General features: G+C 30.7%; 1 protein-coding gene across 1 annotated transcript; it reads left to right on the forward strand.

Moving 5' to 3' along the window:
- The first annotated feature begins 19,507 nt into the window (after positions 1–19,507).
- On the forward strand, positions 19,508–21,332 carry LOC112277206 (heavy metal-associated isoprenylated plant protein 23). Its single transcript, XM_024509282.3, has 4 exons — positions 19,508–19,896; positions 20,090–20,194; positions 20,372–20,462; positions 20,700–21,332. The coding sequence occupies exons 1-4, from the start codon at positions 19,879–19,881 to the stop codon at positions 20,900–20,902; spliced, it is 417 nt and encodes a 138-aa protein (XP_024365050.1). The 5' UTR covers positions 19,508–19,878; the 3' UTR covers positions 20,903–21,332.
- Positions 21,333–55,133: the final 33,801 nt, after the last annotated feature.

Consider the following 55,133-nt stretch of genomic DNA (forward strand, 5'->3'; position numbering starts at 1 on the left):
AGAATGTATTAGTGACATGATGTAACACAAGTAATAGATGAATAAGTATGAAAATTATTATATTATAGAAGATCTTAATTCAAAATATTATAAAAATTATCTTAGAAGTATAGATAATAGTCAAAAGAATAATAAAATTAAAATTTATTAATATTATTTTTTTATGAAATAGGCTTCTATTTACTTTGTAGAACCATAAATAAGAAAAAATAAAGTAAATTAAAAAATTAAATGATTTAAGAATGTATAAGAAGAAATTAAGAGTAGATTTTAGCAAAATTTACCTCAAGAAGCCAAGAATTGAGACCCTGAGAGGACCAGTTGTCAACTTAGGTCGAAATCTGATCGTAAGGCACAAAATTGCACACCTACGGCAACTCTAGGGCTCTTTTAGAGATTGAAGAGTGGAATTTGATAGCAAACTTGATAGGATTTTTATGAGCATTGATTTTGTGTGATTTGAATCTGTAATGACTTTGTAAAAGCTTTACAAAGTCATAATTGTTTTGGATGACTTGGATTTTTGTAAAATAAAAGAGGGTTGATATTTTGGATAGTTTCAAGAATTTTGTAGCAAATCTAGAGGTGAAATTTTGTGAGTCAGTGGTTATGGTTACAAGTTGAGTATTTGGAATAAAAAAGAGCAAAACAAAAATAAAGATTGAAAAGAAGACTCTTGAAGGCTCTTGACATTGAATTCCAACTTGTTGAATTAAATCATAAATTCACTCTTGAATTATGCTTATGATTTAAAAATCACTTAGATTCAATTAAGTCAAATATGGATGAAATTAAATTAATTTTGATGAACCTTGATAGATGATTTTTGATTGAAGTGAATGAATTTTCATTTACAAATGAGAATTTGCCTTGAATGACAACTTATACTAAAATAAAAAAAAATTAAAAAAATTAAAATTATATTAAAATACTATAAAAATCATATAAATTTTTTTCTTTTAATTGTATTTTTTTTTTTGGATTCTTAAAGTTATAATATTCTATTTATTATTAGTTGAATATGAATCTAATTAATTAGATAATTTAAGATTTTTATTGAAAAATTATGAAGGAATTTTATGTAATCAACTTGTATAGTAATTAATAGTTGTGAATTAAAATAAATCACCTATTTAAAGGATTTATTTAACTCATAATTGAAAAGTTATTAGACTAATTGGACATAAATTAAATTCTAGGTAGAAGATTGTTAAGAGATTTATATAATTGAATCATTAAAAAACAAAATAGGCTTCCAATTAAAGAAAGTTTATTTTATTTCACAGATAGTTATGAGCTAAAAATCCTTCTTGTCCATTTTAAGAAGAAAAATAACTATGTAATAAATTGAAAAGGTAGTATGGATCAATTGTATGATTACTTTTATAATTGGTTAATTAATCAAGTGGTTATAGTTCCAAATTTTTAGATAATACCTTTCAAGTAATGATTACTATTTGATTTAATTTAGAATAAGTGATAAAAAAAATAAAATAAAAAAAATGAATTAGATAGAAATAAAAAAAATAAAAGTAACTAGATGAAAAAAATAGATTAAACAAGGCAGCTAGATAGAAATACCATTGTTGTATTATGTGAAGCCTTGCTTGAGAGTACACTGAGCATCTAGTTATAAAAAGTAGAAGAAAAATTGTAATAATAAGATTTTAACTTTAATAGAATCCTAAATAATTCCAATTAAATTTAACAATGCTAATCAAGCTTTAATCAAATCCAAAGAAACTTTAAAGAAATTAAAAAAGAAGCATGAAGAAATTCTAAAGAAATTCAAATAAAGTATTAAAATAAAATCTTAAATATATCTTAAATAAATTTTAATCAAATCTTAATTTAATCTTAATTAAAATCTTGGTAGTCTTTAATTAAATTCTAAATTAAATCCTAAGTCAAATTATAATTAATTCAAAAAATCCTAAATCCTAATCAATTTCTAAGTCCTAAACCAAATCCTAGTCAAATTAATTTAATCTTAGGACAGTTTAGAATCTCAATATCTATCAATTATATTATTGATCTAACTTAAGATTTTACAAACTTCTTGTAGAATATGTAAATAAATTTTGTGGTAAGTTACTAGTTGGTTATTGATAACCTTGAGAATTAGACTTATGGTTAGGCAGTTTAGTTGGTAACAATAGATTGTTAGTGCAACAAATGATTAAGAATTCAAAGGTTCATAACCTTTGGAATCTGCTGGCCGACAGTCCATCTTTTGGTAGGATAAAGAGGTTGAGAAAAGCGAGATCGGGGCCGGACTGTGATAGTCCTAAGCCAGAGTAAGCTTGGTGCTACTTCTTTTTGTTTCTTTGTTGTTGAAGAGTAATGGATAGTTTCTGAACATTGAGAAGTGAGTCTGTGAAATAAATCAAAAATTGATTTATGAGGGCCAGACTATGAGAGTAGTAAGTCGGGGTAAGCTTCGTGCTACCTCTTTATTTTCTTTACTTTTATTATTTTCTTATGAAAAATTGTGATTGAGAGAAGTATTGTTGAAACTGTGATTAGAATATTATGGAATGTGACTTTGGACAAACCGTTTTGGAAAAAATCTGTGACCTTGAGAATTGAGATTATTGAATCGTGATATGTTAAGTGAAGATATTGAATTCTGTTTGATGAATTGAGAAATTGAATATAATAAGTAAGCTAGAGATCAGTAATTAAATATATATAAACCGCAAAGAGAGTAAGTGGGAAATGAACTAATAAGAATATGGAAGTATTGTTGAATTGATAGTCATAGAGTAGATTATGTGTTGAATTAAGATGGAAGTAGTAAGCCTTGGTGTTTTGTAGTTTGATAATTGAATTCAGATAGCTAGAGTACAGTCAATTGTGACACTAACAGACCCAATTTATATAACCAATCTTTCACCGAGTTCAAACCCACCTCTATTAGTTCAATTGCTTTAATATACTGAAGCTTGAACACAACAAGAACAACATTTTAGTGCCACTGCCAGAGAAATAATAACAATATGAAATGTTAGAAATTGATTGTATGAGAGATGGAATTATATGTTGAATGAGAACGTGAGAAGAACCAGTTTTAGGATTACAAATATGTGAGTTATAATTCGAGGCAGTATTGATTTCATAATGAAGAATGAAAGATTATGAGTGATAATCATGAAGGAGAGGATTACCAAAGAATTAATCAACAAGCAAAAGAAAGACAAGAGTGATTACACGTAAGAAATCTTTTATGAAAACGACAAAAAGAAATTATAGGTCCAAGTAAAACCAAAGGAAGAAAAATTCAAATTCAAATAGCAATGAGATCAGTGATAACACCAATGGCCGTGGGAGTGCCAAAAGTATCAATTGCAATATAAATAGGAGTAATAGGAGAGTGCACTACAAGTGTGGTACCATTACCTACTTTTAGTGGTTGGTTGGGTTGTGATCTTGATCACCATATATCTCAATTTTTGATAGCCTACGTGGTTAATAATGGTAGAACTGAAGACATTTGGTTGAGATGGTTGCCATCAACTTTAAAAGATACAGCTTTTGAATGGTATAATCGGCAATCAGTGGATAGATTTTTCAATTAGGAGGTCTTGAGGAATGCCTTCGTAACCCATTTGAGACCAATTGGATTTGAAGATCGACTTAGAAAAAGTTTGATGAATAGCAGGATGTTTGCAGAAGAATCAATAGAGTCCTATTATGGCCGAGTCGTGGATATACTTCATAAATGGCCAAATAATCAAATATCAAATGCGTTTATATTGTCAATATTAATTAATGGTTTGCATCCACCAGAATTAAAAATGTTTGTAAAAGAGGCTTCACTAGCTACGGTAGAGGCATCATTTGCATGAGCAAAGGTGTGGAAAGAATGTCATTATGACCAATTGTTAACAATAGGAGCCATAATGATTTCAAGTTCAAGAAGCCAACAAATACAACCGGAAAATGTGTCGATGGATAATTATCCACAAATGGCTGCCTCCAATGTAAAGAATGTTATATTGGAAAAATCAATTAATGCTACCCCACTCCAAGCAATAGCACCAATAATAATGACACCTTATTTTACATCGCCAACCTATCAAAAATTGGAGTTGTTCACAAATGCGACTACTAAAGATCCAAATGAAGCCTTGTTATTAAATCTAACAAAGAAGATGGAAGAATTGGCCGTGAATTTGGCTAAAGATAAGTAGAAACGACATAAGTCTTCTAATACGAGACCTAATGTATGGTGTAATAATTGTAAGAGACAAGATCATTTTGATATGGAATGTCCATCACCCAGACAAACAGGTGTTCAATGTATATTTTGTAGAAAAAAGTACCCTACCCAAAACTGTTGGTATTTATAAAGGCAAAAATAGTTCAATAACCAGACGTTAATACAGCCGACTTAGTGGGACATCAATCAAGTTCAAATGGGAAATATGTATGGATGAAATGGAAATCGATCTAATCAATAAAATTGAACATTCAATAACTTTCAAAGTTCCAATTTTAATCAAGGGTCTACATTAAATCCCTAGACCTACGGAAATGAGCAGCCAAGGTATCAACAATATGCTCCACTAGTGTCATCAAACCAAGTACCCTTCGTACGAACGAGACAATCAGGATCATTTTCTAACCCTACATGGAATAAGCCTAGTAGGTATATACCGATGGAGACACCCAATATGCTTGATGGAGGTACAAGAAAACCACTTTATTGTTTCCGTTGTAAATAGATTGATCATTATGCGAGTAAATGTCCCAATCCCAGAACTAGTGATGATTATGCGCTAGTATGTGGGAATTGCAAGTAGTGAAGATATACTTATCAGCAATATAATACTCCATTCAATTTCTATAATCGAGATCAACAAATCCAAAGCCAAAGAAAAATTAAGTAGATAAATCAAGGTCCTCAAGATTCTCCAATAAATCAGGTAGAATGTATCCAAGTTGTTCTTACGAAGAGTCAGTAAAAGAAGAAAGGACCAATTCAACATTTGGGTGGTCTTGAAGCGAAGGATCAATTTGATCCAATTACGGGGCCATCAATCCAAGTGCTGACATAGTCTCCTTACTCAATATAAGACCAGAATTGGTTGTGCATTCTAACGAGGTACCGATTATGAAGGCTTCAATTCCATTTCAAGCTATTTTGTTCTTTACATAGTTTTGAGAAACAAATGATTAAGAATTCAAAGGGTCATAACCTTTGAAATCTGCTGGCCGATGATGTTATATTATGTGCTATTTAGCTTGATAATGCACCGGACATCTAGCTATGGAAGATAAAACAATGTTTTGCAAGTATCCTAGTAGTCTAGTGGATTTCAACCATCTAAATATAAACTATTTCAAATTTCAATGTAAAAGCTTAATCCCAATACAAAGTACTTAGAAATACTATTTTTATTAACTATTAGATATTATAAGCACAATTTTTTTTGTTAATTATTAGTTTTATTTTTATTTTTTTATTTTTTATTTTAATTTTTAAACCCTAATCTTAGACAACGAGCTTTGATAAACTGCAATTCTCAAACTGTAATTCTCAAACTGTAATTCTCAATCCGATTGTTGTAAAACTTCTACCACTAGTATCTTTGTAGTCTTCTAAATGCTTAAGAAGTTTCAATCCAATCCAACTTACAGATTGCAAGAAAATACCGTAAATCCACACTGATGTCCCTTGACTGCTGCTTAAAAAATTGATGATGAACTTTGACTTGCAATTTCTCCTTTTCTAACTGTTAATTCTCATTCAAACTTTGTATGCAGCTCCACTTTTAAGACCTCGACTTATCAAGTTAAAATTCACCTTATTCCAGCTAGTAGATCTCCAAATATTATAAAAATCCTAAACAATCCCAATATGCCAACTTCTGATACCTCTTTATATTAATGATCAAATATCCACTATCTGTACTATTAGATTAATACAAATTTTTGCATGTACTTAGCATACTCAACCATCTGGACACTTTTAAAATTTCAACCATAGATATATCTCCAATTTTGTAAAACAATCAAGAGTACCAGCCTTAACTTTATTCCAAAAATAACCCAAATCACCAATACAAACAGTGACTTTAAATATGATTGCAAAGTCCTCCCAAATCCTCTGAAAAACTAAGTCTTATACCTTTGGAAGGAGCTTGAAGCTAGCTCTCCGATTCCAAAATCTCGATCTTCCAATACCCTCCTTCTTTTCCTTTTTTTTTTTTTTTTTTTTTTTTTTTTATCTCTGTGAGGTCCTCTATTCTTCCGCCCTGGATTCGGAATTGGAACAACAGACCGCACTTCCATGGAATTTCCGCCTCTAAGAGGATCCTTCCATGGAAAGGACGTTTCTCTAAAATGGCATAGAGAACGAAATAGCTTGAAATAGAACTGAAGCCTCCATAATTAGACCTCATTGGGTTGCCCAATCGAGTCGGGTCTCATACTGGGTAAGAGGCATGTAACAGGACCTAGATTGGATATCCTCGTGATTGGGTCAAATTGGCCCTTCGCATCAAGCTCACCCAAATGTTGAATTCGTCCTTTTTCCTTTTGTCGACTCCTGATAAGAACGGCTTAGACACATTCTACCTGATTTATCAGAGAATCTTGAGGACCTCGATTTATCTCCTCAATTTTTTTCTTGGCTTTGTATCTATTGATCCTAATTATTAAAATTGAACGTAGCATTACATTGCTGATAAGTATGCCCTGACTGCTTGCAATTCTGACACACTCATGCGTAATCATCATTGGCTTTGGAATTGAAACATTCACTAACATAATGACCAATCTATCTACAATGGAAACAAAGAAGTGGTCTTCTTGCACCCCCCATTAGGCATATTGGGTGTCTCCACTAATATATACCTACTAGGCTTGTTCTATATAGGGTTAGAAAATGATCCTGGTTGTCTCATTGGTACAGAGGGTACTTGGTTTGATGATGCCGGTGGAGCATATTGCTGATGTCACATATGGTGATATAGCTTGCAATGGGGTGACATTGAATGGCCCCTGAATATTGGCACTAGAATTGGCCACTATTTCTAACATCAAAGATGACTAAATATTAATAAAAACTTTTTTATTTATATTTTCACCATATAGTCATGTTACAACACGACAACAGTCCATCTTTTGGTAGGATAAAAAGGCTGAGAAAAGGGAGATCGGTGTGATAAAGACTATGATAGTCCTAAGTTGGGATAAGCTTGGTGCTACCTCTTTTTGTTTCTTTGTTGTTGAAGAGTAATGGATAGTTTTTGAATACTGACAAGTGAGTCTATGGAATAAATTAGAAATTGATTTATGAGGGCCAGACTGTGAGAGTCATAAGCCGGGGTAAGCTTGGTGCTACCTCTTTATTTTCTTTACTTTTATTATTTGCTTATGAAGAATTTTGATTGAAAGAAGCATTATTGAAACTTAAGAATTGAGATTATCGAATCGTGATGTGTTAAGTGAAGATATAGAATTCTGTGTGATGAATTGAGAAACTGAATTTAATAAGTAAATTAGAGATCAATAATTGAATATCAAAAATAATAAAAATTAATTTATTGGTTTATTAATAAAAATATTAGTCTTAAGAGGGATTTGCTAGGAGTCAATTTAATTTATTACTATAGAAGTAATGGTTGAAGGATAGAATAGCTCTCTATTTTCTTCTTTTACCATCAATTATTGCTTGAAGAGCAAAATAACTCTCTATCTACTTCCTTCACTATTTATTATAGCTTCAAGAGTAGAATAGTTCTTCATCTTTTTTCTTTATCATTTCTTATGGCTTCAAGAGTGAAATAACTTCCTATCATTTTTTCACCTTACTTTAACTACAACAAATTCTACCTTTCTTAATAACTTCATCTTAAATTAATTAACATTCTTAAGAATATAATTTTTATAATTAGATTCTATTAATACTAATTTGATAATCTAAAGCTTTGATTCATAATTTAGACTAAATACCTCTATTTTTTGATAATTAATAAATAAATAATATTATAACTAATCAAAACACCAAAAATTAAGTAAATAAAATTTTGATGCATAATCTTAAATTTAAAATGGTATTTGAATTAAAAAAAACCATGTGGGTGAGATTACTCATCAAAGAGTGAAGAGAGAGATCATAAAGCAAATAGTTTTGGTGAAGCAAATTGAAGTGACTATCAAAAGAATTTATTTCAAGCAACTTTAAGGTAAAGCAACTCAAAGATCTTTTAATGCCAATAGAATTGTATAATAGTTGTTCAATTGGCAGATTACATTGTAGCAAATTATAGAATTTGGTTCTTTTTTGAGCATTGGTATTAATTATCTTCATTGATTCGTAGTCATTGGCAATGAAAATTTAGCATCATATGTCAATTAGAATGGATTTTTGTAGTTTGTATTTGTGAGCAAGCAATGGAAAATTTTACTTGTTGACATCAATTTTGCTACAATTAGAGATAGAAGATCAATTCATCCATGCCTAAGTATCAATCCAAGTTATAGAACAATTTTTTTTGGATTTATTTTTTAAAAATTAGAAAGAAAACTAATATGTTTTGAGTTGGAAAGAAGAACAAGCAACATATAAATATATTGTTGGATCTAACAAGCATGAGACTTATGAAATCATTGATAGGTTGATTAGATTGATTAGGTTGATTAGATATGCTACTACAAGTATTTTAGTTGGTTACATCCAATTGCTCTTGTAGTACACATGCAATAGTAAAAAATAATAATAATAATAATATAAAAAAAAATTAAAAAAATTAAAAAAAACTTTCTTGCATCTCAATTTATATATTTTGTAGCACTATTGAAACCAAAATTCATGCTTTATATGAAATAACTTGAAATATCATGGCATTATCAGATTAATTGAATTAGTCATCTTAGATTCATTATGTAATCTAGATCGTAATTTGTAGAAACTGCAAATTAGAAATTAGATTTTCATCCCATTGATTATTACATATTACAAACTTCTTTGAAAATTAGAAGCTTGATTATTGTACTAATAATTGTAAATGATTCTTTGCTTCTAATCCTCATTACCATTTGAACAATAGCTTTGAGAAGGAGTTTTTGAGCCTAAGTAATTATTGCAAACATGCAGTTAGTCACATGCTACATCCTCTTCTTTTTTATAAGAATTCCAACGAAGATCAATTAAATAGATGAAAAAAAGTTGAATGGATCATGTAGATGAAAATAAACTAAGATTAGGATTGAATTAGCTTAGTTTGGATGAACAAGTTAAATTAAATAAATTTTTTTAATTAGGTGAAAATATGTTTGGATGAATTTTTATAATTGAATGAAAACTTATATTTAGATAAAAAATCATTTAAGGATGAATTTTTATTGATGCATGAATTTTTATTGATGGATGAATTTTAATTAATAAAATACTAATAATAATAATTAAATAATTAAATAGATAATTTATTTTTTAATTCATGGATTTATAGTGACTTACTATTATAAGTATGAATTATGGTAAAGTTTTTTGTGTGATTATTTAAATGATTTACAAAGAATATAGAAAAAAATAATTACGGTTTCAATAAGAGCTATAAATTATAAAAAATTTATAGTTAATTTATTTATTATAAATTAGAATAAAATTTCAATTAATAGAGGTTTATTTTAGTTCACAAATAATATAATTTTTTCTTAAATAGATAGCAAGATACAATGTGTTTGATATCACAACCTTAGAAGAGACTTCCAATATATGGTAATTTTATTGGAGGTAGGAACAACTCATGGTGATATTATAAATGATTTATTTGAAAAAAGCTATAAATTTTTTAATGATAATTAAATATCAAGGTGGACTTTCCACACTCAAATGGAATATTATCAATGGCTAAGAATACCTATTAACTACCTTCAAAAGGAACACAAATTAGAATGCGGCAAATATAATTCATTGCATTTTAGACTTCTTCAACATATAATCACAATTCATTATAGAACTTCTTTCTAAGAAGGGAGATAATATTACACACACATATACATATATATATATATATATATATATATATATATATATATATATAATTTAATCAATTCTATAAAATTATAAATCAACCTCAAGAAATCCTAAATAAGTTCTAAAATAATTCTTAAATAATTTATAAAAAATATTCTTAAAAATTCAAAATAAAACTTGAATACATTTTTAAAAATTCTAAATAAATATCTTTTAATTCTTAATAATCACAAACCATCTTTGTAAAATTTTTAAAAAATCCTTTAAAAATATTATTAAATCCCAAGCAAATCTTATATAGATATTATGCAGTTCTAAATAAATTCTAAATAAATTCTAAAGTCATTGTAAACAAAATCTTAAAATATTTTGTACAAATCTTAAAAAAAACCATAAGCAAGTCATAAATCAAATCCTTTAAAATTCTTTTATTTATTAAATAAAATATAATATTTCAATAAAATAAGTTTTTTCAATTTTTTTTAAAAAATTTAATTTAAGTAGTAATATCAATAAACTACCATTTTTAGTTTCATTGATAGTTTATATTTTAAATTTTCACATTATTATAGATGCTTCTTTTAAATAAGATCATAAAGTTTAGTAAATAATCTCCAAAAGAATCTAATTTTAGTCATGGATGCAATTTTTTTGCTTTAAGATATGAATTTAATCATCTCTCATAACATATTTTTGGATATCAATTAAACCTTTTAATAGTATTTTTTAAAAAAACTATTTTTGATTTTAAAATAAAGATAATTATATTATTTTTATATTTATTCTACTTTATATTTTTTTACTTATGGTCCTACAAAGTAAGTAGAAGCCATTTTTATAAAAGTACAATATAGAATATTACAATAATTTATAATCTCCAATCTATTTGCTATAATTTCTAAAGAATTTTCTATGAATATTTGAATTAAGTTTATATATATATATACATATTCAAAATTTTAATAAATAATTTTATTATAATAAAATCATATCATATTATTATTTATTCTTTTCTTAAGTTTAAAATAAGATAAAAAATTCATCTATTGCATTCACTACAATACTATAGTCACAAACTCCTTATTGTATAATATAAGTCCTAAGAAATATATATATATATATATATATATATATATATGAGATGGTGTGTAGAAATTCATATAAATATACTATTCAATTTTAAATAATTTATATATAGTAACTAATCTAATAGTTTTAATAATATATCAAATTATGAAAATATTTTTAATTGGTCTTAATAAATTTGAAAAATAAGTTTAAATAAATTATTTAGAATTAACTTAAATTTAATTCAATCAATTATGAAAAAAAGTTATAAATTCTGAAAAAATCATGAAAATTCCTAAAATATCTTTAAAAAATTGTAAAAAATCTTAAATAAGTCGTAAATAAATTTTAAATAAAAATATATTAATTCTAAAAAAACTCTAAAGTAACCTCAAAAAATTCTAAATAGAATCTATGCAAGTTTAAAAGGAATTTTTAAGAAGTTCTAAATAAGTTCTAAAATCCTCTCATCATATCTTACAAAAATATTTAAAAATCTTAAAAAAACTCTCAAAGAATCTAAAACATTATAATATTAAGCACTAAAATTTGATGAATAATAACTCCTAATTCGACTATTACATCACCTTCAAACTTTGCATGCTATTTGGCTTTATAACTTAAGTAAAAATTTATAATATTTTAGAAAGATCAAAGTTATACAATAAAAATTAATAAAATAAAATATACATTTATAAAACTTATTTTTTTTCTTTAAATTTAATATAAAATATTAATTACAAAATTTTATAACTTAGTTTTTATTTTTTACTCAAACATAGCATGTAGCTTATATACAATGTTTTATATGAATACTTTGATTTTTTTGCTTCATCCAATAATCAAATCTCTAAATATCTATGCTTTAAAAAAAATCTCAATTTTTCCATTTTCAATACTCTTATGTACATGTAATTGAATGTCTCTCAATTGAACTAGAAAGATAATACAAAAATCAATAATCAATTTTTTATATGCATAAATGCTTAAACAAATATTTTAAATTAATCTTCAATTCTTAAAAATATATCCAAAACTTATACTAATTTTTTAAAAAATTATATTTAAAGTATTACAATACCTTTTCTTTTATTTCTTTACTAAAGAGCTAGTCTAAATTAATATCTTCCAAATCTTATATTTCTACAATAATCTTAAAATTTACCTCTTTAGTATTTTATTTTTTCCAAAAATATCTTCTATTTTTTATAGTTATTTATTTTTTTTCCTAGAATATAATTTTGACTTTTTTTCATTAATGATTCTCTTTTAGATAAAAAATTAACTATTTCTTTGATAAGTTTTGTAAAAACCTTTTGAAAACTATGTTTTGCAAGTAATTTGAATGGATTTCTACCTATTCTCTCTTGTTTGACCTATTTATGTATTTATAAAGAGATACAAGCTATTATCATAAAAAATTAGAATATAACATTATAGCAGTTATAACATTCAATCTATTGACTATGAATTTGTAAAAAATCATCTATTAGTAATTTATTTTTAAATTTTTTATATATTTTAGTCTTTATTTATTTTTTTATTTCATAGTTTTATTTCATTATGATATTGGAAACACTTCTAATCACATTACTAAAAGATAGTAGTTATAAATTTATAACTTCTACAATTATAGATTTGACAAAATCTTTGTATTAAAATTATTTTAGAAAATTATTAAAAAATTATTCATAAATTTTATTTCTAATAGAAAATTATTGTATCTACATAAAATCTACTATTTTCTTCTATTACTTATATTTAAAGGATAAATTAATATTTTAAATTTTTATTAATATAATATATTTATCTAATTATAAAATTAATTAAAAGATGTAATATTTTCTATCTTTTCTTTTCATATTTTGTAAAAATATTTGTTTTTTATGCATCAATCTAAATGATTTTTATATGGAATTTATTAAAAAAAATATGGTTTATTTATGAAATAATTTTTTTAAGCTATATATATATATATATATATATATATACATATATCTAATAATCTTTACTTTTTTTAATATCTATTAAGAATTTTTTTTCTTTAATGATTTTAAGATTCTAATAAAAAATATATATAATTTATATATTCTAATTTAAATTATTATAGTAGTAATAGTTGTAGTAGTAGTATGTATATATATATATATACATGGTATTACCTCTCATAAGTTTTAAGATTGATTTATTTCTAGAAACATAATTTACAAGAAGTTAAAACTTATGAATTTAGCTAAAAACATGAATCTGCTTAAGTGTCCACTTACTGCTAGCTTAATGCTTTTTATTCTACATGCTCAATATCTGTGTGCCCTATACATTTCTGCGCTTCATTAATACTAAGCAAATGCTAATTTATAAGCAAAAGAATTCAAAGCCTTTAATATTGCAAATGATTCTTGTAGAATAGGCCAAAATTGAGTTTAATTTTATACGAGCATCTTTACAAGTTACTATTAGTAAAATCTTGAAGAAATGGAATGAGTATGAAGCCATTAACTAGAATCAACTTTAAGCAAAGTGTCTAAAGATGTTTCACTTTTCTGACCTCAAAGAATCATATACTCTATAGGTTCTTCAACAGCAATCTTAAAATGTGTTGTTATCACAAAGAAAGAAAGTCCTCAATACACTCTTGTGTCACTAAAGAGAACTAGAAAGTCACTCAAAAGGTGATGTAATATTAAACTAAAATGGATATTGCCAAAAATAAGAAGACTAAAAAGTCTTGAAACAAGACTAAGGACTAAAAAGGCATTGATAAGAGTGAAGAAGGTTCACTCTTACTTCCATATATACTCTTAATTAGGAACTATGTGGCGATGTCTTAAAGGACCTCTAAAATGTGTTGACTTTGCTAGCCACATGTCTTAACTTGCAAGACAAGTTATCTATATATATATCCCACATAGTTAGCTTGTTCCACAAGCTACTACACGGAGTTAACTTGTTCCACAAGCTACTACATGGAGTTAACTTGTTCCACAAGCTACCAACACATGGTTAGCTTTTTGGCCAAGTTTCTATTCTACAAACACATCTAAACTTAAAACCATGTCTATGAAGCTTCTAGATAGCTTCTCTAGAAGATTTTATGAAATTAGTTTATATTTATTTACTTCTACCTAATCATATAAGTAACTATTGAGATAAATGTATATGTCCGTGATAATAGGCATCTAAACTTGTAAAAATTAATGATGAAGAAATAGTCAAAGAAGAGCTAGTAGACATAATTTGAGATTTTTTATTACGGAATCAAATGTCAATCAAAAACTTGTTCAATTCAATCAAAGAAAATGATATGCATATTGAGTTAGATGATCACAAAATCATTGAACTTATTCATTATCAATAAGTAAAAGAAAGCAAAGATGTTGACAATATCCTCAAGGAAGATTGTATGTCAGTATTGTTCATGTGCACAAAAGAAGTTGCGGAGCCTTTTCAAAGTTATCTCCATGCTGAATGTTGGAGATGTGGATGAATATACTACCTATAAGACCCTTTGCAACATTTAACAAAATCTGCATACAAAAGACTTACAATAAAGTACATCAAATTCTTCGCTAAATCAGATTTTTTATTATTTATATCCTCCACAAAATTGTGGCCTTTTGTTTTTGTCCCTCCGTCACTATAATTGATAATTTAAGATAATTATAACTTAATTATAGTATAATTAAGTTGGTTGCTCAATTTTTCAATACTTATCAAAGATCATAACATACTAGGAGATAATTTATAAGAAGTAATATTATATATGTATATTTTTAAAAAAAAAATTATATTTTTATGTATAAAAGTATTTATAATTATTTCTACAAAAAAATTAAAAAATTTAAACCACTTTTTTTAACTATCACATCTATTTATACAATCTCTTGTATTTTATATATTATTAATTATATTAATACAAATTTTGGTTTAAATAACTTTAATCATAGTGAAATTTTATAAGAAAAATATGTATTAATAAAATATATAATCTTAAAATTTATATACAATTTTATAGTCATTGGTAAAAACATATTTTAATAATAAATTATAAAGATATTAAATTGAACATAAAAAAATTCAAAACATAGAAAATGACCATAAAACTTATTTTTAATTGAAAAACTAAATTTTTATTTATGCTTAAGAAATGAAATTTGAATTTCACTCTTAATTATTTTTAATATAATTTTAAGATTTTAACCTAAATTGGTTTTTTTTTTAAATTAATATTTTGATGTATATTAATGTATATAATTTTTATGTATCAATTATTACTAAATAATATTTTAATTCATATTTATAATATATATATATATATATATATATATATATATATATATAATTTAATATCATAATAATAAGTGTCATTATCAAAAAAAACTTTAAAATTAAAAGATAATTCAAAAGTCTTATGGAGCTTGGATGTTATTATTTCTTTTTTTAAAATAATCTTTTATTTATTATTTTCATTTTTAATAAATTTTTAAATAATAAAATAATAATTGATATTTTTATAGACTTCTAAAAGAATTAAATAAAAATTTATAATATAAAAAAATTATATAATCATACTCATTAATTTTAAAAATTATTACATAATATTTTATTCTTTTGATTAAATTTTTAAAATATATTAATAATTTATTCTTCATATTTTACAATATAATTTTGCATGAATAACAAATAATTAGTGGAATTTTGCAAAGTCATGCCATATTTGGTTTTTGTATTGGGTCTAACAAACTACTTTTAGTTAAAAAAGACAAAAGATTATTTATCTATTCATACTTTAGGGAGGTTTTGTTTCAAATGATTGCTTGTATTTTAATTAATTTCTTCAAGGAATTAAATATTCATCATATAATTTTTATTTTTTGAAAACTACATGTACATGTATTACATTCTATTTTTTATTTTACAACATTGACATATGGGTTACTTGCAATTTTTGTAAGTTAAAATCAGAAACTTTACAGAATTTTGAGTTTATATTTAATTCTTAAATTTTTGTATATAAATAATATAAAGCTTAGATATTTCTCTGAAGTTGAGTTTCAATTATTTTTTATATTATATTAATGTATAAATACATGTGCATGTCTATGAAAATCATTTAAAGGTAAGAAATTAATTAAATTAGAAAGAATAATACATAATATAATTAATTTTAAGAAAAATCTATTATGATTTCAAAAGTAATTCTTTTATTAAAAAAATAAAATGCATAGAAACTCTTAATGAAAAGATATTTCCTCAAAGAAATAATCAAATCGGTATATAATAATGATATGGTAACACCAATCTGAAACAAGAAAATTGAAAAATAACAAATATACATTTTACATTACAAAAATAGACAAGAATAAATAATAATGATAAAAATAGCTAAGATTCAAGCATTCAAAATAAAACTGAATTTCCTTACAGTACATTTTTTTTGGCCAACTTAGTCTTTACATTTTCAATGAAAAATTATTTCAGTAACACAAACAACATTTTACAAAAACTAAAAAGATAAAAAGAAAACTGTTTCTGAATAATAAACCAACAATCCATAAACAACTGAACAATCCTTTTGTTCAGTGAAACGTAAATATCCAACATCAAACAAACAACATCAGTCAATTAACGTCTTGAATATCAGACAACTTATGCAATTCTTCTAAGCTTTATGAAAGAGTACAACAAGAACGAACTATATTTGCAAATGTCAAGCAAGTGTCAGTTACACTCACCTCTCAAGAAAACAAGCTTGGGCTGCCAACAAGAATCAAGTAAACAATTGACACCCTTGGTATGAATAGATTTCAATCAAACAGGAGAATTTGTGTAGCCAATTCCTGGTGTCGAAATGAAGAAACAACGACAACAACTTTGTTACTTTGTGAGACCCCGTCCACGTAGTTACCTCCAGAAAGTACTCTCCACACAGTATGCTCTAATGGGGGAAGGGGGGAAGCGTGGTGGAGCAGAGCCTTCCTCGGAAGAGGCGACGCTGCAGTGGGTGGTGGTGGTGACCTCGGTTTCGGAGGCCGAGGCAAGAAAAAGGGGCACAATTACATCCCCCCCCCCCCCCCCCCCCGACCCGACCCCTCCAGTGGCGGCGCTGATACATTCACGTCCCGTCTCCCCAGACGCTCTCGCACTTCACCGCACCGCTTCAGGTTTCCGCCACTGCTAGTTAGCTAGATGCTCCTTTCTATGCTTCCAGCAGCTGACAGGGTCCCACACTGACTTACAGACCTCCGTGCCACGGATCTGGACCCAGTCCAGCAGCATCGTCTGGTGACGCTGATCATTGACAGTTGGGTTGTAGTGGTGGAGGTGTTAGTCGTGCCCGCCTCGACACCGCTCCGATCTCATTGGCTGCTGCGGCGGGGCTGTGAGTTTGGTGGCTTGCCATGCGTGTAGCGCTGCTCGCAGTGTTGGAAACTACAGCAGCTCTGGTTGCGAGCAAAAGGCTGCGGCGTTTCTGATGAGGGGGGATCCGGTCACCCTACTTGTTTGCTGCAGAGATCCGTCGGCCATTGGAGTTTTGCAGGTTTTGGCCTGGTTCAGTGCCAGATGGCTGACTAGTGAACCCAACCAAACTCACCGAGCGTTGTTTGCTGAAGGCTGCTTCGGAGGAGAACAGAAGGTGAGGATCAGTGAGGTGCAATTTCTCCCATTCTTGCTCATTTGCTAAAGATTTTGTACCTATCTACATGGCATTTATGTACACCTTTTTACTGATTTGTTTGCAATTAATTTTGGACGAAATTCCAGGATAAAAATCTTTTTTTTTGCCTGATTTTTTCAATTCAGTGTTCAAAATATATAAAAATTTGAACTTTCAATTTGTTTGTTTGATATTCAATTTGTTTTGTTTACAGATTAAGGAAATGTGTTAGACACCTATTAAAAGTGCTTGCTTGTTTTTGTTGTGTGATGATGTGCATAGATAAATAAAATAAACATGTCACATTTATGTTAAATACATCACCTGGATCACTACTTGTTATTTCTTTTCTAAAAAAAACAAACAAACCAACCAACAGCAAAACCTAAATACAACTATTATTAATCCTACCTACTTATAAATTGATTCACTCCCATCAGATCTTTTAAAAGGATAAAGTTCAAAATCATCATCATCATCATCATCATCTATATATATATATATATATATATAACTACACAAATACACAATTTTAAACATAGATAATTGATAGCTATTCTCACAGATGTGTACTAAGATATGAATTTTAATCAATCAAGAACCATTACATAGTCATGACCACATATTTTCAAAATCTTGAATAAATATCAAGTACCAGAGGTGATAATAATTCTCGGGTAACCAACCTCACTACTTTCTAATTCTACAATAAATTGCATATAATGTAACTCTAGACAGAAAATCTCTTATTCATAATCTTCATTTCTGTTAATAAATACTTAACCTCATTCTGGCTTAACTCTGCATGGCCGATAATGCTTGCATGATATGCCTCTCCTTTTGATGAGCCTCCAGGTTCTGATCTGCTACAGAACATCATCATCATCAGGGCCCCATAAATCCAGCCAGAGCTAGAATGCATTGTGTCAGGGGGGTAGACATCAACAAGTTGGACCCCACCCACTAGTGGAGTCCATCTCTTTTTTTGTTTTGTTTTTTCATAAACGAAATAAATTAAGAATAGAAATAGAAAAAATTAAATTAAAAAACAAACTTAACTTAACCTCAGCATGAAATCATTTGCTGATAATGTTGGACACCTCTTTACAAAAAGCTTGTATGGAGCTGTCAGGTTGTGGAACACCATAAATCTTCAAAAAACTAACCACCCCTTGTCATTTAATATGACAAGCTGTGATATGAACTTTGCTTTTTCTTTGTGCAAAGTTTGCTACTTCAAGCCAGGGACACCACACATGATATGAATTTTATACACACTTGTTGGTGTTGGTTTGGCCTCAACTTGAATTGTAACTTTAGGACAAAACAATGCCAAAGAAATCTTCTTTTTGATGATTTTTTCTTTTTTCTTTATTTTTGGGACTAGAGGCAATACTTCACCGTCAACTCAGGTTGCAGGGCTTTCAATTAGAGTAACTCAAGACTATCACTTCACAGTAATGAGCATCTCGCTCAATTCATGCCAATATACAACCAAGTAGCGGTTTATATCTGAACACAAATGTGTAGCTAATTAAGACACTTATTTTGAAAAAGAGTAGACTTGATTAGCCTCTTTCTCAGTTGCCAGATCTATCAGAGGTGCCGTTTTAGACAGAATCACCGAACAAACCATAACGGGATTAAGATTCAAGACGGGATTAACGACACGCAAACTAGATTTAAGCCGTTCTACAACTGGTGTAGAGTGCAGGACTAAGCATGAGAGGCTTCCCGTTCTCTCTGTTTTTCAATTTAAACCCCCATCGGTAGACGAATTCGACGTCTCATGTAGAGTGGTTGAGGTCGTTTACTTGCAGTTCCTGAGCGACGTCAGTAACACGAACCAACACTAAATCGTGTATATCCTTCATTTCCGTTGGACCAAGGAATTGCTTAACAGGTCACTTGAGCTGAAGAAGGCGCATTTGTATTTACTGTGTCCTTCAAGCGCAGTCGTCTGAGTGTCCGAACCACTTGGTTGGTGCTGAATTCTTTAACTTCTGTTACAGTGATCGAAGGAAGTGCTGATCTACATGCAGGGAGCTGTGACTTTGGATGGTTTTCGCTGAAATTTTGTAGCCAATTTGCAATCCTAGTTACGGTAGTGTGAATGCAATCGGGACGTTGAATTCAGGACAGCAGCTGGTTGTGGAAAGCGAAGATGTGGACAATAAACGAGGTATTAACTGTGTTCAGAACGTCCACTGTATTTTGCAGTCGGATTCCTCGCCCTGTCTTGTGTGTGCCTAATTTGAGAACACCCAGGACTCAAATTATCATAAATCCTTTCATTAAACTGATGTTTCCAGTAGGCGGCATTCTCTGTTCTATGTGATTGTCATCCATGACCCTGTTGGCGATGTGTCTTGTAGCTCTTCTACGGGCCGGAGCCTGCACTCACGTACATATATGAGTATCCTAAGTTGAAGCCTGTAGAGGATGTTGTTGTGAAGGAACTGAACCATGCAAAGGAGAAGGTATGCTGTGGTTCACACCAAAATGGTTGATGGACGCTTAGTCCTTTCAGTCGCTATTCTAATGAGTTGAGACAGGCTAACTTCTTATGGTATCTGTAGTGAGCCGTTGCAGGTCTGGGATTACTTGCCGTCACATGAGTGAAGCTTCTGACCTGACTTCTATGCCGTGTCCTGCAGAAGGGCCACAATGGTGAAGTGCATCTGAAAGTGGACATGTGCTGTGAGGCATGTGTGAAAAAAGTTCGGCGAATTCTCATCGAGCTCGATGGTGCGCATTCTCCTCTTCTTCGTACTCATTCCTGGATTGAGAATCACTTCCATTGCGTATTGGTTTCGCCCCAGCGACTCTCTATATTGCCGTGACTGACGGGTCGTTCGAGAAGTGAGCATTGAGGTACCTATGTCTACAATTTAGACTCACAGTTATTCTTCCCGTTAAAGAACCTACATGTCAGCTCCCATCGATTAAAAGCTGCCACTTCTTGGCTTCAATCGTGTTCTCCAGGGGTGAGCAGCATCATCGTCAACGTCCCTACCAAGAAGGTTACTGTCACGGGCGATGTGAAGGCGGATGCTTGCCTAAAAGCTCTAGCCAAAATCCGGAAGCGCGCTTGTCTATGGGCAGATGCCGAAGGTGGTGGCAAGGGGGGAAAGAACAAATCCAATAAAGAGGGAAACAAAGACTCAAATAATAGGACTCAAGCCTAGCGAGCAGACTTTAGTCATGCCCTTAGGTGTCCCCGATGCCATGAGAACTGGAACTTGAATTTGGACCTTGCATACTGCGGTGTGGTTTTAAAGCTCTACAAACCAAGGTACACTCCATTAGTAGACTGTGATCCTCGCTGAGACGATCCTGGAATAGAATCAAGTGCTTGATATTGCCTTCACTGGAAATAGAGTATGTTCGTTAGATTAGCCTGCAGTATTCGATATGATTGAGAGCATCAGAATTGTTGCGTGAGGATTACTTCTTTTGTGAAGGGAGCTGATTTAAGCATGATGCCCTGAACCTGGATCCGCTGCATCTACTCATCGAATGACGGATGTTAGAGATGTTTGCTTCCATCCATGGGGCAACATCTGTTATCAATGAAAATGAGATGCATAAACTTTATTTGTCTTTTTTATACTGTAACAGTTTTGTACCACTTTCTCTGCATGCTAGTCCTTGCCAGAGGACCGGGCCCTTCGTTGTATGTGCCCCACCAGTTCTACCAACGAAATTTGATTTTTAGCAAGTCAATACTCCTAAAGAACTGAGGACACACAGAAAAAACTCACTTTAATATGACTATGAACATTTATTGTGAACTGCAGTATATCTTTTTTCTATGCTAAATCTAAAGTTGTGACCATACTTGGCGCAAATTTGCGGCTATTATTTCACACTTTTCAGTAATTGTTGTGAAATTCGCAATCACTTCCAACAACAAATCCTATTCATAATGAGATATAGTTCTCATTTCCCCCACCCAAATTCATCAGATGTTTGCTAAAATTTAGTTGACAATAAACAAAGACCGTTGATTATGCACTGTACACTTCTAAGCATACTAGTCTGCGAAGAAAATTCCAATGAAATATGACCGACCCAATTGAATTATTGCGCATGCACTTTCGTAGTCTCTTAACTTGAGAAATCGTGCATGTACATCGTTTTATTTACAAATCGGAAGGATCGTGTTCATCACATGCGAAGTGGCACTCTGTTTCAACAGCAATTCAGAATTATCGATGATTTACCGGTGTAGTGAATTCAGCCCTCTCTGCTCATCGTCGTAATATTCAAGACGTTTCTCAAGACCACTCCTGGTTGGAATAGTGCAGGTCGCATAGGATAAGTCAGCGCTTCTATAAAATAAAATAAATCTTAAATATCTCAAGGTGTCCACAAAGTCGACAAAACTGATCCGATGTTGTGATGAGCCCTATCATGAATTGCAGTCCTCGCAAGCCCCGACGTCCCATCCGATGCAACACGTGGGATCCAAGGTTTTGGCTTTGCTCACAAAACTGTTCTTCTGCACATGAGATGCGATTGTGATGTAGACCAAGGACTGGTCATGGAGAGAAAAAAAAACCAGCTTGGTGCAGAAGCTTCATCCAAGGCCATCCACATCAGGGTTCAAATGGCGTCAGAATTTCTATTCATTCGAGGCCGACATAAGAGATAGGTTGCGGGAAGTAGACTCACGAAAGTGATGAAGTGGCCTATTTTATAGGAGGTAAGCAATCTCCATCGATCATTTCTAGTTTGATCGATTGTGTGCAAAAGCAGGTGGGGGACTAGATAGGTGTAGGCCGCGACTTGGGTCGTGGCTTCTTTCAAATCATGTGTCGCCAACCAGTAATCATTCAAAAGGTTCTCACATTGACATTGCACAAGTCTTGGTGGAAGACCTGCATCCTACACTCTCGGATCTCAGGCTTCAATGTTGCATGCCCCACATGCTTGAGAGTCTCGACTTGGGTTACCCTCAAGAACATACCCGGTGAGTGCTTGGGAGTGGCTGCCCACATGGCCAGCAGTTCAGGAAAATTGCTACAGAGCAACAAACGTATTGCTTCTTCGATAGGCAAAAGATTTTGTATCGGGCTCTCTTCAAGGTCGTGGTGGAAGCCCTCCCTCTCCATCACAAATGTTGTGACAGGGAAGAGAGCCATCATACTGATCAACTATTACAATCTCCCCATTCAATGTCGACTCTACCAATCAACTAGTCACCTTGTCAAGGACTGTCGGAAGCTCCCTAGTTAAGAGGAGTTTGAGGCTACAAAAGATAACGTAACCAAGGGAAAACAGACTCCCAAACCGGCGAAAACTAGACTTCTTCTAGCCCCTCCGACAGAAGAAGGTAAAAATCCGATAATCCTACTTTGTAGTTTGAACGACTCAGGGGTTGTAGGGGTTGCCAGTGGCTCTCAAGAAAAAGACCTGTCTTCCAGTAGTTGTCACACCATCATAGGGGCCCAACTCCCAGACTCATCACGTGAAACTCTAGAATGGAAATGGAATGGATGAAAGAAGATGCACAGTGGCAAGAAGGTTCAGGGTCCGTCTAAGAGAGAGATCCTGAAGTAGCAAGAAAAGATGGAGACATACAAGCAACAAGCACAAGTAATCCGGGCATTAGTTAATTTCGGTTTGGTTGATAGGATTGCGCGTTTGACCAACCCATCTTCCCATAGCTAGTTAACTTCCCCTATTCATGATCTTCACCCCAATCCAGGGATACATAATCACACATCAGCAGGGGATTCTCAAGACTCAGTGGACCTAAGACCTGCCTTTGGCCAATCCATTGCGAGGAGCGTGAACTAGGCAGCAGAGGATGGATCAAACCAAGCGGAAGAAACCTAGTCGGAGCCTCCAACTATCTCAAACCGCTCTTGGTAGTTCTATCCCCCCTCAATCTCCTCAAAAAATAGCCACAGGATAGGAAGAGACAATGAGTGATTTCCATGTCCAGACTGATAATAGACTGGGAGTCCATGTAAGAATGGCCATCGATCTGAATAGGCTCGTCTCAATGTTACAATCCGTGGTTTTTGAAAGTGTGGGTGACGCCTCAACGGCATATCCATTGAAACTTCTGATTTCAACACAAAAAGAGGACTTCCTCTCAGCAACCTCAAGTCCTCGTTCTCTACCAATGACTCCATCTGGCGCAATTGTCTCGGAGTATCTATGTGCACAGTTTCTAGAGTGACTCCGAGATAGGGGACTAGTTCCCCCAATTGGTGGCTTCTTCACCTCCCAAACAAGGAAGCTCACAGATTTTCAACTCGAGCATCGTTTTGATATCTCAGAGTTTGCCCAATGGCAAAGGTCAATGCTTCTTTACTCTTGTCGAAGTACTCCAAAAACTGGTACCAAGCTGGAGTCTATCCGCGGACTCTTCTAATTCTCCACTATCCTCCCTCCTTTCCTCCCACATACCTCCCTCCCCTCCCCGTCCTCCCTCATCTGTCATGAAGATCGCAATTATATCTCAAAACATTCAAAGGCTTAACTGCTCACAGAAGGTTAATATAATCTAAAATTATTATCACCCGTTTCAAGTGGAATTTGATATATTATGTTTTTAGGAGCATAAGATTCAAGGAGGTAAGCTCTTCACTTTGGCTAAGTCAATCTGGCCACGAGCAAACTTTTATGCAAAAGAGGCTGGTTGAGGAGGGGTCTGCTCATGGGTGGCTCTGCTGATCCTTCACCTTGTCTTAAGCTCTAGGCACTCCCGCTGTGAGAGGGCTTATTGGGTGCGGATGCCCGGAGCTCCCAGGGGTAGGAGGGGAGGGGAGAGGACTGAGGGGGGAGGGAGGCAAGGTTGTTTTAAATGTATATGCATCTACAAAGGTAGGTGAGAAGATGGCCTTATTGTCCAAGATTCTATCTACTCCATTCAGAGATTGCCAGTGGATTCTTAGAGGGGATTGGAACATGGATGAGAAATGTGCAGATAAATCCTCATGTGGTAAAATAATGACAAAAGTTAATAGGAGGCTGATTGGAGAGCTTACCACAGCTCTCCATATTGCGAAAACGTTTTGGATAATAACCCAGTTAAATTTTCTTGAAATAACAAGAAAAGGGACAGAGTGTGGGTCCTAGTGCGACTTGACTGATTCTATGTTTTTTGATCCATGAGCTCGGATACTCTAGCTATGACTGGCTACCATATTAAAAGTGATAGCAACTATTTTTATCACATCCCGATTTGAAGGCAGATCTTACTTTAGAGCAAAGAAAAACCAAAAACAACATATAAAATGAATAGTCACTACTTCGCTTTAAAGGTGGTAGCTCACAATATTATCCAAATTTAGCAAGCTAACTTTCACTTTGGATTCACTAAAATGCTACAAAGAATTATCAAGTTTTGTATAGATTTTTGCTCATGTAAAATAGAAGATTATAGAGAGATTGAGAAGAATCTTTTCTACTTGCTATCAAAGGTGGTCATTGCCTCCAACTTTAATCTCCTTGAGTTGATAATTTAATCCAACTTTAGTCTCATAGCTAAACAATTTCAATTATACAAATAATGACATGTTAATGGACAACCTTGTTAGGAGTAGAATTAAATGGGAGTAAAGCTATGACTTGTGCTTGAAGGAATTCTTTAGAGCCATTGGAGAACATTCAGGAGCATTGCAAATTACAAAACTTGTGAATAGGTAAGATATGGTGATCACAAACCAAAAGAGCATGGAATAGGTCTAAGAAGAATAATATGCCACATTGTACAAAGCCACTATTTTATTTGAGGTACAAAAAGAGGTGGCAATCCATGTTCTCAAGGGCCTTTTCAATTACTTTTTGGCATCTGATAAGGTAGTTTTAATCATCCCACCTAGTCTATTGGAGTTAAAAATTGCATTGAATAGCATAGTATTTGGATGAGCCTCTAGCCCAAATGATATAATCATAAAATTCTACAAAGAGTACTAAGATCTTATTAAGTATGATTATCTTGGGATGATCTCAAAGGAGCTTAAAAATTAAAAAAATGCCATCTTGAGTTATCCTAGAGATCATTCCCTAATACACAAAAGAAGAGTGCATGGACACCTCACCAACTAGAGGTCCATCATGCTCCTCAATGTAATATACAAGCTATTTGCAAAAATATTTCAATTCCGCTTATAATCCATTCATATGGAAGTAATCAATACTATGAGTTATCAAATTGACTTACAAGATGTGTAAACTAAAATAAACTTCAACTAATTAGAAGTCTAAACGAGTTTACAATGATTTTAATTGTCTAAGTTTTCTAACAAAAATCCTATTAGCATTTGATTTATGTCATGTACTTCTAATAACTCTTCAATTGTGAATTAGATAAAACCTTCTAATAGAAATTTTTTTCTAACTCACAACTATTACTTATTTATGAATTAATTTTTAAATGATTTTAATTTTAAAATTATATATATTTTTAATTTTAATTATTTTTAGTATTAATTATCATTCAAGTTTAAATCTTCATCCAAGAATATATTTTTATCTATAAATAAATTTTCATCTAAGTATAATTTTTTATTTGTAAATAAAAATTCATCCATTTAAAACAAATTTTCATTCATCCAAATTCATCCACATAATTTTTTTATTTAATAGGATTCAATTTCATCATTAATTTCCACCTACATGATTCATCCATGATAGTTAACTAATAGACTTATAATATCATCCAAGTAATAATCAAAGGTGGTTGGTACTTCTAAACCTATTGTTGGACCTACCTTCACAATTTAATGTACCATGGTTGATTGCAAGCTTTAAATTGAATCCAATTAGTTTTATTAGAAAGAAGACTATAAGAGACATCCATCTTCTAAATTTCGTCTTTATTCTTAGCTATGTAACTCTAATATCACCCTTCAAAGTTGATGGTTCAATTCAGCAAGGAAGCAGATCCTCTTCTACAAAATTAAGTGCCATGCCTTGGTCCTTGATAACCCTTTAGTAAATCTAATCTTGTGGAATCTTAACTTCAAATAATATTTTTTTTATTTTATTTTTGAATTCCTAATTTTATCCTTCAAAGTTGTACCTTCACTTAATCACTTGAATTTGGAAGCAATAGATCTACTTCACAAGAATCAACACTCCTACCACGCCTCAATTCTAATATGATTGATTCTTGATATTTTAAAAATTAAACTTCATCAAATTTTAATAAAACAATTCTTATTGCTTTCCAATTTATGAGCAATGAAGAAGAGTCTTCCAAAATAGAGTTATCAAACTATAAAGGCAAAATATTACCTATCACTAAATTAGAGGTTCTTTTTTCATAATAATTCCAAATTCTAAGATTTTTATTGCTAGAGAATTGCAACAAAAATTATTACGTCTACCAAAAATTTCAAAACCTGATTTTGAAAATTAAAAGAAAAAATTAGAACAACCAAGCTACCTATAAAACCTAGAAAAAAAATGGCATGGCTTTTCCTATCAATAAAAGGAAGAAGAGGAGAGAGGGTTTGGCCTTCCAATCTTTTTATACAAATATTTAAATCCCTAAGAATAGTAGCCACATCTGCACCATTGAGATACGATGAATCTAATCAAGATCTATGGTTCACAAGGCCTCCTAAATCTGAATCCGATTTTAGGACTTGAAGCTCATATAACTATCCATTAAACATGTTTTTGATAAAACTAATGCCACCATGATATTCAAAATACATTCTTATTCCAAGATTGTTTCCTTGCTTGCCTAAATCTATGCAAAAATGTAATACTTATGTAGTTTTAAAAAATTATGACCCAAGGCTAATTGACTATTTAAATGCCATAAATTATTCACCAATTGTTGTTACAATTCTATCAAAGAGTGGTGGAAGTTGTAACACCAAATTAAATTTGAAATTTTCTAAAAGATCATGGACTTTGCAAGATTATGAGTCTTTTAATCTTTGGAGATTCTAATAATTCTAAGAAGTTAATAGAATGTTAAAAGATAGTGTTCTCATTTGAAAATACAAGCTTGAACCTATCTAATAGAAGAAGAAAAAAAGAAAGAGGAAGAAGAAAAAGAAATGATAGTAATAAATAAAATAACTAAGAACAAAAATTATTATCAATGTAATCCTTCTTCTATGAGAAGGAATTTAATTTTAAGCCTTTAGGACTTACATATTATTTAAGTTACTATAGTTGCCAATTTTTTGTATTAATATTAATTTTCCTTCATCTAAAATCTTGTAAACTAACCTTCACCTAATAATTGCAATTTGGCACTCTTAATGCATTATTTTGTTCTAAAATATTAAGTGAATTGATTTAGTGACTCATTAAGACAAAAGAGTGCAACAAGAGTATCAATTGTTAAGTATTAGTTGTAGAGAAGTAGAGAAATTACTAAACAAAAGCAAACTAGAGTTAGTAGATTAATTCAAGTCACGTGTAGGAACTCTAGTAGAAAGTTCGAATTTTTAGAGGGCATGCAATTGGCATATTTTTTAGTATCTTGGAAGCATCTATAACGAATCTAAAATAGTCAAAATTCTAGTGTAATCTAGGGTCTGGCATGGCCCGCACTCCTATTGGGATGAGGCCCTAGACCCAGCCTCATCCACGCGGAGGATGCGCCCGATCCCCGGCAGGGTGATATCCAGAAGATACCCGGGTACACGTACACTGCACTGCGTGCACTTTTACTTGATTATAGAAAATAGAAACCTATATTTCTTTTTTTCTTTTTCCTTTTCTTTTTCGTCTTAGGCACTGGGCGCTCCAGTGTCCCTTCTGTCTTCTTTCCTTGAGCTGGTGTCTGCAGTTCAAGGCGTTCGGCTTCCGTTTTTTTCTCCTCGCTCATTCGGCTCGAGCCGTCGTGTTGTGTGTTCTCGTATGCTCGAGTCTGCGTTCTTGCACTGCCAGACTTGGGACGCGTCGGTGTTGGAGGCAGTGGCGCTAGAGAGGAAGAAGGCGCTAGGGGTGCTTATTTATTCCGTGGTCTGATTCGACGGCATTGGCGGAGCTGTGTGTGCCCTCATTGTTCTCCTAGCGGCTGCATTGTCCAGATTGCTAGCTGGCCTCCCTCACCAACCGGTTGTCCGTCATCTCCCTTCTCCAGAAATCGTAAAAGCTCAAGTGATCGTATGCTAGCTGTTCAATCCCAGGAACACATTTTCTTAAATTTGTTTGCGACGGCATCGGCAAAGCTGCAGAGTCCACCTCAGCCATGATTACTTGAACGACTTGGTGATCCGTGGCGATCTGCGGCGAGCAGAACCTGATGTGCGATGAGGGATGTTCCGTGATAAAATAATTCTTTAAATTCAACCAACTTAGGTGCCGTCGTAGAGTAATGCGATGTTGGGATACAAGTGTTAAAGACGAATTGCGAATGAGATCTCATAAGTGGATGAAAATTCATTTGTAGATGAGAAATTGACTTGGATGACATTTCATCTTGGATGATTTTTTAAATACTAGTCATAAAAAATTAAAGAAAATATGTTAATTTTTTTAAAAAAAAACATATAAAAAATTATCTTTCAAAGGTTTTTTTTTTTTTTTTTTTTTTTTTTTCATTATTAATGGCTTGTTGTAGTTGTATGAGTGTAGATTTTAACTAATTAGAAAGTTAAGAATTTAAAACAAAGTAGGAGGCAATTTAAGCAATTAAATTGTAAGCCAATTAATAGATATGAATTAGAATAGATTACCTATTAGAAAGATTTCTTTAGATCTCAATGGAGATTTATTGGAATTGTTGGACATCAATCAAATATTAATAAAGAATTGTTAGAATAATTAGAAAATCAAATTATTATGAATAAGAAAAGACTTCCAACTTGTAGGGTTTTATTTTAGCTGATAAGCATGAACCAATCCATCTTCTTGCCTCTATAATATATTCTAGATAATATACTCTTAACATACAAAGCTATTGATTGACATGTGCATTTTGGCCAAGACTTTATTTTTCTAAAATTGGATTTTGATAAGGTCTATGACATGGTCAACTAATAGTTTTTTTTTTATGTTATATCAACTCTTGGCCTCCCTGAGGCCTTCATTTTGATAACAAAGATTTTCTTGCTAAATGCAACAACTAGTGTAAAGCTTAATGATGCTCTCTTTGAGATATTCAATATCATAAGAGGAGTATGCTAAAGATGCCTCCTAACACCATACTTCTTTTTCATTATTACAAAAGTTATGAATTTCATGCTTAAAGCATGTGTTATGGTTGGATTAGTAAAAAGAATCTGTCTGCATGTTCTAGATCAACAATAAGTTGTAGCCTAATACATCGACAATACTGTCCTCACCATTGTAAGAGAAGTTTCCTTAGCTCAATTTGCCATTAATATACTTGATTCTTTTTGCCAAGGCTTTAAATTTATCTTCAAATGAAATAAATTCTAAGGATATTGGCAAGTGGCTAGGATATTTAATTGGCTTTTATGGACCAATATGCTTAGTGTAACATGGGTGGGAGAATTGACAATTAATACTTCTTTTGGATTCATCTTTTGGAGTACCTCTCATGTCAAATAGTGTCGATGAATTCTTAAAGAACTAGAGTGAAAAAAAACTTAAATACTAGTGTTTGGCTAAGCTAAATTCTACCAAAAGAAGAATCATTGTAAAACATGGTCCTACTGTTGTCATTACTCTTCTTTGCATTCATTTGGAAGGAAACAAAGCTAAGCTTATCCAAAGTTTGCTTTAGTATTCAAATTTTTTTGTAGTTGAGATCGATGAATAAAATTCACAATAAGATCCTGTGGATTTAGTGTTTTCTATTGAAAGCTTAGAAAGGACTAGATCTTATATATCCAATTGATTGTCATGGACATACATTGGAAGATTCTTCGAATATTCTTCTAGAATATTCTCTAAAGATTCTCTAAAGATCCCTTTAGAAGGTTCTAAAAGATTCTTAGAATATTCCCTAAAGATTCTCTTAGAAGGTTCTAGAATATTTTTAGAAGGTTTTAGAATATTCTGATAGATTCTAGGAAGTTGCTCGAGAAGTTTCCTAATTAGTAGAAGTTGTTGGAGAAGCGTCCTAGTTAGCGGAAGTAGCTCGAGAAGCTTCCTATTCAGTAGTATATATAGGAGTCGAGGCTGAAGGGTTCTTCAGTCTCGACAACACATCTCTTGGAGTTCTAGCTCACCTTTCTGGTGTTGTTCTTGTACTCATCTGTTTAATCTAGTTCTGCCACTTCTTCTTGAACTTCTTGTTAGATTTCAAGTTTGTATTTTGTGTCCGTGACATTGATGCTCTTACAACATTAATGACAAAATAAGTACCAAAGGTATATGAACCGAGTACATTAAATCTACATTTGATGATTCAATACCAGTTATCTCACTTTCAGCTATATAAGGGGGGGCACTCCTTACCTAACCTTGCATACATCAATATGCCAAATTTGTAGGCCAAATACATTTTGAAAATGTAGAATAGAATTGAGGTATCATCACAATTGCTTATCAAAGAACTCTCCTAATTCTAGTTGAGTTTGCATGATGAACTAATAAGTAAATCATTATGGTGGTCAACATTTACTCCTTGGATTGGTGTTGGATTCTCTAGATTAAAGACAGTGCACTTACAATAGGCATTTTGGAATTTGTTTGAGATGTCAAAACCGACAATTGCTTTCTCACAGCAACAAAGGCTATAGAATAATATTTTATAGTAACACAACTATATAGTAAAAAAAAAAAATATGGATATTATTATAGAAGAGCCTAGTAAAAAGTTGTAGTAGAAATTTAAAGATAAATTATAAAAAGGTAGTAAAAGATTAAGTCTTAATACTACCTTTTTGTAGAAGGAACTTCTAATTACTTTGTAGAGGCATAAATGAGTCAAATTAAAATAAATGAGGTATTTTTTTAAAAAAAATAGACATGTTTAGAAGAAAGTTGAAAATAGGATAAAATAAAACTTACCTCAAATTACTAAAAATCAATATTTGGAGAGGACCAATTGTCAACTTGGATCAAAATCAGACCCCAAGTCATAAAATGGTGCCTATACAACGACTTTGGGATTCTTTGGTACATCAAATAATGGAACCTGAAAGTAAACTTGAGAAGAGATTTTTAGGCATTGATTTAATGTCAATTGAATCAATATTGAGTTTTTAAAGGATTTTCAAAGTTAGTAATGTTCTTGGTTGGTTTAGATTTTGAGAAATAAAAATACGTTTACAAATTTGAGGATTTCTGAAGTTCTATGGTGTTTGTATGGATGAATTTTGGATAGTGTCTTAGTATGCTAGTTGCTAATATGTGTGAAAATTTTGAAGTCAATCGAATGGTTAGATCAAAGCATGTGAAGGTTTTCGTGGGTTAATATCTTAGAAATTGGAGTTTGAAGGTTAGTAAGTATTTCTAAGTTCTTCAACAATTTTTTAATTTGATTGAAGTGATTTTTTTTTTTTTTTTTTTTTTTTTTTTTTTTTTGTGTAGATATTAGATTCAATTTCCAATGTTAAAGTGAAATTTAAGAGAAATTCAATGGTTCTAGAAGGAAGTATTGGTGCTAGAAATTCAACATTTAGAATGAAAAAGGAAGTTGCCCATCACTTAATTGGATTATCTTGCATTTCTCTCAATTAATAAGTGCAATTGATTTCATCTTTCTTGTGCTTGTTTCTAACTAAGATAATAAGAAGTATACAAATTTTAAATTGATATCATTGGTTTAATCATTAATTGTTGAGGTTCCAATTTACTATAGAATTTGATTTAGGATTTGTCTACAATTTGATTAGGGCTTAAGATTTGGTCTAGATTTTAGTTAGGATTAGGATTTTCTTGGAATTTGGTTTAGAACTTTACTAGGCATTGATTAAGGTTTATCTAATATTTATTTAGGATTTAGGATTTATTAAGATTTCATAAAGATTTGATTAAGGTTCAATTAGAGTTTCAATTAGGATTTGATCTAGGAGATGATTAAAATTCAATTATAATTTTTATTTTTAATATTTATTTAGGATTCTTTATTTTAATTTCTAATTTTAGTATTTTAAAAAAGATTTATTTCAAGCAAGAACACATGTAATACAACAACGATTCAAACTCTTGTCTGTAAAGTTTAATACATGAAATGTGATTATTTAACACTTCAAAAACTTTTGGAGGTATTTATTTATATTAAATTTATTTACCTTAGTAAATAAAGAATCGATGGAGCATTTCTAAAACAAGGATAATACTATATCTAGCCACATTGTATCATGGACATTATATCATGGACATTGTATCATGGACCTATAGTTACTTAGATAATATGAATAGGTAATAGTAGGTAAAAGTTGGTTAATATGATTATATCTTGTATAAAAGCTTTATAGGTACAGTTTCATCTTTATGCATGTTTATAGATGATTGGTAGGTTAGAAACTTGGCCAACAAATTAGACACATGTTACATGTATTGGTAGCTTGTAGTACAAGCTAACAATATGATGCACATGCAAGAAACTTGTTTTATAAGTTAAGACTTGTGTTTTGCAAATTGGACACACGTTGGAGGTTCTATAGAATGTTTTTATATAGCTCTTAGTTAGATAGTATATATAGAGACAAGAGTGAAGCCTTCTTCACTCTTCTCAATTTCTTTCTTCATTCTAGTCTAGTTTCAAGAATCTCTAGTTTTTTAGCCTTTGGCAATAGTCATTCCATTATCTTATTATATATGTTTTCTTTCTTATTTTTAGTTTGTCATCTCTCTTTGACTTATTTCTCATTTATTTACATATCTTCTTTGAGTTCTTATCCTTGATACATTATTGTATTTATATTCTTACTTGAAAATGTATTAGACACGTAATTGTAGAAAGTAAGTAGAAATGCAACAAAAAAAATTCTATTAAATCTAATAGAGTCTTAAATAAATTTTAAACTATTCTTATAAATTCTAATCAAACTTTAATTAATGCAAAAGAAATTTAAAAGAAGTTACAAAAGAAACACAAAAAGGCTATAAATTAATCTCAAAAAAATTATGAAGATTTTTTTAAAGAAATATAAAGAATAAAATCTTAAATAAATAATAATAATATTTAAAAAATAATATAAATAGAATTTTAAATTAAATAATAAATAATCTGAAATAAATACTAAAAATAGAAATATTAAATAAATCCTAAGTAAATATTAATTAATTATTATATTTTTTTGAAATCTAAATAATTATTAATTAAAAAATTAATATTGAATTTAATTTTATCCAAACTTTAAGAAATAATCAATTAACAAATATAAATAATTTAAAAATAATTAGATTCACCAATTACAAAAAAAAGCTCACAAAAACCTCTTGGATGTTGGCCACCTTCCTTCTCCAACTTGAATATTGATTTTTCAACAAATATTTTTGCTTTTTGAATTATTCAATTATTTTAAAAATTAGATTTTGTATAGTTGTTTAAGTTTAAATTACTCTCACCAAATTTTTCTTTAATTGAAGTAAGACATTTCTTTTAGATCATGAAAACCTTCATTGATCCTAAATTTCAATTATTTGAGATCATAATCTACAAGAAGTTGATAATCTCTTCTCAATTTTTCAAGAAGTAATTCTAATTTTTCTTATAATTTTTTATTAACAACTTAAAGAATAATTTAATCTTGTTTGGCTCCAATGTTAACTTTTCTATCTTTAATAATTGAAAATATTACATTTCAAATTCCCTTAATAGCTCTATTGCTTGTAAATTCTTATTAGATTACTTAATCCATTCTATAAATAATTTCTTAGTAACATGCTTAGTGTCCTTCAAGAAAAATTCATCTTTTAATACATGTAAAATAAGTCCTTTAGACTCTCATAATGCTTCATAATTGATATAATATATTCTCTTATCTTAGGTACCATAGCAATTAAAGCAATAACTGGTTTTTTTTTTTTTTTATATCTTCTAACTTTCTTTAATACTGCTATAGTTGTCCTTGTTTAATATTTTCAAGTATAATGGCTTGAAGATTCTATTTCTTCATCACTACAATCCTCAAAATGCACTCGTTGATTATAACCATTTTTTTTACTTGTTAATTGCTTGTAATAATTATCAACTTCTTCTTCATCCTTCTAATTCCTTGCATCAATAGCATGACTCATTCCAACTTCACCTATTAATTGTCTCTTTCATTTAATATTTTCGATAATAATATCATAAAACTCCTTCTTTGTAATTCCTAAAATCTCTTTCAATGTGAATTCCACTTTAATATTTAATACATATTATTGTATGGCATGATTTTTTATTTAGAAATACATTAGATACTTGATTGTAGAGAATTTAGCTTTAACTTACTGGCCAAGTTCCAATAAGTGATATATCCTTATCATAAAGGAAAAATAAATACAAAAATATCAAAATATATTTTATTAATAATATTTCTTTTATATTTAAGAAGCTTCAAACATAAGGCTTTCTAAAGTATCTTTCATATATATATATGTATATATATATATATATATATATATATATATATATATATATATAAAGTCTTGGCTTCCAAAAATCCCTTTACTTTGTATAAAATGTCCAAAATATAATAAAATCCTTTAAAAAAACTTTTCTCTTACAAAAGATTTTTTCTCTCTAAATTTTAGAAAATCATTTCTCTTGATCTGATTGTTCAATTTTTTAAAAATTTCTAGATAATAAAAAATTTATTCTTTGGCATTACCACAAAAAAAATAAACCATAAATCTAGTCTTGATCATTTGGCATCTTAGAAATCCTATCAAGTGCTCTAAATCCTAATTTATAAGTACTTGAGTACTATTTTCTTTATATCTCAAAATCCAAACTTTATATGAGACAAAATTTATATATAAAAACTAGTAACATGATAATATATATTTTTTAAAATTTTGAGCCAAAATCTTTTTAAATTGCTTAAGCTATAGCTTAAAAGAAAGCCACTTATAAATTGGGTTACTTATTGCCTTTAGATTGAAAGTAATAATTTCAACTTCCTATATTTTCTTCATTCTACTTTAAAATTCATCAAGAAGTATATAAAAAGTGTAGCCAAAAAAGTTCTTTTTAATTTCAATTGTCAATTTTTTATTGCTTCTCGTACACGTGTGTTATGTCTAAAAGAGTAATAATAGGTACAAAAATAAACCTTTAACTTTGAGCACCTATATTTTTTTCATAAAAGTTCCAAATGATACAAAATTTACACCAAAATTATAGCCAAAAATCTAAACTTTGTGATCTTAGTCTCTCAAGTTTGAATGGCCTCAAAAGAATAACCCTAATCTCTAATAAGATCTCAGATAGTCTCCTTAAAGTCCTTTGAGCATGAAATTTGGCCAATAAGAATGGAGATTTTTATTATCCATCTCCATTCATTAATACGGTTGGCCTAACTATTCTTTTTATATAAAAAAATATTTTTTAATTCTGTTTCTAATAAGTTTTGCATAATATGTGTGATAAATACCAAATAAAAGAATCAAAATAAGATTTTAAGAATCACCAATGTCTAATAAAGGTAGCTTTAAATATATAAAAACTATTATCAATATAAAATCAACCTCAATCATAGCTATTTTAAATTAATTACTTCAAAGTAGTAATCTAATCGTATTTGTAACCAACTAAAATCTAATAACATGAATTTCACTACATAGCATAATAAATTATATATTAAATATATATGTGCATTATTTTCATATGGTAGTAAAACCACAATACTAAAATCTTCTTCTAATACCTTCTTTAAATCTATTGTTTCTTTAATATCAGAGAGTAATTTATAAGCTATTCATTTATTTTTATTCTTTGTTTATTTTTTTTTTCTTCCAATATTGTTGAAGTATCTTTAGTAGATAATTCTTGAGAATCTACCTCACGAGCGTTGTCTCCTCAAGTTTGCTTGTTAGAAAGATTTGCTTCTCTTATATCATTAATTTTTTTTTCTTCTAGTAAGGCTTTATATTGGCTTTCAATAATATATGTATGAAGTAAAAGAGCCTCTATAAGATCTTTCTAATTTTTTGCACCAAGTATTATAGCTACAATTCTTAATAATGCTTTTTAGGTCATCTTTTCTTTTTATATTATAAAAATGACAGAAGTCCAAAATCTACATGTTTTTGTATTTCCATCGAAGTCATCATCTATCCTAATACCATGACTTGTATTTTATCATGTTGTTATTTCATGTACAAAAAAATGGCCTTCAATTAATGCTTTTATATTTTTCTTTCCAAAATTGATTTGAAGAAGGTCTCTTATATCCTTTAATTTTATCTTTCCATCTTTTCAAAAAATAATTTTTTATTGCACCATGTCATTAAATTCATTATAATCCTTCTTAAAATAAAAAGCATTTTTTCATCAAATGCATCTTTGTACATATCTTTTTTTAGAAATAGTCTTCAAATTATTTATAGAAGTCTTTTCTTTTAATCTTGTCAGTTTGATTTGAAGATCCCACATTTTACATATAATTTCTTTACTTCTTATATCTTCCTTTTTTTAATGTAGACACTAGAAATCAAACAATAGGCACTATCACTTGTTTTGTATGCACTTAAATTTTAGATGATTGTACTATTCTTTAAATAATAATTCTATTGTTCTTTCTTACTTGTTTTACAAAAAATCCATAACATCTTTGACATTTTTCTACTTTGTTGTCAATCCTTTTTTTTTTTTTTTTTTTTTTTTTTTAATTATAAATCTAATTCATGAAATATCTCCAAAATTTTACATTTCATCTTCTTCATCTATACTACTTCTTTTTGTTTTTGCTTCTTGTACATTTGATATCATAGTATTTTGTATAGATTGTCTTTTACTCTTCATTGTCTCAATAATAACTTCATGAAATTTATACTTTGCAATCCCTAGAATTTCACTAATTATAAATTCAACTTTTCTACCTAAAATCTATTCTTTTAATATTTTCTTCAAATCTGTAGTAGCTTCAATATTTTTTATTGTAATTTATGAATAAAAGCCTTTGTTTTTTCTTTCAAAATTTAATTTTCTTTTGTAGAAATATTTTCTATTATCTCTTCATACATATGTTTCTTTTGTTGTTGTGATTTTTATCTTTTTGTAGTTTTTTTTGATGACCTTTCAATATTTTATTTTTATTTTTATTTTTATTTTATTAATGCTTCATATTAACTCCTTGTAATATGAGAATGAATCAATAATCCATCTACTAGATTATTCCACCTAATAATTTATCAAATGTTATTGTCAATATATTTAAAATCAACTTTAATATATATTTTGTAATATAATTTATTGTACTTGACTACAAAGAACTAGATTCTTCTAAAAATTCAAGATTTATACTTAAATATTTGTTAGGATTTGCTTCCATCCAATATGTTGATGCTTTATTACTTTAGATTGTATGTACTTTAAAAGCATCTTCTATTAATATATTTATTTTTCTTTTATTAAAATTTATCTTTAATTATTTTCAACTTTTTTTAAATATATCAAACTATTTTTGAAAAAAAATACTCCTATGTATAATACCTCTATAAAATCTTTACATTTCCTCCTTGAATGATTCATGCTAATATATCACATGTACTTATGTACTACACCTTCCATTAGTTCTAATTTTTGTCTTATTTATATTCTTAATAATTGATCCTTCTGTTCAAGTTTTGAAATTTTTATTTATAAATCTTTTATCCTTCATATAATTTCATCAATATCTATTTCTTCTTTCTTTGATGTAGATATTTAAGACTGAATCATAGATGTAGGATAGTTTGTAGGTATTTTTATTTTAAATATTTGCAATGATCTTTAAATATTCATCCTATCATTTCTCTTTTCTCTTTTTGCAAACAATTTTATTACCTCTTCTACTTTATTTTAACTTGTTGTCAATCCTTCCTCTACTTCTTTATCTTCAACCAAAATTTTTAATTTTTCTTATAATTTTTTATCAGACACTTAAAGAAATAGTTCTACTTTGTTTGCATCTAGTAACTATCTCTCTTTTTTTTGATCAAAAAAAATATTTTCTTTTAATTCTCTCAATAATTCCAATGCTTGAAAATTCTTATTAGGTCTTTTAATCTACTCAAAGAATGACTTCTTTCTAAACTAGTTACTATCTTCGAAAAAAAAATCATTCTTCAATATTTAAAAATATTTCTCTTGTGAACCTTAAAAATATCCTATAATAGAATTTTTATATGTTTTTTTTATTTTTGAAAAAAAATCTTGTTCAAATAATTGAATCATCTTCTTTTGTCACATACATACATATTTATTTCAATAATTATCTATATGATTAGGTAGAAATAAGTAAATATAGATTAATTTTATAATATCTTTTAGAATAACTTCTTAGAAGCTTCATACATAAGGTCTTGACTTTATACGTGTTTGAAGTCGAATTTCCGAAACTTCAACCTACTTGAAATTCAATAACTTCCAATTCAACCATTTGATCAAGCTCAAACTTATAGCATATACTTCAGACAATTATTTACACAAGTCATCAAAATTTGAATTATAGATCTATTAAACTCAAGAAATTTTCCAAAACATAATATCTTTTTTATTTCATAAATTCTAAAATCATCCTAAACAACTATAACTTTACAAAGCTTTTACAAAGACATTATTCACTCAAATCACTCAAAATCAATGCCCAAAGAAACCCTATCAAGTTTTCTCTCAAATTCTACTCTTTGATCTACAAAAGAACCTTAGAATTGCCATAGGTACCCGATTTTGTGCCTTGGAGTTTGAGTTCGACCTAGATTGATAACTGATCCTCTTTGGATATTAAATTTTACTCTTTTGAGTTAATTTTTACTTAATTCAACTTCTAATTTTTTTCTACATATACTCATATTTTTCATTTTTTTAATCTATCTTATTTTTCCTTATATATGGCCTTACAAAATAAGTAGAAGCCTACTTCATAAAAAGATAGCATTTACACCTTTAGTTTTACTTTCTTTTGGACTATTGTCTATTTTTTAAGATAATTTGTCATAATAATTGAAGCAAGATCTTCTATAATATAATAATTTCTTCATCTTTTATATCTATTAATCATGTTACATCACAACAGTGGCTAAAATCTTGTACAATACCTAATAAAGGCCCTATTTTTTTCTCAGAATCCTCTCTTTATTTTATAATAAATATTATTTTATGACCTAACATCATAAAGCTTTTACCCTATTAGTTTCAAGAGCCTTAGCATGTTTCTAAGATGAAGAATTTGCTAAAAGACATAACATACCTTTAGAGAAGAAAACTAAACCTATTCACGTAGAAGTCATAGATAGTTGTTTATTGTCTTTAAAAAATGTTACTCATGAAATCTTTTCTATAAGAATAACAATTAATGATCATAGTAGCTTTGTAATATTTAATATCATTAGATCTTTTTTTAATCAAATCATTTTAGATTTATTATGGCTAGAAAATTATAATTCAAAAATACATTGAATATCTTATAGTCTTGACTTTTTTGAAAGAACAAGTAAGATTATAGTTGATTAAGTAAAAAGTCACAAGTTTAATATAAATAAACTTATATTTATAGCTACAAGAGCTTTCTTTCATGTTGCAAAAGAAGGATTATCTTGCATCATTTATGCTGCACCTGTTTCTAATGGTAGAAAGACTTTAAGTGGCATTCCAAGCTAATATCAAAATTTTTAAGATATATTTGAGTTAAAAAATGTAGATATTCTAACAAAATATTGTCTCTATGAGTGCTCATTTGACCTTAAAGAAAGAGCTCAACTACTATTTGGACCGATTTACAATTAATTATAAAATAAATTGGCTGAATTCAAGGACTATGTTAAAAAAAATCTTACCAAGAATTTCATATGCCATTCCAAATCTCTAGTAAGAGCTCCAAATTTATTTGTGAAGAAAAATGATGGATCATTAGAGATGTATATTAATTATGAATAACTCATCAAAATTACCATAAAAAATAAGTATCCACTACTTTTAATATCTAAACTTCTTGATTAGTTGAATGAAGATAAGATCTATATAAAAATAGATTTATAAAGAGTATATAATCTATTATATATCAAAAAAAGAGATGAATAGAAGACTGCATTTTGAACAAGGTATGGATATTTTAAATACAATATCATGCCTTTTAGACTTACAAATGTACCAAAAGCTTTTGTATATTTAATGAATGATATTTTTTGAGAGTTTTTTGATAACTTTAATGTCTATTACATAGACAACATCTTAATCTATTCTAAGAATATAAAAGAATATGAACTTCATATTCGTCATATGTTACAAAAAACTAAGAGATGTAGGATTCTATATCAAGATAAAAAAGTGTGTATTCAATACTACTCAAATCAATTTTTTAGAATATATCATTTTAAATGATGAACTTATGATAGATCTTAAGAAAGTTCAAACTATTATAGATTAGAAGATCTCAAGAATGATAAGAGATGTTCAATATTTTTTGATATTTTTCAACTATTATTGAATCTTCATCAAGAACTACTCTAAAGTTATAACTCTACTTATACATTTGACTTGTTAAGATAAAATTTAATAGAATCAACAAGTAAGAAGAGCATTTAAAGCTTTAAAGTTAATATTTATTTCTACACCAATCTTGTATCCTATTGATATTTTTAAGCTATTTTTTAAAGAAATATGTGCATCGGATTTTATTTTATTTTTACAAATAGAAATAGATGATAAATTTCATCTTATAGCTTTTTATTTAAGAAAATTTTCAATAGCGAAGATTAACTATGAGTTTCATGACAAAGAACTTCTTACAATTATAGATTTGTTTCAAGAATGGTGCCATTATTTAGAAGCTACTTCTAATCTAGTCACTATTTATATTGACCACAAAAAGCTTAAATACTTTAAGTCAGCACATATTTTGAATCAATTCTAAGTCCATCAGAGCATTTTTTAGTCAAGATTTGATTTTATGATTATTTATTGACTCAAAAAATTACAAGATTTATTATATGCCCTTTCTGGACATTCTTATCTTGCACTAAAAAAAAAAGATGCATCTTTTTATCAATAAAGAACGATTTTCTTGAAGTTGGAGTATTTCCATCTTTGAGCAATAAAATCAACATTGATTGTTGGTTCAATTCTTATTAAATAAATTCAATCAAATATGTCTTTTGATTCTCTTATTCATGATATCAAGAACCCTTCTTCTAAGTCTCATGATGCCTCCAAATTTGACTTCAAAAACAACCTACTCTATTTCAAAGGATATCTATACATTCCAAAAGAAAAAGCATATTTATGTGTTCTTCAAGCATATCATGACTTTCTTGCAATCAAACATTTTGGATACATCAAGTCTTTAGAACTTATATCCAAAGATTTTTGGTGGCCACAAATGTGAAAGGCAATGAAAGACTTTATCTAATCATATGACATTTGTTCAAGGTCAAAAACTCCTCGTTATTAATTCTATAGACTTTTCTAACTATTAACCATTCCAAAAAAATAATGGTCTTCTATTTCTATGGATTTTATCATAGATCTTTCAGTCTCAAGTTCTTATGACTCTATATTTGTGATAGTAGATCATTTCATCAAAATGGCACATTCTATACTATATACAAAATCTATCATATGTGAAGAAACAGCCCAGTTTTTCTTTAATAATATTTATTGCTATTATAGATTGCCTAAGCATATTATATCAGATAGTGAAATTCAATTTGTATTAAGATTTTAGAGAGTACTTTTAAAGATTTTAAAAATAGATATAAAACTATCTTTAACTTTCTATTATTAAATTAATAGACAAAAAAAGTATGTAAATCAAGTTTTGGAGTAGTATTTGAGGTGTACTATTAATTATTAAGAAGATGATTAGACAACTCTTTTTCTATTTACAGAATTTTCTTATAATAATATAATATATTCTTCTACGTAACAAATACCTTTTTTTATTAATTATAGTTATCATCCATAATTTGATGCTTTTGACTTTTCAAAAGTTGATAATCTTAGAGTGGAAGATTTGGCAAATTATTTACATGAGCCACATATAACAATAAAGCACGACCGAAAAAAGCTCAAGAACAACAAAAGAATAATGCGAATGCTTATTGTAAGAAACAACCTCATTTTCACATTGGTGATAAGATATGATTATTTCATTGTAATATTAAAACTTTTTCCCTCTATAACAAGTTAGATTATCATAGTCTTAGACTATTTCTTATTTATAAACAAGTCAATCCAATTCTTTATTGATTACATCTACTAGAGTTTATGAAAATCCATCTCATATTTTACATGTCTCTTTTAAAGCCATATAAGATAGTGAATATCTCAAAAAAAAAGACAAATACCACCATTGTCGTGTTGTAATACAAGTATACCGTGAAAATATAAAGAAAGGGGACTTTTATTAATATTCAGTTACCTCGAATATTGGGAGCAACGACCAACTCCGGTGCAAATACTGAGTGGCCAGGTTCAGTCACCCCGTTACAGTCAGCTGGGGGATACTGAAATGCTCCGTTCGATTCCAATAACGGGAGTCAACAAGAAGACAAAGGACCAATTCACACGACGGATGAGCCTGGTTCGAAGAGCCAATTGGATCCAATTTCAAGAATCCAATCCGGATCCTCTTACCCAATATGAGACCTGCATTGGTCGGGCAACCCAATGCAGTCTAATTACGGGAAAATCCAGGTCATACTACGGGCCTCAGCCAGTCTGACGCGAAAAATCCAATGTAGTCTAATTACGAAAAAATCCAGGTCTTACTACGGGCAACTTACCCAATATGAGACCTGAATTGGTCGGGCAACCCAATGCAGTCTAATTATGGGAAAATCCAGGTCTTACTACGGGCATCTTATCCAATATGAGACTTGAATTGGTCGGGCGACTCAATGTGGACCCGAGTACGAGGTTTCGATTCTGTTTCAGGCTGTCCTATTCTCTGTGCCGTTTCAGGGAACGTTGTTTTCGGTGAATGGATCTCTTAAAGGTAAAAATGGAAGAGAAAGCTCTGACGGTGGGAGCCAATTTTGGATCTAAGCTCTGACAATGGGAGCTAATTTTGGATCCAAGACGGAAGATTGAAGAAATGCAGAGGATAAGGTTAGGGGGAGAAGAAGTTTTTGGAGAGGTTTTTTTTAAAGATAGGAGAGAGCTAGCTTCATGACTCGGGGTCGGGGAAGAAAAGACAGAGAATTGGGTTTTTCTTCTTCATATGGTTTTGGGAAGACTGAGGCAATCGTTGCTGAAGTCAGTGTTGTAATGATGAATCGGGATTTTTAATGAAGTGGGTTTGATTACTCTTGACTGTTTTGTGAGATCGAGTTACGTCTGTGATGAAGAGTTAAAAGGGTGTCTATAGGATTGAGTATGTGGAGTGAATGAAATTTATTGGGTTAATCTAAGAAGACAGTCAGTGGATACAAGATCGTAAGTACAAAGCGGTATTGAAAATTAACAGTTTGGGTTGTTCGGGGTTCTCTGTAACGTCTAGAGACCTACCGGCTGGGCAAAAAGGACTTCGACAAGCAGTTGAAGGGCATCTGTATAGATTTACGGTGTATTCTTACAGTCGCTTATATTCCAGCAGTCAAAAACTGATAGACTGCTTGACTATCGGCGAATCTCCATACTACCTTCTATAGCTAGACGCCCGGCGCGTTCTCGAGCAGGAAAGCACGTAATACGACAAAAGTGGTGAACCCGACGTGAAAGCATGAGGTGGAAGGTATTTGATTTCGGTTGATTTTATCTTTATTTTATGGAAAACGAAAATAAAAATTTTGAAGGATTTTTGGGAGAAATTTCTGGTAGGGATTCTTTTAAAGGACAAGGTATGCACATGGATCCGTCTATTGCTAGTATGTTTCAAGCCTTCTCATTATCAATGCAACAACAGCAAAGCAATGATCGAAAGGAAGCTTTGGCAACCAAAGCATTGCAAGCAGTGGTCAATAAAATTGATCAATTTGATGGGAGGAATATTTCAAGGTATTTAAGATGTTATGTTCGTAAAATGAAATTAAATCGGGTTTTTGAGAAAAAAATGGTTGCACTATTTGGACTTGCCATGATACCGGAGATAAGAGACCACATTACATCGATTACGGATCGTTATGGGAATTCATGGGAGGATTTTTCACATGCATTGAAAGACGAATATTTCTTGGAAGATGCTGATCGCGTTACTAAGAAGCTGTTTCTGGGATGGATTGAATGGCCCAATAAGAATTTGTAAGCAACAGAGCTACTAAGGGAATTTGAGAGGCAGTACTCTCAATTATCGAAGGTAGAAAAATTGACATTGGAGCCGAACAAAGTTGATCTATTTCTTCAAGCTGCTGATGGAGAATTGCAAGAAAAAATAGAACCCCTTCTTGAAGTCAAAGAAGAAGATGAAGGATTGACAACGAAGTGGAAGAACGTTGAAGATGCGGTGGGGTTGCTTACAAAAAAAGAAAGGAGGAAGGATAGGAGCAATATTCCGAAAACAGTACAAGCACCCAAAGCTCTAGTACGTACAACACCACCAACAATGCCTACAGTTCAACCTTCGACATCCTTGTCAAAGAAAGCAGATATGGATATGGAAGAAATTATACGAGGAACACGAGATCTTCAAATCAAATTGGCAAGACTTGAAGAAAATACTTCTATAAATAATTCGAAGAATGTTTCAAAATAAGGATATGTACAAAGATGCATTTGGTGTGATGATCCTTCACACACTAGAAAAGATTGCAATGAATTTAATAATATGATACGGCAGGGAATTATTTGCTGAAAAGATGGAAAGATAGCATTGAAAAATAGAGAGGATCTTCTTCAAACCAATTTTGGCAAGGGAGGAATGAGAGCATTAGTTCAAGATTACCTAAAAGAGCATGAAACAGCAGTACGAGAAAGTGCAAGTTATGGTGCTAGAGTAGATGATGAAATTGGTGGAAGTACGGAAACTAGTGAGTTTTGGGCTTCTGCCGTTTCTACAATACAAGAAGGGAAATTACCTCGAGAAGCGCTATTGAGAACTGCTGCTACAATACGAGGTAGAACAGGTTGGGAGGATCGTGTTGAGTCTCTTTCAGTTCATGCATATATTGCTAAGAGCCAACATGAAGCTTTGATGGAAGAAAAAAGATGAGGAAATTTTGATGATGCTAGAGAAGGAAATTCTTCTAAGAGGCAAACTCGAGGAGACAAGGCTCGGGAGGCAGCTTCACAAGAATTGCCTGTAAAGGATACCTCAACATTATTGGGAGAAAAAAAAAGGAGACAAAAGATAAAGGCAAATCAATTGCTTATAAGCTACTTTCTGACATTGAAGCGGCAACAAATTTGAAAGGGGTGTTGGAAGAACGTATATTAAACGCTAAGGTGGAATTCACATTAAAAGAAGCTTTGGAAATTGCAAAAAAGGAGTTTCATGATGTTATCATTGATAGCATTAAGCGAAAGAGGCAATTAATGGGTGAAACTGGAATGAGTCATGCTATTCATGCAAGAATATATAAAGAAGAAGAAGAGGTTGATATTGGTTACAAGCAACCAACAAATGAAAAGAATGGGTATAATCAACGAGTACGTTTCGAAGATTATTGTGATAAAGAAATGGAAACTTTGAGCCATTATACTCGAAAGCATTGGGCAAGGACAACTACTGAGGTATTGGTGAAAGTAGGAGATATAGAAGAACCAATTGTTGCTTTAGTCGACCATGGTTCTGAAATAAATCTCATGTCTAAAGATCTTTATAAGAAGCAAAAATGGCCAATTGATATGGAACATGGATAGGCAATTCGAGCAGCTAATAACACACGGGGCGAATTATATGGAGCTTGTCTAGATGTCAAAATTTGGATTGGGGATGTTGCGACGGAGCAACATTTCTTTGTTCAGGATACAATATCTTATCCGTTGATTTTAGGACAACCTTATATTACAGCAACACGGATGGAAACAAAAGTACTTGACGATGGATCTGCTTATGCAAGGGTACGGAGCGAAGATGGGAGGAAAGCTGTACAATTTCTAACAGTACCTCCTAACCATGAACGGAATCGAGATAGGTTGAGGGAGAAACCATTGTCAAAGATTGTTGAAGGATTTAAGGATTTTGAAGAGGTACCACTGTAAAGCGAGATTATGGAGGTACAAAAGAGGAGGTACTCTTGCGAGATGAAGGTGCCTTTGATGCGAGTTTTATTGGTATATTGGAGAATGGAAATATTATGTATAAGAAAGTTGATGATTTTAAAAGAAAAAAAAGAAAAAGATTATATGATATTGAAGGACAATTATGCAAGTTAGGTACATTGCAAGATACTGAGAGGATTTTAGGTGTTTATGAAGAAAATGGACTGGAAGATTCAATCGAATTGATTACATCTATTGGGTTAGGGGATAATGATAAGATTGTTGAGATTCATTGATAATGATAAGAGAGGTTTATACCATACTTGAATCTTTTCAAGCACCAGAAGTCACTGTAGAGACGAGATATAAAACGGCAGATAAGAAGGTAAAGTTTGTTGCCGGACCATTGCCAGAAGATTCTAAAGAACAAATGGGAGAAGCATCAGAAGAAGCAAGTTTAAGAGATCCAATGAGTATTGGACACCAGTTTACTAGAAAGACTTTTGAAGAATTGAAGATTGGTTCTGATGGTTCTTTATTGACGAAGGAAATTACTTGCTTCAAAAAGATGTTGGCTAAACAAGGTAGATCGTTTGCCTTCGAATCTCATGAAATTGGGTGTGTGGATCCAAATATTGTAACACCTATGGTTATCTTCACTGTACCACATGTACCTTAGAATCTAAGACCGATTCCAGTACCAAGGGCACATTTATCTAAATTGGTTGAACTATTAAAAGAAAAGATAAAGATAAAAATATTGGAACCTTCATTTGCACCGTATTCTAGTCGATGGCTTACGGTACCTAAGAAGAATGGATCACTACAGTCTATTCAAGATATGCAACCGGTGAATGCAGTAACTGTCAGGAATGCAAGAATTGGACCTATTGTGGATGAATTTGCTGAGGCGTTTGCTGGAAGGGCGATCTATTCAATGGGTGACTTGTATTCAGGTTATGATCAATTTCAACTTGGCGAAGGAAGTAGGGATATGAGAACAATGAGGACACCACTTGGATTGGTTAGAATGTGCACTCTTTCTCAAGGCGCGACCAACTCAGTTGTGCATATTATGAATGGGATGAATAAGGTATTGAGAGATTTTATTCCGGAAATGACTATGCCTTTTTTGGATGATGTTCCTATAAAAGGGTGCAGAGAAAGAGACAAGGATGAAACTTTAGATACGAGGGGGTGTCGCAAATATGTTGTTGATCATATACAAGATTGTGAAAAGATTTTAACTCGGCTTGGAGAAGTTCATCTTACATTATCGGGTATGAAGTCCGTATTTAGAGTACGAGAGGTTGTAATTGTTGGACATTTATATGGATCTTACGGAAGAAAACTAGATCCGACTAAAATTGATGCAATTGGAAGGATGAAAGAGGATTGTGATTCTTTAACAGAGGTTCGCAGGTTTTTGGGTGTATGTGTATTTTATCGAATCTGGATCCCTCATTTTGCTCACATAGCAGATCCATTATATGAACTGTTACGCAAGGGTTACCGATTTAAATGGGAAGAAAGGCATATTCAGGCAATGCAAAGATTGAAGAAATTATTGATGTCACCTCCAATATTGAGGAAGGTTGATTATAAGTGCAATAGACCAGTGATTCTTATTGTGGACGCTAGTCTAATTGCCATTGGATGGGCTATGGGTCAAGATGATTCAAATGGGAGTAGATTTGCAGTTCGATTTGGGGCTAAAATTTTAAGTATTTGTCAACATGCATATTCGCAAGTCAAAAGAGAACTTTGAAGAGTCGTTTCGGCTATGAAAGCTGAAAAGAACTATTTGATTGGGGCAGTAGTAGTAATTGAAACAGATTGCTTGCCATTGCTTGAAATGATTACTAACTGTTCAACGCCAGATATTGCAATGTTGAGATGGATTGCTTATATTAAGTCACTAAATCCAGAATTTAAGCATATTACTTGGAAGGACAATTTAGTAGCAGACATGCTATTTCGAGCAAGATACGAGAGGGAGGACGAAATGGTTGAAGACATTGATGACGTCAGATTAAAATTCTATTCAATATCAAATCTCAATAGAGAAGACAAGCTATTTCTTGAAGAATCTTATGAAGGAGAATTATTGGATATTGGTCATTACTTGAATACCTTGACTAAGCAGGGGAATTGGTCTACAAAAAAATTCAAACAAATAAGAAAAAAAGCATATGGATTTTTACTTCGAGATGGATTCTTATGGAAGAGATCGAAGAAAGGAATTGGGATGCCACAATGAGTGATAGGCAAAAAGGAAGAAAGACTAAAATTATTAAAGGAGTTTCATGATAGTTTATGGGCAGGGCATAGAGGAATCTGGGCTACTTTTGCTAAACTCAAGGAACAATATTGGTGGAAAAATATGTATCGAGATGTGCTCTCATTTGTAGAGTCATGTGAAATCTGTCAATCGTATTCTAATATCCGACATCGAGATGTTCTTCATCCTACGTATCCTCTGGCTATTCATTTTAAATGGGTTGTTGATTTGGTTATTATGCCAGTTGGGTTATGGCAGATGAGATATTTGGTTTTAGCTCGTGAAGATTTATCAAATCAAGTAGAAGGAAGAGCATTGAGGACAAAATCTACAGAGGGGATTTGTAGGTGTTTGCTTGAAGATGTCATTTGCCACTACGGATGATAGGAAAAATCATTGCAGATGGTGGAGAATTAAATGCATAAGAAGCTCGTAAGTTCTTTGAAAGATGTGGAGTTAAACTATCACTGGCTACTGCTTATAATCCAGAAGGGAATGCAAAAAGCGAACGCGGTCACCCACCGATTGTGAAAGCATTAGTTAAAGCTTGTAATGGGAAAGTTAAAGAGTGGCCACGGCTTTTGTCATTTGGATTATGGACCGATCGAACAACACATAGCTCGGTGACATGATATATGCCAGTAGAACTTATGACAGGTCAAAAACCAATTATGCCGATTGAAAAAAAGGTACTTACTTGGAGTATGCTACCATGGGAAGATGGATTGACAAGAGAAGAATTTCTGGCTATTAGGATTCGACAATTGGAGCAAAGAACGAAAGATGTCCAGATAGCATTGGGAAGGTTAAAAAGAGCAAGGTTACAAAACAATGTGCGATTCGATAAGCAACATCGATTGAGACCAAAAACAATTGAGGAAGGTGACTGGGTACTTGTTTATGACAATAGTCTAGATAATCAACATAGTACTTTGCAGAAATTTTCAAAACGTTGGTTTGGACCATATGTAGTAACAACTGTTCATGATAATGAGACTTACTCATTTCGGGAGTTAGATGGTACAAAATTGAAAATACCAATTGCAAAGAAGCGAGTAAAAATATTTAAACGAAGACACACGGAGATGAATATGGAAGACCTTAATGAAGGTATAGAGATTCCGCAGCAAGAAGATGAAAGTGATTTGGATAATGAAGGTGACGAAGATGAACAGGACAAAGACGTAGAGGATTTATTCTGAATTAATCAGCAATTGGATAAATTGGTGCATACCGGAGGATGCACAGGTTCAGAGGGGGTGGATGTCGTGTTGTAACCCGAGTATACCGTGAAAATATAAAGAAAGGGGACTTTCATTAATGTTCAGTTACCTCGAATATTGGGAGCAACGACCAACTCCGGTGCAAATACTGAGTGGCCAAGTTCAGTCACCCCATTACAGTCAGCCGAGGGATACTGAAATGCTCCATTCAATTCCAATAACGGGAGACAACAGGAAGAGAAAGGACCAATTCACACGACGGGTGAGCCTAGTTTGAAGAGCCAATTGGATCCAATTTCAAGAATCCAATCCGGATCCTCTTACCCAATATGAGACCTGCATTGGTCGGGCAACCCAATGCAGTCTAATTATGGGAAAATCCAGGTCTTACTACGGGCCTCAGCCAGTCTGACGCGAAAAATCCAATGCAGTCTAATTACGAAAAAATCCAATACTTACTACGGGCATCTTACCCAATATGAGACCTGAATTGGCCGGGCAATCCAATGCAGTCTAATTACGGGAAAATCCAGGTCTTTCAACGGGCATCTTATCCAATATGAGACTTGAATTGGTCGGACGACTCAATGTGGACCCGAGTACGAGGTTTCGATTCTGTTTCAGGCTGTCCTATTCTCTGTGCCGTTTCAGGGAACGTTGTTTTCGGTGAATGGATCTCTTAAAGGTAAAAATGGAAGAGAAAGCTCTGACGGTGGGAGCCAATTTTGGATCTAAGCTCTGACAATGGGAGCTAATTTTGGATCCAAGATGGAAGATTGAAGAAATGCAGAGGATAAGGTTAGGGGGAGAAGAAGTTTTTGGAGAGGTTTTTTTTAAAGATAGGAGAGAGCTAGCTTCATGACTCGGGGTCGGGGAAGAAAAGACAGAGAATTGGGTTTTTCTTCTTCATATGGTTTTGGGAAGACTGAGGCAATCGTTGCTGAAGTCAGTGTTGTAATGATGAATCGGGATTTTTAATGAAGTGGGTTTGATTACTCTTGACTGTTTTGTGAGATCGAGTTACGTCTGTGATGAAGAGTTAAAAGGGTGTCTATAGGATTGAGTATGTGGAGTGAATGAAATTTATTGGGTTAATCTAAGAAGACAGTCAGTGGATACAAGATCGTAAGTACAAAGCGGTATTGAAGATTAATAGTTTGGATTGTTCGGGATTCTCTGTAACGTTTAGAGACCTACCGGCTGGGCTAAAAGGACTTCGGCAAGCAGTCGAAGGGCATCTGTATAGATTTACGGTGTATTCTTGCAGTCGTTTATATTCCAGTAGTCAAAAACTGATAGACCACTTGACTATTGGCGAATCTCCATACTACCTTCTACAGCCAGACGTCCGGCGAGTCCTCGAGCAGGAAAGCACGTAATACGACACCGTCTCTAATGAAAGTGGTTAATTATTAGGAATTTGAGGTAGAAGAAGTTTTAGACTCAAGGCAACAATGATATAGGTTAGAATATCTTATTCATTGGCACAAATACAATATTAGCAAATACACATATGAGCTAGTAAAAAATCTTATAAATATAATAGAGGACATCAAAGCTTTTCACTTATGACATCCATCAAAACCAAGATGAAGAATAACAAGTCTTTGCTACAAAAGAAAAATAATTTAAGAAAGATTGTATTCTATCTTTTATCTTTGTTTGTAGTTTCTATATAATTATGGCATTAAAGAAATAGAAAATCAATACTAGTAGATTCAACTCAAGAGCCATTATTTGCTCACTTATTGGATAAGGCATTGTGATTATCATAGCCTTAAAAAAAAAATTATAGGAATGAAGATCTTTAAGAACAACATATTTTTCTTCAAATAAATAGTGAGATACAATACATTTGCTATCACAACTTGAAAAGAGACTCTCAATATTTGGTGATTTTATTAGAGGTAAGAATGATTTTTGATGGTATTATAAATATTTTGTTTAAAAGAAGTTATTAAGATTCCAACTATGATCAAATAATAGGATAATCTTTTTGCCATAGAATAGGACATTATTGATGGTCAAGAGAACCTATCAATTACCTTCAAAAGAAACAAAGATCAAAGTATATAGCAAATACAATTTGCCACATCTTAGATTTTCTCAACATATAATCAGTATTCCTCCTAGAATTCATTTCTAGAAAAGAGGATAATGGCATGGATATATATATCTACTATAATTTTTATTCAAATAATATGAATAGGTAAAAGTAGGTAAAAGTAGATTAATTTCATAATACCTTCTACAAAAGTTTCCTAAATGCTTCTTAGATGTTGTTTTAATTTTATATGTATTTGTAGCTGATTGATAGATTAGAAACTTGGTCAACAGGCTAATCACATGCCACATGTTTTGATAGCTTGTAGGATAAGATAACTATATGGTACCCATATAGAAAACTTGCCTTGCAAGTTAAGATATGTATTATATAAAATCAACACATTTTTGGAGGTCCTATAGAATGTTGCCACATAAATCCTAGGTAGATAGTATACATAAAGATAAGAGTGAAGCCTTCTTCACTCTTGTCAACTCCTTTCTTGCTTCTAGTCTAGTTTCAAGAGTCTCTAATTTTTTTGTTTTGTAGCAATAGCCATTTCAATATCTTTTTTTAATATTCATATTTTTTTATTTCTATTTTGTCATATTTCTTTGAATGAGTCTCACTTATTTATTTAATTTCATTGAATTCTTGTCCTTAACAAGAAGTGGATAATAATCAAGAGTTTAAGGTAGAAAAAATCTTAGATTGAAGGTGGTACAAAAATAGATTTGAATATCTTATTTATAGATAAAAATTTGATAGTAATGAATGCATATGGCAACTAACAAAGAATCTTACAAATACAAAAAAAAATAAAAAAATAAAGATTTTAATTAATAAAATCCATCACAACTAAGATAAAGAATAGCAAGATCCATGAAAGATGATAATTACTCCTTCTGAAACTTGTTGTAATAGAAAAAATTTGCCATAAGAAAGCACTAAGCCTCTACTTACTATTAATTACTCAAGTAAGTTGTAAATTTAGAAAATAAAAATATTATTTATAGCTTGTCTTAAAGAAGATAATTACATCAAATATACAAGTCTAAGATGCACAAGAGTATCTAAGATGTGACTAAATATCCTAAAATTACTTCTATTCCTGTAATTTTTTTTCCAAATATGTGTCATTCAATAACTTCCAATTCAACCATCTAATTGGAATCAAAAAATTTCACAAGTTAATTTATATTCTTGACTACTTTCATACAAAAAAATAATTATAAATTTATTATAAATCTTTAGATATTGCTTAATTTCTAGTAAGTATTAAATATGTTAATTTTTAATCACTCAAGCATTTATTCAATCATATCACAAAAATCCAATATTCAAATATTATAAAATTTTTACTTAGAACTTTTTAATGTAATCATCTACATTTATGAAAATTTTGAGCCAAAAATTCATCCAAAAACTCTAAATATGATCTAAACCAAAACCTTTATTAAAAATAATTTACTTACAAATCCTAACTTTGAACATTAACTTCCAATATTTCTTTCTTTTTTATTCTAAATTGTAATGTATCTATTTCTTTACATAAAATATAATTCTTTAAGTCAACTTTTGAATCTCAACTTTTAATTTTTTAAATGCTTTCCTATAACTCTTTATATACTTAAAAGAGTAATAATAGGTATCAAATTCATATTTTAACTTCAAAAAAAAATATCTCTTTCATCAAAACCTTAGTTCATATATTTCTTCTACTCAAATTTTAGCTCAAGGAAAAAAAGTTTTTGAATTCAACTTCTAAACTTTAAATGGATTATTTTGCCTTGGATGGTTTGTCTTACCTTGAATGGACTACCTTAAGGTGGCCTCAAACTCCAATCTGGTCCCAAATAACATCTTAAATTCCATTGGACATAACTTTCAACTAATAGAAATAAAGTCTCCTATTACTTACTTTATCTACTTACATAAAATAGTTTAAAAGTCAAAATATTATATTTTTGATACTAAAGCCCTTTTAAACTATTTACTAATAAATCTTATAATTTTTATTCTTATTTATAATATTTAAACTACAACTTAAATAAATCAATCAAATATTTATCTTATTTTATTTTTAATTAAAATCTAAATTTTCATAATATTACATATTATTTTTACATATTATAATACTTTCTAGTACAACATCATTTTTAAAAGGAGAGGTAATATATATATATACATATATATATATATATATATATATATATATATATATATGAATTAATCTCATAATATCTTCTAAGACTGCTTTCAAGAAGCTTCATAGATGGGGTTTTGACTTTACATGTATTTGTAGTTGATTATAAGTTAGAAACTTAGTCATTAAGCTAACCATGTGCTATATATATTGATAGCTTGTAGAATAAGCCAATTATATAGCATACATATAAAAAACTTGCCTTATAAGTTAAGACATATATTTAGTAAAGTCAACATGTGTTGGAGGTCCTATAGAACATTGCCACATGGCTTCTAGTTAGATAGTATAAATGGTGGTAAGAATAAAGCCTTCTTTCACTCTTGTCAATGTCTTTCTTGTATTTAGTCTTATTTCAAGACTTTTTAGTCTTCTTATTTTTAGCAATAGCTATTCAAGTTTAATACTATATCAACTTTGAGCGATTTTTAAATCTTATTAAGTAACAAAGAATTTTTTGATATTTTAGTTCTTTGAGGTTCATATCTTTGACACCTTCTCAAAAACATGCTTCTATACTATTTCTTTAATATAACACCTTAAATATCT

Source organism: Physcomitrium patens, chromosome 25 (genome assembly GCF_059467195.1).
Source record: "Physcomitrium patens ecotype Gransden chromosome 25, ASM5946719v1, whole genome shotgun sequence".
NCBI lineage: Eukaryota > Viridiplantae > Streptophyta > Bryopsida > Funariales > Funariaceae > Physcomitrium > Physcomitrium patens.

Excerpts from the sequence above, each read along its gene's own strand:
- LOC112277206 (XM_024509282.3), top strand. Across the intron at positions 20,195-20,371 it reads TGAACCATGCAAAGGAGAAG|AAGGGCCACAATGGTGAAGT; the intron begins GTATGCTGTGGT and ends CGTGTCCTGCAG. Across the intron at positions 20,463-20,699 it reads AATTCTCATCGAGCTCGATG|GGGTGAGCAGCATCATCGTC; the intron begins GTGCGCATTCTC and ends CGTGTTCTCCAG.